The sequence below is a fragment of the Cornus florida genome, unplaced genomic scaffold (assembly GCF_030987335.1).
Source record: "Cornus florida cultivar Cherokee Brave unplaced genomic scaffold, ASM3098733v1 CherokeeBrave_3.0.0_Hap2_Chr01, whole genome shotgun sequence".
NCBI lineage: Eukaryota > Viridiplantae > Streptophyta > Magnoliopsida > Cornales > Cornaceae > Cornus > Cornus florida.
In genome coordinates, this window is record NW_026775571.1 from 115,295,067 (window position 1) to 115,367,155 (window position 72,089).

The 72,089-nt window shown below is 33.7% G+C and overlaps 3 protein-coding genes and 3 pseudogenes across 3 annotated transcripts; 2 read left to right on the top strand and 4 right to left on the bottom strand.

The window, feature by feature from the left end:
• Positions 1–11,580: 11,580 nt before the first annotated feature.
• On the top strand, positions 11,581–18,207 carry LOC132268583 (peroxidase 19). The gene is made up of 3 exons (XM_059769442.1): positions 11,581–11,944; positions 12,118–12,318; positions 17,388–18,207. The coding sequence occupies exons 1-3, from the start codon at positions 11,708–11,710 to the stop codon at positions 17,964–17,966; spliced, it is 1,017 nt and encodes a 338-aa protein (XP_059625425.1). The 5' UTR covers positions 11,581–11,707; the 3' UTR covers positions 17,967–18,207.
• A 616-nt stretch (positions 18,208–18,823) lies between these two features.
• LOC132281333 (GDSL esterase/lipase At5g45960-like) lies at positions 18,824–37,930 on the bottom strand (annotated as a pseudogene).
• Positions 37,931–40,743: 2,813 nt separating this feature from the next.
• On the top strand, positions 40,744–43,300 carry LOC132268690 (peroxidase 19-like). Its single transcript, XM_059769514.1, has 3 exons — positions 40,744–41,176; positions 41,367–41,567; positions 42,508–43,300. The coding sequence occupies exons 1-3, from the start codon at positions 40,916–40,918 to the stop codon at positions 43,084–43,086; spliced, it is 1,041 nt and encodes a 346-aa protein (XP_059625497.1). The 5' UTR covers positions 40,744–40,915; the 3' UTR covers positions 43,087–43,300.
• A 212-nt stretch (positions 43,301–43,512) lies between these two features.
• Positions 43,513–46,694, bottom strand: LOC132315775 (GDSL esterase/lipase At5g45960-like). The gene is made up of 5 exons (XM_059814181.1): positions 46,070–46,694; positions 45,810–45,940; positions 44,926–45,159; positions 44,100–44,367; positions 43,513–43,861 (listed from the first exon to the last, which is right to left on the bottom strand). Exons 1-5 carry the CDS (start codon positions 46,347–46,349, stop codon positions 43,668–43,670), a joined length of 1,107 nt encoding a protein of 368 aa, XP_059670164.1. The 5' UTR covers positions 46,350–46,694; the 3' UTR covers positions 43,513–43,667.
• Positions 46,695–52,048: 5,354 nt separating this feature from the next.
• Positions 52,049–54,203, bottom strand: LOC132315765 (pentatricopeptide repeat-containing protein At1g71420-like; annotated as a pseudogene).
• A 12,149-nt stretch (positions 54,204–66,352) lies between these two features.
• LOC132281341 (pentatricopeptide repeat-containing protein At1g71420-like) lies at positions 66,353–70,944 on the bottom strand (annotated as a pseudogene).
• Between the last annotated feature and the right edge of the window lie 1,145 nt (positions 70,945–72,089).

The window sequence follows — 72,089 nt, forward strand, 5'->3', positions numbered from 1 at the left end:
AGCTCAAACACTACTGTGAGCGCAACCGCACCGGATTAAATACGACACATGGCGCACTATGATTCCCTGCTGCATCAACTCTAATGGTTCGCGCCACACTAGATTATTTCTAAGTTAATTAGACCACATCTACGGTCCAGATGCATGCGCACACTAGATCTTCATGTACCGCGATGCGCTGGATTATCCACCCTTCATCATTTAATCCAACAGCCATTATTTGAGTGTACACCATGTTTTTCATGTGCCGTGCCATACCGAATCAACCATCCCCCATCAGCCTAATCCAAGGGCCACGATCCGCGTCCATAGTAACATATATATATAGCGCCGCACTGGATTACATCCTATTGATGCGCCTATTCCTACAGAAGCGATTTCTACTGAAGCTTCTATATATATATATATATATATATATATATATATATATATATAGAAGCTTCAGTAGAAATCGCTTCTGTAGGAATATATATCAACAGTATATGTATATATATATATAATTCTTCCAAAAAAAAATAGGAAAAATAAATCTAATAAATTCCTAACAAATATAAAAAAATACCAAAAAATTCTAAAAAAACTATATAAAATTCCCCGAAGTTCTATAAACCCTAAATAACCCTCTTGGGTCATAGATCATGCATAACAGTTGATTTAAAAATAAATATAATCCATACATTGATCAATTTAAAATCCAAAGTTATATAAAAATATATATATATATATAATATTTCATACTTTTAATTCATTAGAACTAATCGGTATTTAATTAATAAATTTAATTAAAGCCTTGACACTCAAAGTGAAATCTTTATGAGTTCTAAGAGGAAAGTTAGAGAAAACTCGCCTGAAAGTTTCGAAACGAAACCGACGCTCTAAGCTTTGATTGTCTCTTTCAATTCAAACGTCCTCCTTTTCAGATTCTGCCCTCCTCTTTGTCGGCTTTCTTCTTCCTCTCTCTCTGCCTACCTTATTTTTCTAACGTGTAAACTTTTAATCCTAAAACCTTATGTGTATATTTATACACATTAAAATCCAAATCCTATTCCAACTAGAACTATGAATTAAAATAATAATCTTTAAATAATTTATATCTATAAATATATATTATATTATATATATATATATACCTTCCATAATTAACACATTAGTTAATTGAATCATATAAACCTATATATATCCACAAATATATATCTATATATATATATTTCCATACAATTATTAATTAATTATATTTATATATAATTTTATATATTTATAATTAATACAAAAATGATCATTTAAATAATTAAATAACCATGGGCCTTTACTAATTAACCCAATAAGGCTTCATACAAGCCCAAGACCACATCTTTTGGTCTAACTTCCCTTAAGCCCAAATCTAATTAATTTAAATAAATAAAATAATTAAATAAATACTTAAATTAAAATAACTAATTACAATAACCACATAAACAACCAAGAATTTATAACTAAGTTATACCATACTAATACAATCAACACGCCAACAATTCAATCAATAATTAAGCACACACATAACAATCATCATATCAATAATTTACGAAATATAAATAAAATAAAACAATTAATCTAAGCACTCAATAAAACAAATCAATTAAAAATTAAAATAAACGGAATTAATTCAAATTAAATTAAATAAATCATTTAAAAATAAAATAAAAGTAATTAAACCCAATTAATAAATCCTTTAAAATATCGAGGTATTACATTCTTGTGGTTGTTTTGTGGACTGTATGAGACTATGTTTGAGGTTCGGACCTGATGACAAGAACGATGTCTGTGTTGAGATCGAATTGAGGATGGGAATGGCCTGGCCAAGCATTTCTCCTGAATCAATCCCTCTTCAACACGATGTCGGGTCAAAGGTCAATGATCGTTCCGATTTGTTGGTGATAGTGAGAGTATGGTACTGTGCGTTATGTTGATACGACAATGTGGATTTACAGGATTTATCTTGGGTGACGAAAGGTGTTAAGTGGTATTGAGTGTTTGATAACAAGTTAGTAGTACAATCATATTATAGAGAATCTCGTTTTGAGGATTTGTGTTCAGAATACAGGGTAGTACATTTTATTGTTTTGGTGACTCATAATTGAATAATTGTTGGGGGATTCATCATTTTGTTATCTTGAGATTGACCAGTATTATAATTATCGGTTAGTGTGGTTGGTGGTCATTGTATGATTCTGTAGGAGTATAGCCGTATGTTGGATGACGAGTATTGGTTGGATGGTGACGTGTATATTGAGTTTGAATCTGATTGTGTGTTGGATGAGGTTCCTCATTTGGGGTCTGGGTTGCCCTTTAGAAGGATGAGTGTGATAGGATGCTCTCATGTTCCGGGGTCTTGTAACCATTCTTCTTCGAGCTACGAAGTATTATGTAGCAGTGTAGAGGAGGCCAGTGTTGGTCTTAAGTCGAATATAGGATTCAGTGGGTTTTGTGCATGATGTTGTGAGTGATGAGTTCCCTCAGGGGGTGGTGATCATTGAGTTTTCTGGCGGCAGTGTGTGATTGCCTGTTGACACAGGTGTCAAAGGCAATATGGTTGTTGAGTTCTTAATCTCGGGATTTTGTGAGGTATTCTCGGAAAGACTGTGGTTGTGAGACTCCTTCTTTTAAGGAGGGTAGATTTCGAGGACGAAATCTCTTTAAGGAGGGTAGATTGTGATGTTTCCGATTTTAGTCATTTTTCATTTTTCCGAAATTTCACTGATGCAAGGGTATTTATGTCCTTTCAAGTTTTGTGTGCGGGATTGTGGTTGGGTACAATTGCATTTCATACATTTTAAATTAAGTGGATTATGTAGCATTTAAGTGGTGATGCATATACATGTGTATGTGGTGTAAATTGCAAGTAAAAGAAAATGGAAAAAGAAAGGAAATAGAGGCGGGACCCACCACTAAACCAAATATGGTCTAGAGACCACATTTTTGGGTCTCTCATTTCTCTCTTCCCGTCATTTTCTCTCTTCTTCTCTTTCTTCCTTATTTTCTTTTTTTATTTTTTGCACCAACTTTGAATCATGATAACTTCTTCAATTCTTGGTGATTTTGGAAGCCGTTTGAGGCAAAACGGAGAGCACGACGAGCTCTACGTGTGTGTACCAGAAATTCCAGATTTGGTGTTCCTTTGTGCCTTCGAATTTCTAAACCCATTTCAAAGGTTTTGCCCAATTTAGAGGTAGGGGCTCTTAATCCACGATATTCTTGTGCTTTAGTGAGTTAGCTTATCCTAAATGGTTAATTAACATGCTTAATTTGGATGGTTCTTAAACAATTGTTTAGTTGTTATGTATTTTGTTAATTGTGGAACTATGTGTATTAGATGATCCATGTGATGAACATGCTTATGTATTGAATTGTGTATGCTTAAAATGCTAGATTATTGATGTATGTGAGCATGTGATAATTTTTTTTGAAATTCTTATGAACTATGCTTTGTAGATGAATTTGAGCTAATTGTGAAATGATGAACATTGACATGGCATTAATGCATCTATGCATTTACATTGGGTATGAAATGGGAGAAATTGTTTTTGAAAAAAAAATGGGAAATTTGGAAAAGGTGTTTTGTTGAAAGCGTTTTTGGAAAAACCCGGTCGCCGCGGGGGTACCAAAGAGCTGGAGTGTTAATATAGCCTAGAGGAGACTAGGGAATCGGCCTAGCGTGGTTAAGCTAGCTGGGCTCCATAATGACGCCACGGGGGTATCAAGGGTCAGGGACACTAGCCAATCCTCCTCTCGTGTCGCTGCGGGGTCACCAAAGGGCGAGTTATATTAACAGTTTGAAAGTGATGGTTTTGGAATGTAAAAATGGGGAGCGACATTGACATGCATTACACTCCCATTGTATCATATTGCTTAAACTTGAGAATGATTGCTATGTGGTATTTTCTGGCACAGTATGATCCCTTCTTCCATTACTCTATTCTTTGTATGGATTCACGAGGACACAAGAGACGTGTCTTAAGTGTCACCTACTGAGTATATTGCTCACCCCATATATTTAACATTTTTTTTTCAGGTCATGGCAAGGAAATGGCGGATGACAATCCTTCGCAAGTTTGAAAGTTATTAGAAGGTCGTTTTGCTATTTTGTGTCTTGGCCCTTCCATGTAAATTCATAGATTTTGGATATATATATAACTATGTTTGGTTTATGGCCATTGAGCAATGTAAATTAAGTTTTACTCACTCTTAATCCTTTTGTGTATTCAAGTAAAGTGTGGCAAATTACGTTAAAAACGTGGTGGTTGATACTGTAATTTAGTGTTAAAATGTATCTAAATATGTACGTGAATGTAATAGTGTGGGTGGTTAATTACCAAATGTTGGTGTACATGGGTTTACATTAGACAGTGGGAAGTGGAAGTGAGAATTTCCCATAACCGGTTGACATGGTGCTTCCCATACGTCAACTGGTATCTTGACAGTGTAGGTCATTGTTGCACACGTTCCAAACCAGTCCACGTAAAATCCTATACGTCGACCGGTATCCTGGGTTTTCCACTGTTCATAACCCAAACCAGTCGACATATAATGTACATACGTCGACCGGTTTCTGTCTCTTATGTAATTGAAATTTTAAGTTCTTAAAATTTCATTTTGGCACCCAAGTGATGTTACACGTAATTATTTTATGACCTACCAAAATGAAATAATTATATTTTAACCACCCAAAAGACTATATTGCCTCGAACCTTATTTTATTTATTATGTGGTACAAGTAAATGACTATTATACCCTTTGAGTCTCAATTTAGTGAATTATGGTAAATTACCATATTGTCCTTTTTGGGCCTTGATATTTAAATTTAGCGTGAAATGACCATATTATCCTCGGATGGTGTTGGGTCGGGTAAGGACCCGTTTAATGATTCGGATTCATGAGGATCTAGGTCGTTATAGAAATTCTATTTCGGTTGACCGAAATAGCTTGAACTCGTACACAGCTTCCAGTTAGGTTTCTGCACTGATGGTCCAACTTCAAAAGGCCATAACTTCTTCGTTTCTAATCCAAATGGGGTGATTCTTGAGCCTAAACTCAAATATTTTGTGTCATCTTTCCAATGGTACCTATGCCATTCATAGATTCCAATCATAGTGGGAGTTATTCGTATATTAGTGAGGTAATGTCAGTTTTCGCTTAAACCAGGAAAGGGCATTTTGTGGGATTCTTATCCAAAGTTCTTAGAACCTCTTGAAATGTTGTGAAATGATTAGATTTGGTTATATTCACCTTGTTTGACTTGTTTAAAGTCAATTTTCTCCCTTTTGATTGTGAATTGACCATTTTGCCCTTCATTAACGGATTTTGCCCGTTTTAACTCTAGTTTCCTCTTTCGCTCTCCTTAAATTCCGTGACATCATGGAGTGTCACATTGGTGCCTTAGAGATGATTTATATCTCAAAGGACTATGGTTTTATCTTTTGCTTCCGCATTTCGAATCTGTTATCGGGTTAACTTTCGGGTTATCACTAATGCACCGGGTTGAAAAACACGGGTCACAACAGAGGGTCTATTAAGTCGACAATTTGATCCACTAGCCAGGTGACGATGGACTTCTCGGCGGCCACGAATGGCAGTGAGCAATTCATCGATCGCGTCGAGGAAGGAGAAGGCGTCGGCGGAGTTGGACCAATTGGGGAAGGTTTTAGAAAGAGAGAAGAGAAAGACATGAGGGACTGTTGGAGAGCTGGGTATTTGGGTCATTTCGCAACAATATAAATGGGCAGTTTGGGAATCAAAAGGTAATCTACAGTAAAGTTCCGCGTCCAAAACACCATTTTTTTTTAGAATTATCCCTATATTCTTCACCTTCCTCCCTTCTTTTTTTTTTTTCTATTTGCCTTTTTTATTTTTTTATTTACACATTCAAAATTTAACACACTCTTGAGAGAAATGAATCACACACTTCATTATTTGCGAGACTACCATACGACTTCGTCTGCTTTGGTACATTAGGCTACCCAAAAAACAGTTGGTACATCCTATGCACGGGGTACAAAACGCCACAATATCAAAATGTAAAACCATGGGACAACCTTTAAAAAGTTTTGCTATTACATGATTACATCTAAAATAGGAACAGAGGGAAAGGATGAGGGGATGGGGCACGTGCCCCCTGGATTTTCTCCCTCTCTTATATTTTAAGGAAAATTATATACAGATAGAGTTAGGAATCCAATATAATAAAATGGTCTATTTTAAAAGTCTAATTTTTAATTTGATAGATTTAAACAAAATAATTACAAATACATCAAGAATTATTGTTAAAGTCTTAAATACCCTCTTTGTAATCTGACTTGCTTTTTTGGTTGTCAAGAAATATGCCTCTTTAGATGCTGCTTGTTTCATTCTTTAATAAAACTGATTAAGTATCTATATATATATATATATATATCAAAAAAAGTTTTCCCGAATTATCTTTTCAAATTGATTTCATATATATTTTTAGTGAGGCCAAATTTACAAGATTATAGAATAAAATAAAACAGCTAAATAAAATAAACATACCAATAGAAACCTATATTATTTTGCTAAGAATACAAGGGGTATCACATGATCCCAACAAAATAATGCAGCAATAAGTCATGCCTTGCACCATAAAATCTTATTACAATTTATATGTTTCAAAAAGTGTTTTATTATTATTATTATTATTTTTTGTCTTTAATAAGACTTTTTCAATATAATATTGGTACATTTATTGTTAGGTTTATGTTGGAACGTTTATTTTATTTTGCTTTTGAATTTTGTTCCATAATTTTTTAAATTTGGTCTCACTACAAATTATACATGACATCACTTTGAAAAGATAATTGGGGAATATTTTTTTTGATATATATATATGTATAATTAAGCAAGGAAACAAACAGCTCAATAACAAAAAAGCAAGTCATATTACAAAGAGGGTATTTAAGACTTTAATAATAATTCTTGATGCATTTGTAAATATTTTGTTTAAATCAATCAAATTGAAAAATAGATTTTTAAAACAGATCATTTTGTTATTTAGGGCTCCTAACTGTACCTATATGCAGTTTTTCCTATATTCTATATATATATATATTGTTATAAAAATATAAAAAGTGTCTTCTCTGAATTTTCTCATTCTCCATAGAATTCTATATAAGTTTCCTATTTTTTATCCTAAATTGTTTTTGTAATTCTTATATTCTATATTTGTAAAATAATTTCATCCCAAAAATATCACCCTCTCTCTCTATATATAGATATATTTATAAAGATTGACTTATATGTATGTATATTATATTGTAAATTTATATTATGGTGTACAATACTATAATGTGCCCCCTGAAAAAAAAATTCTGCCTCCGTCCTTGTCTAAAATTAACATATTATTATAATTATTATATTGTTGATTTAAGATTATTGTATTTATCATTTAAAATCGTTAATTTTAAATTATTCCATGCATAATGTAAGGTTATTCTTCACATGCTTTGACTTTAAAGTTCATAGAAATTCGTGTTATGTGAGAACTAATATAAGGCAGAGCTAGGCTATTTGAAATTTGAAAGAGAAAAAACATACAAAACAGTAGGGGAATGACAAAAATAAAGCACTGAATGAATCACCAACACTAGTCATCTTTTCATTTTTCTTTTTCCTTCCATTCATATCCTGACAATTCAAGAGAGAGAACATTTTCAACCATATATGTGTGACAACAATAAATCACTCACCCACTCTAAATATGATTACTAGCCTGCCAATATATAATGTAGGGTTAAGTGCAAAAAATCCCCTCGATATATAGACTTTGTGCAAATTAGTCCATACTTTTTTGAAAATATGCATGCAAGTGTACAAAATTCAAAAATAGTGCAGAACTAGTCCCTTTGACCACCTTTACCCCAATTTACCCTTTTATTTCCCATTTTGCCCCTCACCTATTTGTGCATATGACCCCCCAAAACCAAATTCGTCTCTCTCTATTGTTATATTATACAATATATATATATATATAAATATATATACATACATACATACACATCTTCTCCGGTGACCACGTTTAAAACTTTAAAAACCTCGACGCTGATTTGGGACCTGATTTGGCAAATCAAACCAAACTAATCACAAAATCAACCTTAATTAAAACATTATATCTCTAGATTTTGCTTTTGTCGTTGATGATGATGTTGGTGTGGAGGTGATGATGGGTAATTGGAGGTGATATATTGGGTAATTGGAGGTGATGGTGGGTTGGTGTGGGCTGGGAAAAAGCAACAAAGCAGCTTTGGTTTTCAATTGGAGGTGATGATGGGTTGATTTGGGAAAAAAAAACTTGTTTTTTTAATTATGCAACGGTGACCAGCGAGAGTTTCACAACGGTAACCAGAGAATGAATATTACGATAACGATGCAACAAGAGGGAAGCAACGATGAGCATCTATTAGTGGTGTGACTGAATCGGCGAGCAAAGAGGACTGAATCAGCAACTACTCCGGCAAAAACGATATGACGATGACTGTAAGGATGTCACGATTCTGGCGAAGGTACGGTGGTGGTGACGTTGATGATGGCCAGAGAAGATTAACTCTAAAAAAATATATATATAGTATATACACATACAGATATGCATATCCATCTCTGACACACATTAACAAAGCTCCAAAGTGGGCTCACAGACGATCTCCCACCTTCCTCTCAACTATTTTCCTTTTTCTCATCCTCTGCGACCTTTCCTATGGTCTATTCATCACTGGCCGTCCATCATCAGATCTCATCTTCGACGGTGTCCAAGATGGTTTGCGGGCTCCATAATTTCTCCGGCTCAATCGGTTCTTTGCGGATGAGTCTTGCGATCAGACGTACGACTTCCTGCCTTGCACCACCATCGTACTTGGCAATCTCTTCCTCATAATCGTCTACGGTTACCTGATGTTCCTCGTTGCTACGTACCTCTCCAGTGGAAGCGAGCTATTGTTGGAGCTCCTTGGACCTGGTCTTAATTTTGATTGGATTTTGCTTCTGTTTGGTGGTGGCGAACAGTGATGGGTGGGGGTAATGGAGGTTGGGTTAGGCGGTGATGGGTGGTGGTAATGGAGGTTGGGGAATGTTTGGTTTTAGTTTTAATTATATTCAGGATTAAGTTATCCATATTTTATACAATTTGAGGTTTTATTTTATCCTTCTGCCAAACAAAAATAATTTTACACAAATTTGGACAAAATGGTCATTTTACATGGCCGATATTTATAATTATTAATTTATTCAACTGAAGTGAGGGTATTATCGTTATTTTACACCACACAGGGACCTATTTGCACTAAATTGATAATGTAGAGGGATTTTTTACCACACAGGGACTGATATGCACTATATCGATAGTAGAGGGGGTTTTTTTGCACTTTATCCTATAATGTATATTAATTTGTTGTCTTAGACGTTACTCACTGATCTAATCGGTAGAATACTTAGCTTTTAGATCAGGTGTGCTCGATACCCTTTCCCTTTAAAGAATAAAAAAATACTCAACTTTTTTTTACCCTTGTATAGTTTTTCAGGTTTTTATTATTGGAGTGCAATAAACTACCAAGTGAATTGGTTTTTAACAGAATATCAAAAAAATCAAAAAATAATAATAAATTGACATTCTTTCTTTCAAAAGTAATCCTAGCTAAAAGCTTAGGTGAACCCTTGTCTTTGAATTAGCATTAGTATGCAAATTCTTATCCCTGTCGTATAGGGGAGAGTATTTTAATACAACACATTTTTATTTTTTTTTGAAAGGCATTTTTAATACAACTCTTGATTCAGTGATGACTTAAGTTGACCGACTTATGCTCAATTTCTTAATTCCTTCAATACTCCAAAAACCAAGATTGAAGTAGTGCAGCAAAGTATTTTGGCTAAAAAAAATATTGTGCATGAATGATGCGACAACGGGAACGAGAGTATAAAAATATCAAATTGGGACAAGAGCATTGGTAAAATTCATACAAAATGAGCACAAAGAGTACAGGTTAAAAAAATGTTACCACTCATTAGTAGGGATGGTAACGGGGCGGGTTTGGGTGGGTGTACCCTCTCCCGTTCCCGCAATCATTTAAAAACTCCGCCCCCGTCCCTGCTCAAAACCACAAAAATGGGGAGATTCTCTACCCTATCTCCATAATCGTTTAACATTTTTACCTCGCGGGTACCCGCCCTGTCCAAGACCATAATTTATTTATTGTTAAAATAAATTTGTTATTTTTTTTTTCTTTCATCTTTAGTTATTCACTATTTTCTTTCTAATCAAATTCATTTGTTATTTTAATATTATTATATAAGATACTTCATATATATATTAAAATATATATATATTAATAAAATAAGAGTACTTAATAATTTACCTATGTAAATACGGCGGGGTCCGGACCAAACTAATTTGCCTATGCAAAACGAGCACAAAGAGTACAGGTTAAAAATTACCACTCACCAGTTAAAAGTCGACAACAAAAACTCATTAAAGTGGACAACAACTGTGAACAAAACTCGTGGGCTCTGGGTCCCTTGGACTTTTCAGGTCCACAATTCTGGGTACTCCAACTAAAGCTATGAATGAATGAGACCAGGTGGTCCACAGCTTTAGTGTACTTCATATAACAAAAAGCTCTCACTCCACTTGATAAACACAGCTTTAGTGTACTTCATATAACCAAAAAGCTCTCACTCCACTTGATAAACACAGACCACTGAAAAGTGCAAATTAATGAGCTACTGTTCTAGGCCTCTGATCAGACCGGCATGGATGGTCAAGATTAATTAATTAATATAAGTTGGAATCGGGTATTTATGATCCCATGTTGCGCATGCTCTGCATTTAAGTGTGCTAAGTGGAGCTCAGTTAAACCATCCCTCCTCATCCAAGCAATTCTTAGGAGTGTCCAAATCCGATGAAAAGTAAATACCATATTTAGGTTGGGTGTTAATTTTACTTAATAGCTTAAATTTTGAATAAGATCGTGAAACAACGGGTTCGCTATAATTGATATTAAAGTCAAATTCAATTTTTAATTCAGTATCATGTCAAATACTTGACCCGGAAGAATCCGAATGTGTCTCCAAATAGGTAAGGTGATCTGACCATAATATGAGTTTGAATGAGAGAAAATGTTATAGGTATCCCACATCGAATCGGGATGAAAAGTGAAATGATATGTATGGGTTGGGTGTTAACTCACTTAATTATTAACTTAAGAGGTTAAAGACATAAATATAAAAAGTTTGAAGGGTATGAATGAAAATTTATATAAAAAAAGAAAAAAAGAAAAAGGAGAGTAGCCCCACCTAATTAAGCCCCACTTAGCACTGTCCTTTCCTGAAAAGATTCTCATTTTAAATTACGTTATTCACAGTAAAGGCCAATATATATCAATGTTCTCATTTAACTGGTAGGACTAGTGGCTTGACATACTTTGCGCATAAAAGCAATTTCTCCGTAGATGACGTGGCCGTCACACTCTATATATACAGATGTACAGACTGATATATATATATACACACACACACACACACATATTATAATATTGGGCGTCACGGGTCTTGATTCTCTCTTTTACCTGGCTATCTGTTGCGCAACAAAACTTCACACCAAGTGCCCAGTTTTATATTCTCCATTACTCTGTTACTCCTTTGTCCTAAACTGCTCACGTACTCTCTCTGGCCAATCATGTCAGTCTCTTGTTATTCTTGTAGTTTTTGGTCCATTCTCATCCCTTTGCTCTTATTTCTTCTTATCCTACGCACCTCAAACTCTTTATCCACGCCACTCTCCATCAACTACTACGCCAAGTCCTGCCCCCAGCTCGACCAGCTCTTGGGGTCTGTCACCGCCCAACAGTTCAAAGAAGCTCCCATCTCCGGACCCGCCACCATTCGGCTCTTCTTCCATGACTGCTTCGTTGAGGTAAATCCCAATTCCACAGAAATTCATAATTCACTTGCATGCAATTAAAGCGCATTTTAGCATATCATGCACCCAGTGACCCTCTAAACTGGTGCATTGATTTTTTATTTATTTATTTTCTTTTTCTCTTGTTTTTGGTTGAATTGATCATTTTTTGCATGGTATTATTAAAGGGCTGTGATGCATCAATATTGATATCGACTACATCAGGAAGCAAAGAACTAGCGGAGAAGGATGCGCAGGATAACAAGGATTTAGCAGTGGAGGCGTTTGATAGCATAAAGAAGGCCAAGGCATTGGTGGAGAGCAAGTGCCCTGGCGTTGTATCCTGTGCTGACATTCTAGCAATTGCAGCTAGAGACTTTGTTCATTTGGTAAGTGAGTGCCTATTTAATTTTCTCCTCATGCAATTCATTATATATAGTACACTCAAATTAATGCTATTCATAGAACTTCCACACACCAGCAATATATTGTGCGTGTGTACAACTGCATTCATGTCTATTCATGTGCAAGTGTGTATATGTGTAATTTTCAATACTTGCGTATGACCACTGTACTTATACATGTGATCGATCGGTAATGATAATTATATATGTGTCTTGCGTCATGACCCTTGGCTGGTCTGTCGCACTACCATTAAGTTTGAGAGTGTGAATTAAGGCGAGGGCCAAATTTTATATTTATAAAAACTACTACTACCTTTCACTATAAATATAGTTAGGACGAGTAGGGATCGTCCCAAGAGATTGTGAGGGTCGAACAAGGTTGTGGAATTGTTATTAGGGCTAGTAGGTCGAGTGATCAAACAATTGGTTGGTTAGTTGATTAGACTAGAGAGCAACTAAATTAAACTAAGTGATAATAAAAGAATGCAACTAAGAGCAAATAAGAAAGAGAAGAGTCTTAGGGTTTAGAGATCACCACCAAGCAATGCATTTTATACCATTGACAAGTGACTAATGAGGGCAAATGGTGTGTTGCAATATTGGTGTGTGTGTGTGTTTGGTTGATTCAACAACCAAGGATGACTAGTTAAGCATGTATTGTCTAAACATCATGTGTAAGGCACAATATATCTAAGCAATGAAGCATATATTGTCTAAACAACATGTGAAAGGCACAATAGATCAAAACAAGTCATTAATCCTTTCATTAAGCTCATAATCCAAATATAACACAAGGTTAGAAACATATACTACTTGCATTAAAAAACATGGATCATCAAACAATAAGCATGGATTGTCCTCCCATTTAACACTACACTACAACTACACTACATCTACACTACTAGCATGAAAATAAACTAAGGGAGATGCACAATCCATCAAGAAATGAGTATGAACCATCAAGAAAATCACAAGAGTATTCCATGAAGCACTATGTTTTGACAATCTCTAAATCTATAGCATCAATATACATAAACATGCATCAATAACACAAAATCTAGAGACAAGCACATGAACATCTATATTAACATACATAGGCATATGGATAGAATGAAATGATCAATTGAAAGTATTTAACCACATAAATCATTGAACAATCAAGATCTATATATATTAAAGTGTTAAAACATTAATTACAACACTAATCCCTCAATAATATACAAGATTAAGATATAGAAAGCATGCTTGGAGCTAACTCTAGCCCCAAGAGGATGTCTAGCCACTCATGGTGATGTTGCTCCAACCCTCAAGGGCTAACTCCATGGAAGAAATCTGCTCCTTGTTGATGAAGAACTCTCCTCTTTGTGTCTCTAGCCTCCTCATCCTCCTTTAAACTTACTCTTCAAGAGATGATATGATATGATATTGGCTCTCTTCCTCCCTCCTTGTAAAAAAATAATCCTTATTCTTATATAGGTAGGTCAAATGACACCAAAAAATGAGCTGGGGTCGTGCACACAATATTCCCTAATGATTGAATAAAGGACAACTTTCAATGAGCTGGAAATTTAACTTTTTCGCACTGGAGGAAGTTCGATCGATCGAACCTTGGACTTGGATCGATCGAACATGGCTGAGATCCATCGAACTTAGGCTGGATCGATCTTCATTGGTGGCGCTTTTTGGATAAAGACAAATTTGAGATATTTTGAAGATATTTTTGGGAAAAGGACAAAAGTGGTTGGTAGGGTGGTACAACTGGATAAGATCAATCATTTGGATAAGGACAAAGTAGTTTAATCGATTGAAGAATAATGTTGGATCGATCGAACTTTTGAGATCTCTGAAAATGTCATTATGGCTCTGATCCATCTTGAAGTGTTGAGATCGATCATGTTGGATCGATCGAACTTTGATCTGAGATCGATCGAAGATGTTGATTTCTACCTTTTTCTTCCTTTTGCTTCCACTTGGCTCCTTTCTTTGATTCATCCTAGAATTGCTTCAATTAAGCTCTTATTTCGCTGAGTTAGCTTATTTTCGGGATAAGTGTCTGAAAATGGAAATAATACGAAATCAATCTAAAACGGTAAAGTAAGATAGATAAAGGTACTATAATGCCTAAGCTTAAGGGGTTTAAATACGCACTTTTCAGCACTCATCAGCACTGGTTGCTCCCTCATTTGGTTATATAACTTATATATACGTGTGTGTCAAATTAGGAATAATGGCATTGTAAACCTTACTAAAAAGAGAAAAGCAAAGTTAAATCCTAATTAAATTTTGGTGGTGGAAACTACTTATTTATAATCAATTAATACCTAACAATAATGCCCCCAGAAGGAAAAAGCTATTGGGAGAGGATTTTATCCCTTGTTACGAGACGTATGAGTTGTGACCTCTATAAATAGCATAAATAACCTCCATTTTATATGGGGTGATTTCTATTCTCTTAGAGCATCTCCAATGGTAAAATACTAAATTCAAATGTCAAATCTATATTTTGACAGTGTTACAGTGTCAAATCTATATTTTGAGGCTACATTTTACCAATTCTACTCCAATGATGCATTTTATGCAAAATATTATTTTTTAACACAACCACTATTCTTTTCAACTACCATTCGCACCATTTATATTTATATCAGTAATGTTAATATTAGGTAGATTCCAAGTCAAGTTGTAGATATTAGAAGGAAACTAAAATTAAACTTAATTAAAAATAATAAAAAATCTAAAATATCCGGTCAAAAAAGGACCCAAATATATATATATATATATATATATATATATACATACATATATATATATGTATGTATGTATAAATTTATATATTTGATTATATTATTAAATAAATTTTTTTATATAATTTTTTTTTTCTTTTTCAAAAATTTGTATATTATATATATATGTGTATATTATATATATTTAATAATAATATTATTAAATATATATAATATACATATATTTAGGGCAAATCATTTCAGCCTCCCAAATATATATAGTTTTAGGGCAAATCATTTCAGCCTCCCCAGTCGCCTCCATCTCTATTGTTCTCAACTCTGAAATTGCCCCCCCTCTCTCTCTCTCTACAACTGCAAACTACAAAATCAACAAGAATCAGAAGTTCAAAACCCATATCTTTCAGTTTCCATTGCCCGCTGTTCCAGTTCGGTTTCGCCGTTCGCAAGCTTCAACCGCTGTCTCTCAACTCTCAAGCTTGCCCCCCCTCTCTCTCTGCAATTGCTAACTTGTACGTATGGGTTTTGTTTTAATTTTTTTTCTTAATCAACTAATCAAAGTCTATAATTTTTGTTTTGCATCCTATTTGGTGAGATTTTTTATGATCTTTTTAAAATATATATATATATATATATATATATATATATATATATATATATATATATATATCTGAACCCATATTGGCATATCATTTCAGATTGTTCAAAAAATCAAAACCCATATCTTTCAGTTTCCATCGTCAATCTCTCTCTCTGTTTTTTCTGGAATAGCAGTAACCATTTCTTGTGCTAGATTTGGCACCAAAAATGGCAAACCCAAATTTTGACGGGTAATATAGCATGCCAATGGAGACTACAATTTTAACCCACTTGCTATATTTTGAATTGACAGCTCATATGGCATGTGGGTTGGAGATGCTTTTATGTGTCTAAATTTAAAAAACGTTCACATGAAAAAATGTCCTCCCATATCTTAAAAAATAAAGAAGATGACATATAATAGAAACAAGCATTCCCTCTTATCATGTATATATATTATTTGCAGAGTTGAATCTAATACGTCAGCATTAATTTTAGGGTAAAGTACATAAAACCCCTTCGACTTGTAGCCTTTTTCAGTAAACTCCCATCGTCTAATTTTTTACCAAAGAACCTTCCTCGACTTGTAGCCCTTTCCAACAAATCCTCCTTATCTAATTTTTTACTAAAGAACCCCCCTCAACTATCTACGAGGGTAAAAGAGTTAATATTTGGACCAAAATGCCCTTTTATTTAAATCTTAATTTTTCAGAACTTCAAAAATTCATATCTCACAAACCGTACGTCCAAATATTGCAAATAATATATGCACAGAAAGCTTATAAAATAAGGATTCCAGAAATATAATATTTGTTTAACAAAAATTCATAACTAGAGAGAAATAAACAATCTAAAAATCTGCTACAACAATATTATTTTATTTTAATTTTTATAAAATACTCAGGTTATTTGTAAGAAAATTTTTAGAATTATTCATTTTCATATGGAGTATAACATATAAAAAAAATTAGCTCCAATAGAGACCGAATATTCATTTTTATTTATTTTTTAAATGGCGAGTCTATAAAAGAATGAAAATACTTTGACGCAAAATATGATATCTCATGAAATTGATCTCTGTTGGGACTAAATTTTTTATATATTTGGCTCCATATGAAAATGAATAGTTCTGAAAATTTTCTTACAAATATCTCAAGTATTTTATTTTTTAAAGATAAAATAAGATTGTTGGAGTAGTTTTTAGATTGTCTATTTCTCTCTAGTTATGAAAGTTTGTTGTATAAATCTTATATTTCTGGAATCCTTATTTCATAAGTTTTCCGTGCATCTATTATTTACAATTTTTAAATATACGATTTGTGAGATATGAATTTTTGAAGTTTGGGAGAATTAAGATTTAAATTAAAGGACATTTTGGTCAAAATATCAAATCTTTTACCCCCTTCAAATAGTTGAGGGGGTTCTTTAGTAAAAAATTAGACAAGTGGAATTTATTAAAAAAATATTACAGGACAAGAGGGTTCTTTGGTAAAAAAATAGACAAGGAAACTTACTGCAAAAGATTGCAAAGCGAGAAGGATTTTCTGTACTTTATCCTTAATTTTAATGTTATGATCACGACTCCAAAGTTCGGCCAGGAAGTAATACAGACAATTTAATCTTACATTTTGTCAATTAATGCGGATAACGTTATGTCTAATTATTTCCTAATTTGATGGTGCTTCTAATAAAATAATTAATTAAGTACATATTTGTTGATGTAACGTGGTGTAGGCAGGGGGTCCTTATTATGAAGTGAAGAAAGGGAGGTGGGATGGAAAAATATCAATGGCATCTAGTGTGCACTCCAATCTTCCACGCTCAAATTCCAGTGTCAATGACCTTCTTAAGCTTTTCAGTTCCAAAGGGCTAACGATGGACGATCTAGTCGTCCTCTCAGGTGCACATACCATTGGCTTCGCTCACTGTGAACAATTTGTATCCCGGCTCTACGACTACCAAGGCACCAAGCAGGCTGACCCTGCCTTTGATCCGAGACTCCTCAAGGCCTTGAAAATGTCATGTCCACACTACGGTGGCAATGCAGATGTTGTTGCTCCTCTTGATGTAACAACTCCCTTCTCATTTGACAATGCTTACTACGGAAATTTGGAGTCTAAGTTGGGGTTGCTAGCCACAGACCAGGCTCTATTTTTGGACCCTAGGACCAAACCTTTGGTTCAAGTTCTAGCTAAGGACAAACACAACTTCTTCCAAGCATTTGCAACGGCTATGGACAAAATGGGCTCAATTGGTGTGAAGAGGAGAAGAAAACACGGCGAGAAAAGGAAAGATTGCAGTGTTCACCCATGACCATATATATTTGCTTGATTTAATTTCCACGTTGTTTATTTCTCATTTCCATTGTGCGTGTGTGTGCGTTTTTTTTTGTTTTTTGTTTGAGGTTTTGGATTGTTTTTGGTTTTAGTAGTGTTGTGCATTTGCAGTAGATGAGGCCTAAGTGGAGTGAGGGTGCTTCACATGAAAAAAAATTACATTAGTCTATTATTTTTAAATATCATTTAAAAATTATATTGTGATTGGTTGTTATCAATATCATTTATAAATTAATCTTGATTGCTTGTCCATGCCACCTAAAATTCGGAAGCTGTCCTCTCACCTCTAATAAATATAAAATAATTAATGCAGCTGGTTCATATGATTTGGTTGGAGAACAAATGAACAATTGAAGTACAATTTACCCTTCAAAAATAAATAAATAAATTGAAGTACAATTTTGTCATTGTCAAGTACCGAAGATGGATGAGAATTGTAATAGGGGCTTAGGACGAAGAGTTGGCGTTGCGAGTTTTATTTGTATTATTTAGAGAATTTTTTTGTATATTTGAGGAAATTGACTTTGTATAAAAGAGGGTATTTTTTTTTATTTTATGATCTGAGTGTATTTTGACTATCTGAATTTATATAAATAGAAGATTTTATTAAAAAATTCGGGCTAGGCTAGTGACAATACCTCTTGTACAAAGAGTACAATTTTGTCATTGTCAGTGATTTATATTTTGTAATTATTTTCTTTGGGTACCACACCTCTTGTACAAAGAGTGTACATACACTCATTAAGACCTACCATTCCAACTCCAAAATCATAGTAACAAATCATACAAATTGCAACAGTTAATAACTGTCACAAAGCTAATAATCATAAAATGTTAATCCAGGATGATAAAATTAATCTTAGATCGGACTGTCTCGAAAAGAATATAGTATGCCCTTTCTGATGGATGTATGGAGTCCCAAAATACATATTTAGACGCATTAGTGCACACAAATGATTTCGGATTGCATAAGAACGATGCTTCCATTAATCCTGTCCCACAGCAACCACTGCTAACCTCATCAAAATCTGCAAACACATCATATATATATATATATATATATATATTAGCTTATAAATCTCTAATATTAATTGATGGACTGGCTCAAAGTTACTCCCATTAATTTTTACCATTAATCTTTGTATAATCAACTCTTTCCCTGAAAGAACTTGAGGTAGTGATTGTGGATCCCATTATCTCTAATTAGACAATTTCAAATTTAAAAAGAATTTAATATTCCTTTTTCGATGAAAGATAAAAATTTCTTACCATACTTGTGACCTTGGATCATGTCTGACAATGGTCCATATACGTCCATGTAAACAATCTGAGCTCCAAATTTTGCTAAGCTGAATTGCATGGCGTTCAGCTGGTTAATTTTCAAGCATAAAATTGTAGGTTGTAGCAGTAGAGGAGAAAAATTCAAAACAACCACGTTGTTGAATGGGGCTTTCTGAATTGAAGGTGATGACAATAGGCAAGCAACCCACTGGCGGTAGACCCACGAATGCAAATTTTCGAGCCCCTTGGTCCCACAATCCCTGAAAAAGAATCACTATATAGGAGTGATAAAAATACATATCTAATTATTTACCCAATAATAATAATAATAATAGTAAATTGCAGCTAAATGATAGCTTTTCCAGGCAAAAGAAATGCTGCACATATATCAGTTGGTTTCAATTTTTTTCTTTTCGATATGTAAGTATATATCAGTTAGTTATTATATGTCTAGATTATATTAATAATAATTATAGGTTTTATTTTAACAAGGTATAGTTATAATTATGCAATTCAAGGTAAACGACCCAACAAATATAACCCAAACAAAAAAAAAAAACGACAACACATCTGAATTCCCAAAAATATAAGACAAATAAATAAACTTAATGAGAATAATATAAATGTGGGATGGGGGACTACATGTGCTCCATAGTAGATTATTGGGCGTTCTATAATTGACCTGCACCACCATATTCAAAGAAAAGAAGAAGAGAATAATGCACGAAAAAATCAAACCTGCATAAATTGCTGCACTTGCTGCAACAAGAATTCCATGTAACTTGGGAGGGTGTAGCTATTACGACGGATTGGCATGGCAAAATAATTGATTACAAAATCATTTGTACCCGCACTGACAAGGTAAAACGTATTTTTTATCAAAATTTTGGTTCTTTGGTTCCCAATCAAGACCTCCAATCTTGCTCGATACTCCTTGAAATACTCTAATTGCTTTGACACTGGGATTACATTCTGAAATAAAAACAAGTTCATGAAAATTTCAACTTTTAATAAGAGAAAAAAAAAAAAAAAAAAATGATCGAGTTTAAGAAACACATGACAATTCAAACCCCAATTCACTATGCTACATTGGCTTCATAAATTTTCTCACAATATATTAATTTTATGCATTCAGAAAATATTTTTCTTTGCATAATTGTATTTTAGGCAATTGATAACTAAAAGCAATTTGAGAAAAAGAAACTAGTTTCAATATTGCAAGAACTTATACTATATAGAATAAACAAAATTAATAAACCGGACTGAATTTAAGAATAAAAATTAACCTAAAAAAGAGTACACATATACGCTATACTAACAAGTTGATATAGAAATATTTTATTTATCACCAAAAATAAAAAATAAAAACAGACACACAAGCAATCCTTAAAAAGGAAAAGAAAGAAAAGCTAGTGTCAAACTGTACGTACAAGGTGGAAGACCTCATTGATCAATGCCTTATGCACATATATATATATATTTATAGTGTTAGTTTTTTTTTGAAAGGTGTATATAGTGTTAGTTGCAGCTAACATAAAGAGAATAAATGCCAGTGTGTGTAACTGTGTATGTACATATATGTATATATATATATATAGAGAGAGAGAGAGAGATGTAGAAGGAGAAATAGACGCTTATTCTTGGTGTAAGAGGGTCAAATCCAGATCCAGCCGAGGCAAAACTAACTCCAGACATTAGCTCCTCGATGCCAAGTGTTGGATCCAAATATGGAGGCACATACTCTTTTATACCCACATAACTAGCTGCACTTGAAATTTAACACAACCATTAATTACAAATCACTTTGAGGACTTTGTGTTGGGAAACGTGCAAGTTTTTAAAAACTTTTCGAGAGATTTAAATTCATAGATCTTGATTCATCACATAGAGACAAGTTTTATGCAAAAATAAAATATGATGTATCATTCAACTAAAAGATTGAATACTTACATCAAGGTTTGAGTAAATCTCAGATCTCTCCTCTAAAGTGAATGTTCTCACTTATTGTAAATCCCTTTTCCTAGACATTTTTTTCATGGATCTCCATCTTCTTGGTAATGGTCTTGCCTTTAGGAATCACTCATAAGCCTCCATGAATGACCTTGGAAAACTAGGCTTGTGGGAGCCTCCATTAGATGATAACATAAACCCTAATTTTCTAGAGAGAGAAAAGTTATTCCTATTTTCTTCTCATCAAAATCACCCCTAAAATATACATAGACCATGTATATTTATAGGCAACATAAAGGTAAAGAAAAGGAAACAACTAATCCTTCTCAATCTCTAATTCACATGTCTCAAATCTAATATGATTCCAATATCAAGTTGGGCTATGAGTGAGAATCCATTGGGCCTATTATTTTATTGGTTACAATGAATTAATGATTGGCCCGGTCCATGGACCCAATTAAATTAATTCATAAATTAATTTCTACTCCACTAAAAGAAATTAATTAAACTCCAATTCAATAATAAATAACCTCTAAGTCAATGTTGCACTTTGACCCCTCTATGCATAATTAGTTATCGGATAAATAATGCCATCAATCCGACTACTTAATTAATATATTTATTTTGGTACCTTTGATTATTTCTGACTCGATCACAATAAAACATTTGTTCGACAAAAATAATAATTTAATAAATAAATATATAATAAATCATTTTGTCTAAAATCATACGAAGGCCTTCGAATTTACTTTGTGATCAACCATAATCAATACAAAATAAATACAAGTAGCAATGATGCAAATATTGAAAATATAACCCTCTAACTATTAATTACATAACTACCCGAAGTGTCGGTCTAAGGATCTCGAAGAATCCGCCGAACAAATCAAAGTAATTATTAATTAATAAAAGAGTCTATACTTTTCTCATGCTTAAGAGTCAAATGCCATGACGGTGATAGGGAGTAATTGCATACGACGGCTCTCGCAATATATCTCAACCTAACGCGGATCCAGTTCAAGTCTTAATTAATTATGAGTCCATCCATAATTACCGACTATGAACAATTTATAATTACTATTTATATATCATGCATTGATTGTCATCACATACATATACATAAATATTTCTTGTAATTACATGGACACTATCAATTTCATAGTGAATCGAAATATAATACATTGAATTCACCAATTGTATAAAACATAAATATTTCAGAAACGTCAGGAACATATGTCAATTAATCCAAACAGGAATTTACTATGCCAGGGCATATAAATCCCAACAGTTCCCACTTGCCCTCATAGCCAATTCAAATTGCACCCAACTCCAATGTTATCCAGATGATGACCAAAATTATTGATCAATGACACCTTTGATAATGGATCAACAAAGTTGTGTTCCAATGCAATGTTCTAGCTACAAGTACATTTTCTTGCCGGATAATATCATGTAGAACATGATACTTCCTATCAGTGTATTTTGTTTATCTATGGAACCTTGGGTCATTGGTTTGGACTACTTCTGCATTATTGTCGCAATATAGCTCGATAGGCAGGCTAGTATGCTCCACAACCTCTAAATCAGTGAGATCAAACCAATAGGCTTATATTGCCACCTTTAAGGCTGCAATATGTTCCACCTGCAGGTTTGAGTCAACAGTTGAAATCTGCTTGACAATCTACCAACTGATTTCCCTTCCATTGAGTGAACATACACTAAGTCATGAACCTCATAGTATCTACTTCTGATTGAAAATCAGAACTAGCATACCTGACTAGGACCATATCATCACATCCATAAATGAGTATGATATCATTGATTCTCCTTAGGTACTTAATGATATTTTTCACAATAGACCAGTTGTCAAGTCCAGTATTGGACTGATCTCTACTGACTATCCCTACTATGTAGCGGATGTCCTGTTTGGTATAGACCATGGCATATATGAGACTCTCATATGCCGAAACATATTGTTCCAGTCTCATTTGCTCAATCTCCTCTGCTAGTCTTAAAAAACTACTTACTAGAGAGAGCGATCCATATCAATAAAGCAAGAACTCATTCTTTGAGCTATGCATACCAAACCTGGTCAAAACTTTATCAATGTAGGATTATTAAGATAAGCCTATTTTCCTTTTAACCTGATCTTGCAAAAGCTTGATCCTAGGAATATAGCTTACATCTTGAAAATCCTTCATTTAAAAGTAATTGAACAACTACCTTTTAATTGATGACAAAACTTCCACGTCATTATAAATGAGTAGGATGTCATCAATATATAGAATTAAGAAAAATAATGACATTCCCTTGTACACTCATGATTTATTCACTAAGAAATCTTCTGGTATCTTTTTGTAGATTAACTTGCCTTCCATAGGAATCACCCTACTAGAAAGTTCTACAAGATCCCAGAATTTATTAGAATATATAGATTCCAACTCTGATTTCATAGTAACTCACCAAAACGATCTGTATCCACATCGGTTCACGCTTCCGTGTAGCTTACTGGGTCTAACTCATGTTTTAACAGGGATGTCCATAATGGTCTCACCTAAAAACATGATTCTGTCGAATTGGATGATAATCCTCCCACTACATCAATGTACCGATGCAATAATCTGTGTAGTAGATGATGCTAACGCATCAATAGGGAATTCATATATTATTCTCAATATCTATAATAAGTGTGTTCACATGTGGTACATCTGGTACTCATACCAAATTCTCTAACATTATGCTACTAGGTATGTGATTCATAATATGATTCTCCTATAGATAAACAGTGAGTGAAAACAATCAACTTTTATCTTTGAGATCATAAAATAATTCATACTAGTGACATTTAGAGTAGCTATCAAATCTAGCATGCCTATGATCTGATTCCAACTTACTTGTCCATATCAAACGCACGTTTGCAAGACTACCCCATATGTGCATATGATTCAAACTAATATTTAGTCAAAAACACAGCTCAACGGTATCCTTGAGACAGACTAAGATGGAATGCAGTTCATAATGCGCATCGATGTCATTAACGCTAAACTCTTAAATGAAAGAGATAATGTGGCATTCCTGATCATAGATCTAACCATGTTAAGTGGAATTCTGTTATTCTTATTTGACACCTAAATTAATTTAGCGTCAATTGCGGAAAACTGGTACACAACACCCTCATTGACCATATAGTCTTTGCACTATCCCAAGAAATACTCAAATACTCGATCAGATCGAAGTGTCTTGATAAGTTTACCTAATCTGTGCTCCACATCAGTCTTGACCCTCTCGGAATATACCAAAAGTATAAGACTTGTGTCGCAACAGGTAAATTTATCCAAAACGTGAGTAATCTTGATTGGATGTTCATAAGACTACACGTGTACGTGTGTACCGACTCCAATTGTTCTTTATGTCTATTTCATTTGGCTGATTAAGCCCTTAGAGTTATCTATCATTCAAAACAAGATTCACAAGTTTGGTTTAGGCTCCTCTGCCTCACTAGGTAATAAACCTTCTTTAACCAATCTTTAAATCTCATTTTGATTGATTACAACCCAAAAATAGACACCAAAAATACAATGAGTCAGGAATAACAAATTTTCTCTTAACATTCAATCTAGAAGATGCAACATTAGTTTCTACATCCTGCAAATCTTAAGAGCTTGTGATTATAGTATATTAACCATCTTTCAATGCACCAGAAGCAATCACATATCTATTCAATTTTATAAAACCAGTTTTACAAAATAACGACCTAGTTTTTATAAGCCAAAAGTGAAATAAGAATGAGATTGCGTTTCACTTCTGTGCATAAAGATAGTTCTCTAATACTAATATCCTCATACTCTCTAATTTCAGATGTAATACTCCCACTGACTTAACTACAACCTTGGCATCAGGTCAAAAGATAAATATATACCCATATCATCAAGGCTTCTGGATTCCTGAAATCCTTACAATAAATTGCAAACATGTTTAGTGGCTCCAGAATCTATCCATCAGGAATCAATAGATACAACCACATAACATGGCTCAATGATTAAATATATATTTTCCTATGCCACGTCATTGCTTAGACAGTTTGTCCTTTAGTGTCTTAGTTAACGGCAAAAGAAACAGTTTCATTCGCCCTCAACATACACTGCCTTATTCCCTTTAACCTTTTAGATACCTATGTTTTGTGCTAGCCTAGTCCTATTATCATCCTTCTTCTTTGCTTTGCCCATCCACTTGGGCTTAGAAGAAGATGGTATAGACTAGGTTAGATTGATAGGAACGCCCATACTCTTGATTATCCCTTCATCTGTTACCAATTCTATAAGAATATCAGTGAGTGTGAACTCAAACTGATTCCTTATTTAGTTCACTCTAACAGAGTCGAATGAGTTTGGTAACAAGGCAATAATCATATCAACTTGAAACTTACCACCCAAGTCAGCCTTATTGATCTCCGGCTAATTTTAAATAATAAACAATCATTTTCCAAAATTTGATTTCGAACTGGAGTTCATGAGGCTATCTTGATGTATTTAAATTTGACACAGTACTTAGGCATGTGCTCTATCTAATCTCACCCAATATCTCATTGACATTTAATATGATGCTTGAAGAAAATAAAATAATACAAATGTTAGCTTTGGAGTATATTCGAGCTAAACTCTAGAATATTGCACCAAGTCATATCATTTGCCTTATCTAATTTATTAAAAGCATTAATGTCAAATTTGGTATCTCAAAGTAAAAGAGATAGGTATAGGAGTAATAAACACATTTTGTACCCTTACGTTGTGAATAAAATATCTAAGTTCATTTTCCAGTCATTATAAATAAGGTCCAATATCATAGAATATGTAAGCAAGCAGATAAAATGGATTAAACATAATTCATCTGAATATAAATGCATTCATACAACATGCAAGGTGAATTATTAATTCTGTCATGCATATTTAAAATTAAAATGAGCTTGTTAACCACATAATACAATAAATCTCAATCGAACAAGAGATCATTATCATTATTGGTGAACAATCCCTTTTAATTAATGCGGGTCCCTCAACTCTGTAGCATAATAAATCAACTGATCAATATGTCAATAACTTATCATGTTGGAGGAGTTCATTATTACTATTATTGAGATTCATTTGCTATTAAGCGAGCACTTCCATTAAAATAATAATATGTGGGTCCCTTAACCACTGCATGAAAAATCGAATAACCAATACGCCAATAACTTATTCGGTTGGCGAAGTTCATTATTGCTATTGGCGGGTAAATCCCATCATTTCCATATCTCTTAAGACAATGCCTTGTCTATCATATGAAATGATTCCCGATTTAATTTAGCCTTTCTAAAATCACCTAGTATAGACCACTTCGTTGGGAAGCTAACACTATTGATTTTAGATTGAGTGTATAACGTTATTAAAACTCTAACGAAAAATTAAACATTAAATATGTTGTCATTATAATCTAAACTCTTTAAATCATGCGTAGGGCCTTATTTTTAAAGATCTAATTACAATGAACATTTAATATTTGTATTTTCATGAGACAACCATTCTTGTAATATTAAGACTCTTCAAATCATGCGTGGGGCCTTATTTTTGAAGATCTAATTACAATGGTGTTAATAACAAAGGTCATGGGGCAATGTATAAAAATCCCCGCTCCCACTCAATTTTTAATCATTCATAATTAGGGTTTTCATTTTATTCATTTACATGATATAATGCATGCAAAACGTCTTGATTTTAATCCAATTAAATTTAGAAAATATTTGGACTTTAAACGATTCACTAATATTTAATTTGAAGCACACTTTAAAAATAATTTAATTACAAAAAAAATAATTTTGCGTTTCCCAATAAGTGCCCTCAAATTAATTAGTAATCAAATCCAATTAATTTTCATAATTTAACTAATATAAATCAAGCCATTTAAATAAATATCATGGATCCAATGCATGAACAATAATAATTAGCAATTAATTATTTCATGCATCACATACAACAATAAATGACAGATAAAGCAAATTAAATGGCCAATGGATTCAGCTTTTAACATTTAATTGCTCTAAGTATTGCGCGAAGATCTTCCATCAGCTTGCAAACACCCGCAGGAGGTTGATACGCGCTAGGAGAAGCAAAAACCTGCTTGGAACGCGACTGGAGGGCCCCACACGCGCTTACACGCGCCTGGGGCATGCTGCAGGTGAAGCCACGCGCCCCCACGCGCTGGCACGCGCCTGGGGCGCGTGGGACGCGCCTCCACGCGCCTGCACGCGCGTGGCGGCCATACCACCTTAGCTGGTGCGTGCAATGCACGCGCCAGCATATGTCTCCTCCTGGCGCGTGTTCCTCACGCGCCAGGCTCACCCCACCTGCACCACATCTGATCCCAGCCTTCTCCGACGCCTCTTCTCGCCGCCGGCGATGCTCCGGCCACCGGAAAAACGCCGAAAAATTTCAGAAAAATCAGAAAAATTCCCAGAAAATTAAATTAAGCCTCAAAAAATTCCAGAAAAATTCCAAAAAATTCAGAAAAATTCCAGAAAATTACTGAAGCATAATTTAACCCTTTTGGACCTTCTTGAAGCTTCATAGCATCCTTTGACGAAGATTACATGGCTTTAAAAATATTTACAATTTGAAATACAATGGAAAAAATTAAATTACATCATTGAACTTTCAAACGGCTAAATCAAAGCCTTAATTACATTCATCCAAAGATAAAATTACATTCCAATAACCTATAAGCTTCATCCATGGCCCAAACATTCATCATCATTCATTCACAATTATACATATATCATGATCATATAATAATATAAACATATGCATATATAAATTTGGATCCATGATGATGATTTTGATAAAAACATGATCTCTAGTAATGAATCAAACCATGCTCTGATACCACTGTTGGGAAACGTGCAAGTTTTTAAAAACTTTTCGAGGGATTTAAATTCATAGATCTTGATTCATCACAGAGAGACAAGTTTTATGCAAAAATAAAATATGATGTATCATTCAACTAAAAGATTGAATACTTACATCAAGGTTTGAGTAAACCTCAGATCTCTCCTCTAAAGTGAATGTTCTCACTTATTGTAGATCCCTTTTGCTAGACATCTTTTCCATGGATCTCCATCTTCTTGGTAATGGTCTTGCCTTTAGGAATCACTCATAAGCCTCCATGAATGACCTTGGAAAACTAGGCTTGTGGGAGCCTCCATTAGATGAGAACATAAATCCTAATTTTCTAGAGAGAGAAAAGTTATTCCTATTTTCTTCTCATCAAAATCACCCCTAAAATATACATAGACCATGTATATTTATAGGCAACATAAAGGTAAAGAAAAGGAAACAACTAATCCTTCTCAATCTCTAATTCACATGTCTCAAATCTAATATGATTCCAATATCAAGTTGGGCTATGAGTGAGAATCCATTGGGCCTATTATTTTATTGGTTACAATGAATTAATGATTGGCCCGGTCCATGGACCCAATTAAATTAATTCATAAATTAATTTCTACTCCACTAAAAGAAATTAATTGAACTCCAATTCAATAATAAATAACCTCTAAGTCAATGTTGCACTTTGACCCCTCTATGCATAATTAGTTATCGGATAAATAATGCCATCAATCCGACTACTTAATTAATATATTTATTTTGGTACCTTTGATTATTTCTGGCTCGATCACAATAAAACATTTGTTCGACAAAAATAATAATTTAATAAATAAATATATAATAAATCATTTTGTCTAAAATCATACGAAGGCCTTCGAATTTACTTTGTGATCAACCATAATCAATACAAAATAAATACAAGTAGCAATGATGCAAATATTGAAAATATAACCCTCTAACTATTAATTACATAACTACCCGAAGTGTCGGTCTAAGGATCTCGAAGAATCCGCCGAACAAATCAAAGTAATTATTAATTAATAAAAGAGTCTATACTTTTCTCATGCTTAAGAGTCAAATGCCATGACGGTGATAGGGAGTAATTGCATACGACGGCTTTCGCAATATATCTCAACCTAACGCGGATCCAGTTCAAGTCTTAATTAATTATGAGTCTATCCATAATTACCGACTATGAACAATTTATAATTACTATTTATATATCATGCATTGATTGCCATCACATACATATACATAAATATTTCTTGTAATTACATGGACACTATCAATTTCATAGTGAATCGAAATATAATACATTGAATTCACCAATTGTATAAAACATAAATATTTCAGAAACGTCAGGAACATATGTCAATTAATCCAAACAGGAATTTGTTATGCCAGGGCATATAAATCCCAACACTTTGATCTATCAAAACGTACCACACAGACAGTCTAAAGTCTAAACCATAAAGAGTATGAAACAACTTTTAACTCACCGATAAAATCACCGGCAAGCCGGCCATTAGAAAACCTTCCGGTGGGGTTTTGGTTGGCGAAATCTCTTCCATAAGGTAGAAAATTGCCCTTAAATGGAGTAGCTATGTAGTTATTGTTTCCGGGATCAACCGTTGAGTCTCCAAACACAAAAATAGCCGAGACGGTATTGTTGAAGGGTTTTTGCTTGACTAGGGTTTGAGCTTGAGCTTTAGGTGCAATGATGAACATGTATACAAACAACGCAAGCTGGTAAAAATGGTGAACATGAGTTGTGCTCATATTGGCTGGTTATGTTGATTGTAATGAAGTATGGTGACCTAAAATCTGATGTCTCTTGTAGTGGTGCTATGTTTTTTTTTTTTTTTTTTAATGAACTGAGGCGCATTAATAAAAAGTTGTACGATGAACAAGACTATTCAATTGTTGTCGACTCTTAATTGCTTTGACGTAAACAATACATTACTTTTTTTCTTTCTTTCTTTTTTTGTTTTTTTTCCTTTTTTGTTGACAGCGCCACTACTTTTATTGGCAAAGAGTTGATATGGTTGGAAAACCAAACTCATCCAAATAAGATAAATTTCTCAACAACCTTTGAAAATTAAATTCTTCCGTAATGGTGAGAAGAAGATAATGACATATGGTAAGATAAATTGAGTATCGAACACACGGCCTCTGTCCACCCTCCTCCACCATCACCGTCACTCCCCACTTCTCCATCTCCATCTCTCTCTGTTTTCTTTCCTTCTCCACACCACCATTGTTGCTTTCCATCCGAGAGCAAATTCAGAAATTATTAATGGGGTTGGCTAATATTTCTTTAAGTACTAGACTAATAATAATAATAAATTTTTGACATACGCATTTCTCGGTTATATTTCATGGCGGTGAATAAACCAAATTTTTTTTTTTTTTGTTCGTTTGTTGTGCACCCTTGCATTTGTGAACACATGCAACATGGTATCAAGTAACATGTAAATTAGAAACTGGTTGTGTGGGAAGTGGAAGTCTCTCTTTGTTAGTCTTTTAATTTGGGGTAATTAAGAAACTATTACCTCTTTGAACTACGTAGAAAACTCTCGTTTTTTCTTTTCGTTTTCCCATCATTTTCCTAGCTCTTTGACAGAGAGTGACGGAATAGGCCACAACCACCAGAATCCATTGCTACCCAATATGGACCTAAATCATCCGGTGCACTAAGTACGCTTTCAGGTTTCACCGCATTTACTTTAGAATTTTATCACTTATAATAACAATTAAACGGTATTTTACCAATTACATTTTAATTTTTGATTTTTTTTTTTTTTTTTTTTTTTTTTTTTTTTTTTTTTTTTTGTGTACAAATTGATGTCAAAGTTGTGTCTTAGTTTTTTTATTTGAAGTTGATAAGCTGGTCGAATTTTCAGTTAAATATAGAAGTTAAAGTTTGACCTTTGAATCGAAAAAAAAAAAACATGGCCATAATGCATTGAAATAATTGAATTTTCACCACTAATTTACCATACAAACACAAACCTGTAAGAAACTACAACCCAATCACACGCAATTATAAAAATAAGAACACATCACTCAATATAAAATTCAAAACTAAAGTACTCTTTGTGTATCAAAAGGATGTATTTTTGACAAACAAGTCAAAAGGGATTTTTTTGGAGTCCAAGTGAGAGTAAGAAAATAACATAGGCACATGTACAAGACTCTTTTTCTCAATATATCAAAGACTAATGATAAGGAACCCAAAAAAAATATTTATTTGATATTAATGTACGCAAGTGACTATTTTATTATTTATTTTATCATAGTGTCCGGATCAAGATTCAAGCCCAATTTATCAACATCAAGCAACACCCCCGACCACCATCAAGGGTTAATGAAAAGTTAAAAAGGACAAAATACAAAAAACCCACTTGAACTATAGTCATTTTGTAAATAACTTTTTAAACTAATAATTATTCCCTGAATTATTGATTTGTTGCAATTAAAGACAAATCTATTACAAAAGACTATTTTACCCTTTCTTATTAAATTTGTTATTTGTTATTAAATTATTTTGATTATCCTTTCCCTTATCTAAATATTATTTATACTATTTACCTTAATTTTATTATTAGTATCAATTAACATAAAATGAAAAAAAAAAAAAATTCAGCTTAAACTTTTTTGGAGTAAAAATTAAAATTCCTTCTTTTTCATACAATATATTCATGAATAATATATTATTTAAATATAAAATACATTCTTCTTCATGCAATAAATTCATGAAAAATTTTAAAATTACTTAAATTATTTTAAAATTTTCTACTTAATAATTTGTTTTAAAAGATAATTTCAAAAATTAAAGATAAACTTATGCAAATTTAATGGAGAATATGACATCAAATTAGTATGAATTTTTTTTAATAATTTACTACCACAGGAAAAATAGTTTAAGTGTAAGTCAATAAGAAATGGTATTATGGTCATTTACTAAAAAATAATTTAAGCATTAGGGTATTTTGTAACAAAATGTGATAATTCAGGAATATTATGTACAAAATATAGTTCAAAACATAAGCAACAATGATGATATAGATTGTATGCATGAGAAGAAATTTTAAATTCTCTATATTTTTATAGAGTTGTATAAACTTGTATAAAATACTTTAAACTACTCTAGTATTTTATAGATGCCTTAAAAATTCTTTTGGATCATTCCAGAACCCTATTCTAGAATTCTCCCAACCATTGGATTGTTGACATTTATACAAATGGTAAGAGAATACCATTATACTTTTTTATACTATTTATAGGTGTGAGACCTCATTTGGTTCTTACCTAGGAATCAAGTTGTAGCAAATGAACATAGATAGAAGTGTTAATTAATAAAGAAGGCCTTTTTCTTCCTTACAAATGAAATTTGTAAGATCAAATGTTATTTGCAACTTGACTTTTTCTTCAATATCTAACCAATATTCTTCCAATGGAGACATAGCAGAAGCACACAAATATTCTTTCCAATGGAGACATAGCAAAAACCGACGTGATTATTATACAACAATCACAGGTAGCTGGATGTAACTCCAGGCCTTAGGCAAAAATTAATAAGTAGTCTTTTTATATCATAATATGCAATATATTAATTATTAAATAATAATTAATTGAAAATCATTCTTTTTGCCTTTTGAGATCAAACTTATTAATGAAATTCTTATATTCAAGTGTGGTTAAAATATCTCTTTCAATAGACAATATAGTTAATTCATTTAATTTTTCTTGTAACATAGTTGATCGTAGATATGATTTATTGTGAATCAAGTCACTGTTATCTTTTTCTTTCAGTATTGTATAATCTTCTAATTCTTTTAGATGATTTGATTGTTCATTTGCTGAACTTTCATCTAATTTTTTTTTTAGGTTTTGATTATTAGTTGTAATAAATTTATCAATAGCTCCCTTTTGAGGTTGAATTAGTTTTTCTATTCTATTTTTTTTTATTTTTTTTATTTTTTTAAAATCCAGATTCATACTTTCTAGCATACATATTAAAAAATTTGAGAAAATATAGTCACAAGACTCATAACTCACAAACAAATATACAAATATATGAAAAATATAGATATATACAAATTTATAATAGCAAAAGTTAGTAAAACTAAAAAATAATTATGGAAAAAATAACAATATAACCAAATTTAGGAAGAGCCAATTAAATGCTGCTGCAAATTCTTCAATAAAAGAAAAGTGCGTTCAAATTGAGATTTGAGACTAATGAATATTGAGTCGAGAAAGAAAGAAAATTGTAAAGTTGTAATGAGAGAGGACTGAAAGTAACTTGTTGAGATTGCTGAGAGAGGAGAGAAATCAGAATGAACGTGAGGATTAGGAATAAGAAAAATAAATAAATAAATAAAATAAAAATATAGAAAAGAGAATATGGAAAGTTTCTTCGCTTCCCCGTACAACGGCTAAATATTTATTGTGGTGCAACTTACCGAAAAAATATTAAATATATATAGTGTTGGTGTAAAAAAAAGGTGTATTAAGATAAACAAAGAAAAAAAAATATATTAATGAGATATTTTAGGAGATAAAAAAAAAAAAAAATGAGATATTTTAGGAGATAAATAGTTTAGTTTAGTGAAAAGGCCTGAATATAATGAGAGAGAAAACAAAAAAAGAAGAATTTTTTAGGAGATAAATTTTTATAATTAGTGTTCAATAAGAAAATAATTACAACATATTTTGGAGCTTTTTTATTAACTGGGGTCTTAGGCGGCTGCCTAACTCATCTAAGGCTCGAACCGCCCCAACAAGAATGTACAAGACATCAACAAGGAGAAGTGGTATCTTCAACCTATACCTGTTATTCATCCATCCTTTACAATTGGTAGGCCAACTAAAGCTCCACATACACTATGGTCGCCTGTGGTCAATTAATGAAATATCGTCAGCTTATGATGAAACATATCTACTCAATTTACCACTAATAAATTATAGGGTAAAGTGCATTAAACCCCCTTAAACTATTGGTCATTTGCAAGAAATCCCCATGAACTATAAAAAATCCCCTTGAACTATGATTTTGTTACAATTTACCCCCTTGAACTATTGGTCATTTGCAAGAAACTCCCCTGAACTACAAAAAACCCCCCTGAACTATGATTTTGTTGCAATTTACCCCTCTGAACTATGATTTTGTTGTAATTTACCCCCATGACATTAGCTTCCGGTACCGAAAATTTTGAAAGACCAGTTTACCCTTATAACACGTATACTGCGTCGTTTTAACTTATACACTTCTTACTTCTTCTTTTTCCTGCCAAAAGATACTTTTCACCCAACACAACCCAATTATTGATTAGAGGGGAGGGTGAAAGGTAGATAACTTAAACACGAACTCTCGGATACAATAATAGTGTTTAGTAATACAACATATTTGTTACAAAATGTACATAATATTCTTTAATTTTTAATTTTTTAATTTTTTAATTTTTTTTTCATAACAAGAATTTTAGGAGTTATTGATTAGAAAGGAAGGTGAGTGGGAGGGTAGATAATTTAAACACGAACTCTCGGATACATAGAGCAACCCAACCACTTAGGCACGAGCCGCACGACACTTGCTTCCATTAATATAAAAAAGCCATAAATCTAATTTAAAATTATAAATCTTAAAAATACCCAATACATTTTAAGTACAAAATTAAATATACAAAGACAAAAACATTCAAACCAATTATGTATATAAATACATGTATATGCATGATGTATACATTTATTATGTGATATATAATATATTTAGCATATGATAATTTATTATGAATAGAAAATATTAAATAATATATCTTATATGTAATAAAATATATATTATATTATAATATTGTAAATTAATTATAATTTAATATTTACATATAATATAATATAGATATGATATATAATAATATAAAATATCTACTGCTTAATAATTTAATAACATTATATTCTATATCAAAAATTATTTTGTCACAAAAAATAATTTACATTATTATTTAATATATTATATATTAAAATATATTTTTATCAAATAAAAAATAATATACAAAATTTAATTTATTCTATATTAAAAATATATATTTTTATTAACATTTAATATGCAACTTAGTATATAACATAAATAATATGAATTTTATTTGAAATGAATAGTGCCTGTGCAGTAACATTAGTGAAAACGTTTTTGCGCTACAGTGCCAAAAATATAAGAAATATCATTTTAATGTTTTCTCTTTTCTTTCACAAAAATTAAAAACGTTTTCTGTTATAGAAAAACAAAAATATTTTATTGAACGCGATTTTTGTTTTCATTTTGCCTTTTTAGATGTTGACAACAGAAAACAAGAAACGTTTCTCGTTACTAAACACACAGCCTTAAAGTTTAACCTCATTTTAAGTTGAACATGTGATTCTAAAAGATATTCAAATTTCATTGTCAGTTATGTATAATTTAACTGAGTTGAGTTTTTTAAGTAACACCTTAGAAACAGATGATAATTTTCCACTGAAACATTCAGTAGTATATGGTATTATAGTTATCACATGTTCTTTCTAATTCAAAACAAGAAAACTCCTGAGAAAAGCAGATGTGGCAGCATATAGTTTCTGTTATTTATTTACCTTTTCCGAAATCGACAAGACATAGTAACCCATTTCCAAAGCAGGTTGTGTTTGAGCAAGAACCACTGCTGTTCGGCTCAATTCAACTAAAAAACCAACCAACAACAAAATAGCTTAAGATGGTTCATTTGTCAAAGGTGGTGAATTTTGAACCCTACTTAACAGCATGCACCAGAAGTTAGAAGCATGACTTTCTAAAATCAATCTTAAAGCATCAGTCATCAACATCTTACTTATACAAATGTATGACCTCTTGCAAATTCCAGCAGGCAGGAAACAAGTGTATTTAATAGTTATAGGTGGCACCAATTGCAGATAGAATGAGAGTAATTATAAAAGATTGTTCCACCATGTATGACAAATAACGAGAATGCATTGACAGCGTAACTTAAGTCAAAATTGTACCAAAAGGATTTTAAAAGGAAGAGACAACTAAAATGGAAGATATTGGCCTTGCCAGCAGAGCTAAATAGATGTAAAAAAAATCTGTGTAGCAGCCATAAGTAGTTGGAAAAGGGCCTTCTAAATTGAGATTACTGAACTGGAAATAAAACATAAGATTAGGAAGTTCGGTTGAATTCTCCTTCCAATTGCACGAATAGACCAATTATACATGGCTGATTTGTCCCCCTCAACTGAGGGGGAAAAGGCCAATTCTAGACTAAACATAACTTTTCAAACAAACAATTAAGACATATTTCTATTGAGCTGATTCAATAATCTCCTAGAAAAAATCCAAAACAAAAAACTCAAGCACAATAAATTTAGGTAGTACGAGTTTAAGAGGTTTGGCCGTAATTTATATATAAAAGTGAAGCCATAAAATTGCAAAGAAAAAAAAGAATCGGCTGCCTAAAGAAACAGATGAGAAAATACATAACCTTTTGGCAATACCACTTGCGACATACACAGAGATAGCAACCAAGTAAAATGGATGACAGCTGGATGTCTTGCAAATCCAATCATCCAATGCCAAGTACCAGATTCCTGCAACAAATTGATTACAAACTATAAGCAGACAACACCTCTGTCTTTCTTAAATTCAGAAGTTAAACATACAATTATCCACAACTGACCTCCCACTAACCTTAGAGAGAGAGATATGTCTACAAAAACTTTAAATATAAGTACCTCTGTGTAGCCTAGACTGATGATGTTTGAGAATAGTTGTGCCACAGTAATTAGCAAACAATGGACACAAAAAAATAACACAAGAAAATGGGTACAAAAAAAGAACACAAGAATGTCTAGCAGAGAGAGTCCTTGTCTCCCGGTGTAGCGTGGACGAGTCTTGTAGTAGAGAGCTACTGATTTCCCGGTCTTTAAGTATACAGTGATTAGTGCCGATGGAGATATAGCAAGAGCTGATGTGACTACACCAACAATGGATAAGGCATCAGCAAGTAGAAGTGATATCTTCAGCCCATGCCTGTCATTCACCCATAATTGGTAGGCCAACTAAAGCTCCTGCACCAGCAACACTCACTATAATCGCCTGTGGTCAACCAATGAATATTGTCTACTTGTGATGAAACATATCCGATCAGTTTACCTAATAATTAGAGTAAAGCAATGGCGAGTAGCTAACCCGTAACCAGGGGTGCTCACTAATACGTGTGGAGTCATTTCTAATATAAGGTAGTGCACTAGAAATAACACCTACAATACAGTAAGCAGTATTGTAAACAATTAGAATACTAACAAGGTGATCAAATATTCGACTGAAAATTAAGCACTAGATATTTTAAGAGCGGAAATTAAATATTACTTGTAAATTTGAGAACGAACTTGTTTGAATTTTGTTTAATTGTTTTATTTACTTAAAAAATTAATTGTTCTTTTTAGTGATAAGTGAAGTTTCTTCACTTAAAGTTTAACCTCATTTTAAGTTAAAATTCATTATTCTAGAAGATATCCAAATTACACTGCAGGTTTTGAGAATTTCTAAACATACCCATAAATTAACAGAGTAGAGTTATTAACACCTTAAAAACACATGATTATTTTCCACTTAAACATTCAGTAATGAATAACGACCCATACGGTATTACAGTTATCACATGTTCCTTCTAATTCAGAACAATAAAACTGGTGAGAAAAACAGATATGGAAGCATATAGTTTCTTTTATTTACCTTTTCCGAAAGTGATGAGACATAGTAACCCATTTCAAAAGCAGATTGTGTTTGAGAAAGAACCACTGATGTTCAGTTCAAAACAACTACACAACAAACCAACTACAAATAAGCTTAAGATGTTTCATTTGTCAAAGGTGGTCAATTTTCAACCCTACCTATCAGTATGTATCAGAAGTTATAAGTATGACTTTCTAATAAATTGTATATATAAAAGACCTTTTGGACATAAATATGTATATAGACGGACTTCAAATTTCAAGCTTTTTTGTCTTACTAATAAATTGTATATATAAAAGACCTTTTGGACATAAATAGATTGAAGTTATAAAAAATAATAATCTTTTAAATTTGGAGGATATATAAGCCATCGGACACACAAGATATATATAGTTTCTTTAAAAGACCTTTCAGTTCCTTTTTTGGGTTTAATAATAATCCCTCATCTATGAATATATATATATATATATATATTTTTTATGTATATATTCATTTTTTATATCCAGATGGATAATATTTGAAGTATATACTGTAACGCCCTAAGCCACATGTTAGGCCAGTGGTCTCAAACACACAGGAAATAGAGAAGGTAGTGTCATTATAAGTTTTTTTAATGTCATTTTAGAGCACGTATGTATATAGTTAAAATATAATTTTTTTAAAAAAAAATAAATAAAATAATCAATTCTCATAATGTTTGGCAAATCCAAAAAGAAAGAAAATAATATATTTCACCTTTTTTTTATATGTATACTACGTGTATATATGTGCATGTGACGGTTTGCATATATGTATATCAGATAAAACTGAGAAAATGAGAATAAAAGGGGAGAAATAAGAAAAAGGTTAAAGGGCAATTTTGTTTTAAAATTTTATATTTTTAATTTTCATAAAAAGATTGACATCTCATAAATGAACGTGTAATTATAGAAATTGTTACCAACAAGAAGCATGACTATAACTAGCACTCCTCAAATTTAACATACTCAATGGGAGAGAAATGAATCAAATACTCCGTGCATCATTATTTGCAAGACTATGATACAACGTAGTCTGCTTTGGTACATTATGCTTCCCAAAAACAGTTACATCCTGTGCAAAACGTCACAATATCAAAATGCAAAACCATGGGACAACCTTTAAAAAGATTTGCTATTACATCTAAAATTAACATATTTATATAATTATTATATTGTTGATTTAAGATTATTGTATTTAGCATTTAAAATCGTTAATTTTAAATTGTTCCATGCATATTGTAAGGTTATTCTTCACATGTTTTGACTTTAAAGTTCATAGAAATTCGTGTTATGTGAGAACTAAGATAAGGCAAAGCTAGGCTATTGAAATTTGAAAGAGAAAAAGATACAAAACAGTAGTGACAAAAAGAAAGCACAAAATAAATCACCTAAACACTAGTCGTCTTTCCATTTTTCTTTTTCCTTCCATTCATATTCTGACAATTCAAGAGAGAACATTTTCCAGATGAGGAACTATGTGTGACAACAATAAATCACTCACCCACTCTAAACATTATTCCTAGCCAGCCAATATATAATGTACATTAATTTGTTGTCTTGGACATTACTCATTGATTTAATTGGTAATGTACTTAGCTTTTAGATCAGGTATGTCCAATACCCTCCTCTTCCTTTAAAGAATTAAAAAAATACTCTTAATTGAATGAGGACTTAACTTGACCAAATAATGCTCAGTTTATTAATTCCATCAATACTCCAGAAACCAAGATTGAAGTAGTGCAGCAAAGTATTTTGGCTAAGAAAAAAAAAATATTGTCAGCATGAACGAAAATACCAAAATGACAAAATTTAAATCAAATATAATGAAAATGTGGCAAGAGCGTGCGTGAAGTTCATTCAAAATGCACACACTTAAAATAATGTCACCACTCACTAGTTAAAAGTCAACAACAAAAACTCATTTAAAGTGGACAACCACTGTGAACAAACTGGAGGGCTCTGGGTCCCTTGACCTTTCAGGTCCACAACTAAAGCCTAGGAATGAATGAGATCAGGTGGTCCACAGCTTTAGTGTACTTCATATCACAAAAAGCTCTCACTCCACTTGATAGACACACACCACTGAAAAGGGCAAATTAAAGAGCTACTGTTCTAAGCCTCTGAGACCAGCATGGATGGTCAAGATTAATTAATTAATATAAGTTGGAATAGGGTACTTATGATCCTTTGTTGCGCATGCTCTGCATTAAAGTGAGCTAAGTGGGGCTCAGTTAAACTATCCCTCCTCATCCAAGCAATTCTTAGGGCCAGAAGTGTCCACATCCGATGAAAAGTAAAATAAGTATATTAGGTTGAGTGTGAATTTTATTTAATAGTTTAATCTTATTCAAGTACTTGGTCAGAATGAATTCGGTATTTGCCCAAGTAGGTAGAGTGACATGATTATAATAAGGGAACTATGAATTTAGGTGGTGTTAACTCATTATTAACTTAAGAGGTTAGAGATATAAATATAAAAAGTTTGAAAAAAAAAAAATATATTGGGAGGGCGGCCCCTCCTAATTAAGCCCCACTTAGCCCTGTCCTTCCCTGAAAAGATTCTCATTTTAACTATTAATCAATACATTATTCACAGTAAAGGCCAATAGATATTTGAGTTAATTAACTACGTACATTATATATATTAATTAAAGCAAAAGCTCGCATCAATGTTCTCATTTAACTAGTAGGACTAGTGGCTTGACAGACTTTGCACTTAAAAAGCACCAGCATGTAGAAATTTCTCCCTAGATGACGTGGAGGTCACACTCTATATATATTAACATATAGGAGACCGATACAGATGGACAGACTGATATATATATATATATATACACACACATATTATAAGTTTGGGCGTCACGGACTCACGGGTCTTGATTCTCTCTTTTACATGGCAATCTGTTGCGCAACAAACTTCACACCAAGTGCCCAGTTTTATATTCTCCATTACTCTGTTACTCCTTCGTCCTAAACTGCTCACTCTCTCTGGCCAACCATGTCAGTCTCTTGTTATTCTTGTAGTTTTTGGTCCATTCTCATCCCTTTGCTCTTATTTCTTATAAATATCCTACGCACCTCAAACTCTTTATACACGCCTACCACCAACACCACCAGCCAACTCTCCATCAACTACTACGCCAAGTCCTGCCCCCAGCTCGACCAGCTCGTGGGGTCTGTCACCGCCCAACAGTTCAAAGAAGCTCCCATCTCCGGACCCGCCACCATTCGGCTCTTCTTCCACGACTGTTTCGTTGAAGTAAATCCCAATTCCACATAAATTCATAATTCACATGCATGCAATTAAGCGCATTTTAGCATATTATATTATATTTTGCTATCATGCACCCAGTGACCCGCTAAACTGGTGCATTCATCAATTTTTTTTTAGTTTCTTTTTCTCTTGTTTTTGGTTCAATTGATCATTTTTTCGCATGGTATTATTGAAGGGCTGTGATGCATCAATATTGATTTCAACTACATCAGGAAGCAAAGAACTAGCGGAGAAGGATGCGCAGGATAACAAGGATCTAGCAGTGGAGGCGTTTGATAGCATAAAGAAGGCCAAGGCATTGGTGGAGAGCAAATGCCCTGGCGTTGTATCCTGTGCTGACATTCTAGCAATTGCAGCTAGAGACTTTGTTCATTTGGTAAGTGAGTGGTTATTTAATTTTCTCCTCATGCAATTCATTATATATAGTAGCCTCAAATTAATGCTATTCATAGAACTTCCACACACCACCAATAAATTGTGCGTGTGTGCATTCATGTCTATTTATGTGCAAGTGTGTATATGTGCAATTTTCAATACTTGCGTCTGACCAATGTACTTATACATGTGATGGATCGATATTCATAATTATATATGTGTCTTGAGTCTTGACACTAGCTAGTTAGCTCCCTCATATGGTTATATTATTATATACCTGCGTTTCAAACTAGGAATAATGGCATTGTAAACCTAACTAAAAAGAGAGAAGCAAAGTTAAATCCTAATTAAATTTTGGTGGTGGAATATACCTAATACCTCACAATAATGCCCAAGAAGGAAAAAGCTACTGGGAGAGTATTTTATCCGGTGCCATGGGACATCTAAGATGTGACCTCTACAAACAGCGTAAATAACCTTTATTTTATATGGAGTGATCTCTATCCTCTTCTACACACAAACGTCTAAATTAAAGAAAACTCCACATAAAAAAATGTCCTCCTATATCTTAAAAAATAAAGAAGATGACATAAAATGGAAACAAGCATTCCCTCTTATCATGTATAATATTTCTTAAGGGAAGAATAAAAGGTTGCTAGTTTGTCATATTAAAGAGGACCATTTATATATATATATATATATATATATATATATATATATATATATATATATTATTTGCAGAGTCGAATCTAACACATCAGCATTAATTTTAATGTCATGACAACTCCAAGGTTCGGCCAGGAAGTAATACAGACAATTTAATCTTACATTTTGTCAATTAATGCGGATAACGTTATGTATAATTATTTCCTAATTTGATGGTGCTTCTAATAAAATAAATAATTAAGTAAGTACATTTTTGTTGATTTAATGCGGTGTAGGCAGGGGGTCCTTATTATGAAGTGAAGAAAGGGAGGTGGGATGGAAAAATATCAATGGCATCTAGTGTGCACTCCAATCTTCCACGCTCAAATTCCAGTGTCAATGACCTTCTTAAGCTTTTCAGTTCCAAAGGGCTAACGATGGACGATCTAGTCGTCCTCTCAGGTGCACATACCATTGGCTTCGCTCACTGTGAACAATTTGTATCCCGGCTCTACGACTACCAAGGCACCAAGCAGGCTGACCCTGCCTTTGATCCGAGACTCCTCAAGGCCTTGAAAATGTCATGTCCACACTACGGTGGCAATGCAGATGTTATTGCTCCTCTTGATGTAACAACTCCCTTCTCATTTGACAATGCTTACTACGGAAATTTGGAGTCTAAGTTGGGGTTGCTAGCCACAGACCAGGCTCTATTTTTGGACCCTAGGACCAAACCTTTGGTTCAAGTTCTAGCTAAGGACAAACACAACTTCTTCCAAGCATTTGCAACGGCTATGGACAAAATGGGCTCAATTGGTGTGCAGAGGGGAACAAAACAGGGGGAGAAAAGGAAAGATTGCAGTGTTCACCCATGACCATATATATTTGCTTCATTTAATTTCCACATTGTTTATTTCTCATTTCCATTGTGTGTGTGTGTGTTTTTGAGGTTTTGGATTGTTTTTGGTTTTAGTAGTGTCGTGCATTTGCAGTAGATGAGGCCTTGTATTATAGGGTTAGATTTTCTTTCATACAAGTGGAGTGAGGGTGCTTCACATAAAAATAAATAAATAAATAAATAAAAAATTACATTAGTCTATTGTTTTTAAATATCATTTAAAAATTATAATGTGATTGGTGGTTTTCAATATCATTTATAAATTAATCTTGATTGTTTGTCCATGCCAGCTAAAATTAGGAAGCTGTCCTCTCACCTCTAATAAATATAAAATAATTAATGCAGCTGGTTTATATGATTTGGTTGGAGAACAAATGAACAATTGAAGTACAATTTTGTCATTGTCATTGATTTATTATAATTATTTTCTTTGGGTACCACACCTCTTGTACAAAGAGTGTACTTACACCTACCATTCCAACTCCAAAATCATAACAACAATTCATAGTAATTGCAAGTTGCAACAATAACGGTCACAAAGCTAATAACCATAAAATGTTAATCTTGAATGATAAAATCAATTTTAGATCGAACTATCTCGAAAAGAATGTAGTATGCCCTTTCTGATGGATGTATGGAATCCCAAAATACGTATTTAGACGCATTAGTGCACACAAATGATTTCGGATTGCATAAGTAAGATGCTTCCATTAATCCTGTCCCACAGCAACCACTGCTAACCTCATCAAAATCTGCAAATGTATCATATATATATATTAGCTTATAAATCTCTAATCTTAATTGATGGACTTGCTCAAAGTTAATAAATAATTTTTCTTATTGTGATCCCATTAATCTTTGTATAATCTAATTCTTTCCGTAAAAGGAACTTGAGGTAGGGATTGTGGGCTCCATTATCTCTAATTCAACAATGTCAAATTTAAAAAGAAGTTGACATTCCTTTTTTGATGAAAGATAAAAATTTCTTACCGTACTTGCGACCTTGGATCATATCTGACAATGGTCCATACACGTCCAAGTAAACAATCCGAGCTCCAAATTTTGCTAAGCTGAATTGCATGGCATTCAACTGATTTTCAAGCATTAAATTGTACATCGTAGCAGCAGAGGAGAAAATTTCAAAACAAGCACGTTGTTGAATGGGGCTTTCTGAATTGAGGGTGATGACAATAGGTAAGCAACCCATTGGCGGTAGACCCACGAATGCAAATTTTCGAGCCCCTTGGTCCCACAATCCCTGAAAATCACTATTTATGAGTGATAATAATACAGGTCTAATTACTAAAAATAAATTTAATGAGAATAATGTACATGTTGGATGGGAGACTACGTGTGCTCCCTAGCTAGTGAACTACTGTAACAAAGGTCATTTGTTCCACATCGAAATCAGATGGGAAAGTGATTGGGTATAAATGGGTGAATATGCAGCACTACCTAATAGTTCGAGTTTTTGGGTAAATGGACAAGCGCCCACCCGTTACAATTGGTATCAGAGCCAGACTCAATCCTTAATCCGATGTCACGCCAAGCACTCGGCCCGGAAAGCGTCCGAGCTAGCATCCCGGGTAGGCAGGGTGGCCCGAACCGCAAACGAGGGCGTTACGAGTTTGGGTGGGGGAGAATGTAACAAGGGTCATTTGTCCCACATCGGAATCGGATGGGAAAGTGATTGGATATAAATGGGTGGGTATGCAGTACTACCCAATAGTTCGAACTTTTGAATAAATGGGCAAGCGCCCACCCGTTACAACTACCATATTAAAAATAATAATAATAATGTACGGAAATATCAAACCTGCATAAATTGCTGCACTTGCTGCAACAAGAATTCCATGTAACTTGGGAGGGTGTAGCTGTTACGACGGATTGGCATGGCAAAATAATTGATTACAAAATCATTTGTACCCGCACTGACAAGGTAAAATGCATTTTTTATCAACATTTTGGTTCTTTTCTTCCCAATCAAGACCTCCAATCTTGCTCGATACTCCTTGAAATACTCTAATTGCTTTGACACTGGGATTACATTCTGAAATCAAAACAAGTTCATGAAAATTTCAACTTTTAATAAGAAAAAACAAAAGAGTTTAAGAAACACATGACAATTCAAACCCCAAAAGACTATGCTACAATTAATTTGCTTCATAAATTTTCTCAAAATATATTAATTTTATACATTCAGAAAATATTTTTCTTTTCATTATTGTATTTTAGGCAATTGATAACTAAAAGCAATTTGAGAAAAAGAAACTAGTTTCAATATTAATTGCAAGAACTTATACTAGTGTATGAACTAAACAAAATTAATCAACCGGACTGAATTTAAGAATAAAAATTAACCTAAAAAAGAGTACGCATTTAAGTTATATACTTACAAGTTGATATAGAAATATTTTATGTATCACCAAAAATAAAAAATAAAAACAGAAACACAAGCACAAGTGCTAACATACAACGTAAAAATATATACTAGTATACAATCCTTAAAAAGGAAAAGAAACAAAAGCTAGTGTCAAACTGTACAAGATGGAAGACCTCATTGATCAATGCATATACTATATATATAGTGTTAGTTGCAGCTAACATAAAGAGAATAAATGCCCGTGTGTGTACGTACGTATATGTGTGTATGTATATATATATAGAGAGAGAGAGAGAGATGTAGAAGGAGAAACAGACGCTTATTCTTGGTGTAAGAGGGTCAAATCCAGATCCAGCTGAGGCAAAACTAACTCCAGACATTAGCTCCTCAATGCCAAGTGTTGGATCCAAATATGGAGGCACATACTCTTTTATACCCACATAATTAGCTGCACTTGAAATTTAACACAACCATTAATTACATGATTACAAATCACTTTGAGGACTTTGATCTATCAAACGTACGTACTGCACAGAGAGTCTAAACCATAAAGACTATGAAACGACTTTTAACTCACCGATAAAATCACCGGCAAGCCGGCCATTAGAAAACCTTCCGGTGGGGTTTTGGTTGGCGAAATCTCTTCCATAAGGTAGAAAATTGCCCTTAAATGGAGTAGCTATGTAGTTATTGTTTCCGGGATCAACGGTTGAGTCTCCAAACACAAAAATAGCCGAGACGGTATTGTTGAAAGGTTTTTGCTTGGCTAGGGTTTGTGCATGAGCTTCAGGTGCAATGATGAACATGTATACAAACAATGCAAGCTGGTAAAAATGGTGAACATGAGCTGAGCTCATATTGGCTGGTTATGTTGAATGTAGTGAAGTATGGTGTGACCTAAATTTTTATGTCTCTTGTAGTGGTGCTATGTTTTTATGAACTGAGGCGCATTAATAAAAAGTTGTACGATGAAAAAGACTATTGAATTGTTGTCGACTCTTAATTGCTTTGACGTAAACAATACACTACTTTTTTTTCTTTTTTTTTTTGCCCCTTCTTTGACAGCACTACTTTTATTGTCAAAGAGTTGATATGGTTGGAAAACCAAACTCTTCCAAATAAGATAAATTTCTCAACTATCTTTGAGAATTAGATTCTTTCGTAATGATGAGAAGAAGATAATCGACATATGGTAAAACACGATTGTATATATCCACGCTTGTAATGGTAAGAGCTTTCATTCCTAAAACCATCGCCTCTATCCACCCTCCGCCACCATCACCGCCACTCCCCACCGCTTCTCCGTCTCAATCTCTCTGTTTCCTTTTCTTCTCCTTACCATTATTGTTACCCTTCATTCAAATTCAAAAATTGTTAATGGAGTGGACAAATATTTTTTTGTATAAACTAATACTAATAATAATTTTTTATTTTATTTTAAAATTGAGCTAAAATTTACTATAATAATAAAAGAAAAATTATTTGAGGTGGGGGACCAGTGTCCCCATCCTCTCTCTATCTCTCTCCCCCACCCTAATCCATGGGTGGGGGACCCAAGTATTGTCCTCCCAAGGGAGGACCATGACAATCACTACATGTTCGAGTGTTTGATAATGTAAAATATGATAATCAAGGAATGTGTTAATGATATATGTCGTTTTTTTGGGTCATATTTCATAACAATCAATAAACCTATGTTGTAGGTGTACATTTTTTTTTTTTTTTTTTTGTGTGTGTTTGTGCACTCTCCGATATGCGAACACATAGAACATTAACTAACATGTATTACTGATATACATTGTTTTTCAGTTGAATTCCATGACGATCAATAAACCATTTTTATTTTTTTTGGTTGGTTGTGCACATGTGCGAACACATACAACATGGTATCACGTTACACGTGCTATCACATTTTAAATTATAAACTGATTGTGTGGGAAGTGGGAAGTCTCTCGTTGAAAATCTTTTGGGGTAATTAATAAAGTATTACCTCTTTGAACTTAACGTAGAAAACTCTGATTTTTTCTTTTCGTTTTCCTCTTTGACACAGAGTGATGGAATAGCCCACAACCACCAGAATCCATTTGCTACCCAATATGGACCTAAATCATTCCGTGCACTAGTACGCTTTCAGGTTTCACCGCATTTACTTCAGAATTTTACCACTTATAATAACATTAAACGGTATTTTACCATTTACATTTTAATTTTTTATTTCTTGTTTGTTGAAAGCATGACAAATTGATGTCAAAGTTGCGTCTTTGTTTTTTTTATTTGAAGTTGATAAGCTGGTCGAATTTTCCGTTAAATATAAAAGTTAAAGTTTGACCTTTGAATCTGAATAAATAAATAAAAAACACGGCCATAATGCATTGAAAGAATGAAATTTTCATCACTAATTTACCGTACAAACACAAACCTGTAAGAAACAACAACCCAATCACACGCAATTAAAAAAATTAAAATAAGTCTATAATAGTTTGAGAACCCATCCTAACACTTAGAAATCTAACTTTTTACTCAAAACTAAGGATTTGAATCTAAGTCCATAGGTTTACCTCAAGCTAGTATATCTCGTATGAATAAACATGAGAATTTCGCCTCAAGTTAATATACCTCATATGAATAAACATGAGAATTTCACCTCGATTTGACCGATGTGCAAATCTTACCTTCTCATAAAAAAACTGTTTCCAAGAAACAATTTTATCATTGCGCCAAGACTTACCACAAACCTAAGACATCTAGCACAGTGATTTAATGAGTAAGAAAATAACATAGACACCTATACAAGACTCTAATCAGATTTTATTTTCACTTAAATTCCATGTTATAATTGTACACAATCTAAACCAGTCATTTATTTTTTGTGTATTGACATAACTCTTGAATGCGAATTTTGATGCTGCAAAATTCGGTAATTAATTGTTATGTTTTTCTCAATATACCAAATTACTAATGATTTTCCGATGTTTAGATGTGAATGAAATCCCATTTTTAGGGTTTTTTATAATATATATATATATACACACACATCATTAATGTAAGCAGGTGACTATTTTATTATTTATTTTATCACAGTGTCCGGATCAAGCCCAATTTATCAACTTCAACACACCCCGACCACTATCAAGGGGTTTGGGAAAAGTTAAGAAGGACGACTTTTCGACCATTGTGTTTTGACAAATAATAGTCACTCTAATAACTAAAAATTGTCCACTAGGACTACTGATATGTGTAATGAAAGGTAAATTCATCACAAAAGACCATTTAACCATTTTTAATTAAATTTATTATTTATTATTAAATTATTTTTATTATTTTTTTTATTATCTAAATATTAATTATACCATTTACCTTAATTTTATTATTAGTATATCAATTAACATAAACATCGGAAAAAATTAAATAGGTTTGTAACTACCATTTTCTTAAATGATTAACTTATTATTAGTATATCAATTAACATAAACATGGGAAAAAATTAAATAGGTTTGTAACTACCATTTTCTTAAATTATTAACTTATTATTAAAATTTTACAATTTATAATAAAACTTATTATATTCAACTTAAACTTTTTTAAAGTAAAAAAAATACCTTCTTTTCCCTATATTCATGAATAATATATTACTTAAATATAATATACCTTCTTCTTCATACAATAAATTCATGAAAATTTATAAATTACTTAAATTATTTTAAAATTTTCTACTTAATAATTTATTTTAAAAAATAATTACAAAATTAAAGATAAATTCATGCAAATTTAGTGGAGAATATGTCTTCAAATTAGTATGAAATTTTTTTTTATTTTATTTTTAATAAAAAAAATAGTTTAAGTGTAATTCAATGGATATTATGATTATTAATGAAAAATAATCTAAACATTGAACATTTTGCAACAAAATGTAATAGTTCACAAATATTATACACAAAATATAGTTTAAGGAGTTTATATACAAATTTGAACATAGCTGATTTTTTTGGACTTTATTCAAAATAATAATAATAAATAAATAAATAAATCGATCCCATAATACCATAACAAAGCCATAACCTATGGCTCAAATGCGATTTATCTTCTAATACAGAACTAATAGAACATTAAAATGCAATCATTGTGATGGAAGGTTATGCCACACAGAAGCAACAATGATGATATAGATTGTATGCATCACAAGAAATTTTAAATTCTCTATACTTGTATAGAGTTGTATAAAATACCTTGAACTACTCTAGTTATAGATGTCCTAAATATTCTTTTGGAGCATTCCAGAACCCTATTCTAGAATTCTCCCCACCATTGGATTGTTGACATTTATATAAATTGTAAGGCCTGCTACTATTTATAAGAGAATTCTCCCAATCATTAGATTGTTGACACACAAACAAATTGTAAGCCTGAGACTATTTATATGTGTGAGATCTTATTTTCTTCCTACAAAGCAAACGAGTTGTAGCAAATGAACAGAAATAGAAGTGTTAAATAGAGAAGACATTTAATGCATAAGATCAAATGTTATTTGCAACTTGACTTTGTCTTCAATAGCGAAAGATAGGAATGTAGTCAAAATACTCCTCCATCCCCCCTTGATTTGTAGGTAAAAAATACATCCTATAAGAAACAAGATAGATGTGACATTAAATCGAAAATATAAAGAAAAAAAAAAGTTAGATTTTAAGTGTTAAGATACACTGTCATATCTTTTTTGTTCACAAACTATTATATAGACTTCATTTAATTATGTAAATGCATGATTGGATTATTTCCTACCGGTTTATGTTTGCATGATTTCTCTATAATTTTTAAAAAGTCTTAGTTCTTTGTTATTGAATATTCGAACCTAATGGATTGAGGATACCTTAAATTTTAAATTGAAAGGGAGCCTTAGCGCAATGGTGAATAACCTACGAATTACAGAAGTAAGGTTGCATAGATCCCCTTGTCTGGACTCTGGCTTTGTTTATTCAAGGAGAAAATATGCTTCCATGTTTGGTCAGTCAGGTGGGCTGAAGGTTGGATATATATAAATAAACTTATTACGTATTTCATTATGGGAGAGATCAAATATTTTGTAGCTACCAGTGTTGGTGGCTGTGGCTATAGAGTGGATTTGTAATGACGCTTGTTTGCTAAGCTACAACTGTGCATAGGTAATGAACATTAGAAGCATTGGTAGAGCATTCCGGGCTACTAGCAACAGAAATCATCCTTCCTGGGCCTGGCCCAATCCAATTCAACCTCTATTTTATTTTCCGGGGCTTGGATTTAGACAGGTCACCTGGAAGGATTGACTGTTTAGCCTGTGATAGGCCCAGTAAAAGTTTTTTTTTTCATTTATTCTATTAGAGCAGGTTTTATAGGTTACCTCAAAAGAAACATGATAGTTTTGGGTTGGTTTTGTTTTAAAAGAAAAAGGGGAAGTAGAGCATTTTCTTTGTGATTGTAATGACTTTAGTATGAGAGTTTTAAGAGGTTTCGTCAAGTTTACAAATAAAAATTAAGACATAAAATATATCTCTATTTTTAAACAAACAATTAAAATATATCTCTATCGACCCAATTCAATAATCTCCTCCATGCGCAGAAAATCCAAAATGAACAAATGAGCACAACAAATTTAGGCAGTACGAGAGAGTTGAAAAGGTTTTGCCAAATTATATATATATATATATATATATATACAAGTTAAAGACATAAAACTGCCAAGTGTATATATAACACTTGGGACATTCAGGAAGAGATAGCAACAAAATAAATGGATGAAAGCTGAATGTATGTTTGATCACCAACTATAAGCAGAAAACACTAATCTCTTTCATATAAGGTAATGAACTAGAAATAACACCTACAATACAGTAAGCAGTATTGCAAAAAATTATAATCCTTAAGAGGGTCTGATCAAATATCATTAGAATTGGATGTTGTTCGATTGAAAATTAAACACTAGATGTTTTAAGAGTTGAATATTATGTATGTCAATTGGGAACGAACTTATACTTTTGAATTTTTTTATTTACCAAAAAATTAAACACTAGATGTTTTAAGAGTTGAATATTATGTATGTCAATTGGGAACGAACTTATACTTTTGAATTTTTTTATTTACCAAAAAAATTAATTGTTCTATTAAGTGATATGTGAAGTCTCTTCACTTAAAGTTTAACCTCATTTTAAGTTGAATTTGTGATTATGATTATTTTCCACTATATGGTATTTTAGTTATCACATGTTCTTTCTAATTAAAAACAAGAAAACTCGGGAGAAAAACAGATGTGGCAGCATATAGTTTTCGTTATTTATTTACCTTTTCCGAACATAGTAACCCATTTCCAAAGCAGGTTGTGTTTGAGCAAGAACCACTGCTGTACGGCTCAATTCAACTAAACAACCAACCAACAACAAAATAGCTTAAGATGGTTCATTTGTCATAGTGAATTTTGAACCCTACTTAACAGTATGTACCAGAAGTTAGAAGTATGACTTTCTAAAATCAATATTAAAGCATCAGTCATCAACATCTTACTTATACAAATGTATGACCTCTTGCAAATTCCAGCAGGCAGGTCTAGGGCATTTTCCTTCCATACCCAGGTCATCAAACAAGACAGATCGAAACATGTCAAAATAAATACATTAATTAATCACGTTAATCACATGATCCAAAAATATGTATGCTATTAGTATGGACAGTTGGACACAGATGTTTAACCCAAACACAATAGTATATGGGTAAGGAGATAGAAATATTCTTTAAAAAAAAAAAAAAAATACCAAACTATGACAAATTTATTCATGTAAATTTTTTATATATGTATAAAACTTCTATTTCCTTCCTTATAAGACATGCTTCACGAAAACTACCAGCAGAGCAATATATGTTTGACTCTAATACATACCCTAACGAATTTACTGGATCCAACTCCTTCAACTTTGTTGCAGCTACATTGGCCAAACCCTAATGAATTTACTGGATCCAACTCCTTCAACTTTGTTGCAGCTAAATTGGCCAATTGGGTTTCACCATGTTTTCTACAAGCTCCTAGCAAAGCACTCCAAACAACAGAATCTGGTTCCATCGGCATTTTTCTTACAAGCTCCTCAGCCTCAAGAATTTTCCCTGCTTGCCCAAGAATATCAACCATGCAGGCAAAATGATCAAGTTGAGGGACAATGCAGTACTTTGTTAACACGGTATCAAAGATTTTAGTTCCTTCTTCAACCAGTCCAGCATGGCTGCAAGCCGAGAGAAGGGCAACAAAGGTGGTGGCATCATGTTGGACATTCATTTCAGCAAAGAACTGCAATGACTCTTTGGCTTGCCCATGCAAAGCATAAGCTTTTAACATTGAATTCCAAGAAACAGTGTCCCAAAACACCATTTCATTGAAAACTTGCTTGGACAAGGCAATTGAGCCACACCTTGAATATGCATGGATTAAGGCATTTGCGAGCACTGGGTCATCCTCAAACACGGCTTTGATTACTTGTGGAATGGACAGCCAAGGCAAGCCAGTCAGTCACAAGGCCAGCACAAGCTTTTAAAACAACTGAGAAAGTATATGGGTCTGGAGTAAAGCCCTCATTACGCAAGTGACTAAAAAGGAAGATGGCTGCTTCTGGATCCTGTTCCACAAATGTATTTATGATCCCAGTCCACGAAACAACATCTCGACAACCACTTGTCTCCAGGAAAAGATTGTAACAATCAGCAATGCCCCGTCCAAGATTTGAGTAGCTTTCACTAAAGCTGTTGCCACTCCAATTTCTAAGATAAACCCAGTTTTGATAGCAAGACAGTGCAATTGGAAACAACACCTGAAACCCAAAGCACCATTATTGCTATTGCTTTCACACAATGAAAAAAAACACACAGAGAAATGCGACGCGATCAAACCCAATGTCATTGTGATGCATGAGAGAGAACAACGTGATGGATTGGGCACCCAGTCCACGAATCTGAAACCCTGCAATCATTGAATTCCAAGTAATGAGATTGCGGAAGCCCAAAGTCTGAAACACCGTCCAAGCTTCATCTTTATCGACATCCTAATCACCATAATGACCACATTTTGAATACATTGTAATGAGAGCATTTGCTACATAGACATAAGCATTGAAACAAGTTTTCTGGGCAAGCGCGTGTACCTGTCTGCCACCGTAACGATGAGATTACACTTGTGTAGGCAAATTCAGTCGGACGGTGGTGAGACAACATGTCTGAGAAGATACAGAAACAGTCATCAGCTCTACCTTGCTGGGCATAGCCCGAAATGAGTACAGTCCAAGAAACAATGTTTCTGTTTGGCATTTGGTCGAACGTTCGGTGGGCATAGTCTAAGTCGCTGCATTTAGCATACATGTTGATGAGATGGTTGGTTACGTAGATGTCAGAGGAATTTTGGGGGTTGTGTGCAAGGCTGCAAGCATGTGATGGTGTAGAGCTCGACCTTTTTGGAAGCAGTTGAGACGAGCACAAGTATGAAGGAGAGTGGCGTAGGCTTGTTGGGAGTGAGGTACGTTGAGGGTAGTGTAGAAAAGAGAGTGCTTCTTGGAGGTGGCCACGCGTGCAGAGAAAGGGCAACTCTTCGAGAATGTTATTGGATTGGGCTGCGGCGCAAGCCGTGGGATGATTTGCAGTGCTTGAGGGTCAGAAGAAGGAGATGGGTGTAGTTGGTCGTAAGCGATGATGGACTCGGCAATGCATCTTCAACTAAGTACCACCAGCTATGGTACGTGAGTCTCACATAGCAATGGTAATAAAACACAGAATGACCAAATTCACAATTTCGAATCAAATATAAATATGCAATTTACCCTTATTATATACATATATATACATATATATATAATAAGGGTAAATTGCACGAACCTCTCTTATGATTTGACGTAGTTACAGGGACTTCCCCCATAGTTTGAGAAATTATTCGAATCTCCCCTAAAAATGTAACAAACCTACACTGGCCTTCCTTCGTAGTGACGGACCATCAAATGCACTAACAAACCTATTTAATTTATTGAAATGCCCTCATATTACTATCATAAATTACTAAAGCACCCATATATATATATATTACTTATCAAAAAAATATATGTGTGTATTTATATATATATATATATATTAGCTCGGGGAGAGAAGTGGTCGGCAGTGCTTTAAACGGCGGTCGGTTGTGGGAACGTCGTCACAGGCTCATGCCCTTTCGCGCAGCGCCACCATCGGCATCGGTGTAAACTTCCCAACAAACTTGTGCGCAACAAACTTGTGCGAGAATTACAATGTACTGTTTGGCTCTTCGGGGGTTTCTGGACTGGCCGGGTACCTGACAACACATTCGGAGGCGGTGTTGCTGGCGAAGAGATCTCACAGCGGTACCAAAACGTAGCCGATGTTTTTGTCACCGAGGACACTATCTGACCATAGTGTGAAGATTAGGTATCGGGCTTGTGCAAGGGTGATTCAGCAACGGATAAGTCAATGTGGTGGTTCCACTCGGGGTTTGTTCCATCACGCTTGTCGACTTGGGTTAGTTTCCAGACTCCAGAGATCGATGCCACCACGTAGACATCCATCTTGGTCATAAGATTCACATCATCGAGGCCTTCGTCGGATATAATTGTGATGTATAAACTACGGCACTCCATGTCTGTGTGATACAATTGAGAGCAATTAAAGAATCAAGATTGTGTGTATAGGAACTGGAAAAATGATGATATATTGTATGTGAATTTCACGACACTGTGGTGTATGTATATATGGAAGAGGGTTTCTTGTCATACATGTAAGGAAAGTGAATAATCCTTCGAAAAATCAGAATTTAGTAACGGTTTGGTTAGCTATAGAGAAGGACCATGGAAATGTTAGAATTTTGAAAATTTTAGGAAAAATTAGATTTTGGTAATTAAAATTGATTTTTTTTTTTTTTGCTTTAGAGTGAAATCAAACTCATAAATCTGTGGTGGAGGCTATACAGTTTAAAAAACCTATGGTTGACGTTGGTGTGACCACCTTTGGTGGGTCTCGCTTCTTTCCATTGGTGGTGGAATATCCATGGTGGGTCTATGTTCTACCTCGCCGGAGTTATCAGAGCGGTAGCAGAGAAGAGGCCGGAGGATCTAACAGAGAGGAGCATGTGATAATTATATACTTAATTGCATACATAACTAGATGTATATATATATATATAAGCACATTCCAACTAAGGGTAATATGAAAATTTTAATTTATTCAATACACTACATTAACGAAATTCTGTCATTTGACTTGTGTTGACTGTTAAAAAGGGAGGTTCGTGTAAGTTAGTTTTATTTTTAGGAGAGGTCTGAGTAATTTTCCAAACCATATGGGAGGTCCATGTAGTTATGACAAATCATAAGGAAGGTCCGTGTAATTTATCCTAATAAAAATGATAATACATAGAAAATAAATGAGAGTATTATATCTATATATATCTATACTTATCTATCAATTAAATGTCTAAATAGTTTTAAATTATATAGTTCTATACGAATTTCTTTTTCATTTTATTTCCTCACTATGTAACTACTACATTCTTAATAGTTTTATATTAACCAAGTAACTAACTTTATAAAATTTCTAACACACATGAATTCTATATGTCATATACATATATATATATATATACATACATACATGTAACTTTTCATTAGAATATTGTTGCAGCCCCTGCGGTGATGTGGAACAACTTCTTTTAGCAGAGTTCTCTTTTTTCCCTGGGAAGAGTTGTAGTTTGTAAAGGTGAAAAGGGTAACCACCCTGATCCTTGTTAATTGTAATTCTTTTGGAATTAATTTTTCAAATCTTGTAAATTTTGCTCTAGGACATGTCAATAGTCAAGACTGTCCATGTTTCACACCTGGTTGCAGCTTAAGGTATCTCCACTGGAACTATAGGCATGTGTTTTTTTTGCCCCTAACTTCAATTCTATGAAAAACTTGAGCACTATAAATTTAGTTCGTACGAGAGTAAGAGGTTTTGGCAAGTTAATATATAAAAGTGAAGACATAAAATTGAACAGATAAAAAATAATCGGCTGCCTAAAGAAACAGATGAGAATATAAATAACCTTTTGGCAATACCACTTGGGACATTCACGAAGAGATAGCAACCAAATAAGATGGATGACAGCTGGATGTCTTGCAAATCCAACCACCCAATGGCAAGTACCAGATTCCTGCAACGAATTTGATTACGAACTATAACCAGACAATACTTATCTCTTAAATTCAAAAGTTAAACATACAATTATCCACAACTGACCACCCACACACAAACCTCGGAGAGATAAATATCTACTAAAACTTTAAATATAAGTACCTTTGTGTAGCCTAGACTCATGAAGTTTGAGAAAAGTTGTCCCACAGTAATTAGCAAACAATTGGCAAAAAATAAGAACAAAAGAATATCTAGCAGAGAGGGTCTCCGAAACAAAAAGGGAAAAAGTAATAAAGGTCATTTCAACTGCCAACCCCACAAATATTCTTCCAATGATTAGTGCCGATGGAGACATAGCAAGAGCTGATGTGACTACACCAACAATGGATAAGACATCAACAAGTAGAAGAGATAACTTCAGCCCATGTCTGTCATTCGCTCATCCTACAATTGGTAGCCCAACTAAAGCTCATGCACTGGCACCACTCACTAAAATCGCCTGTGGTCGACCAATGAATTTTGTCAACTTATGATGAAACATATCCACTCAGTTTGTCGCTACTAATTAGAAAGCAATGGAGAGTAGCTAACCTGTAACCGGGGGTGCTCACTAATACGTGTGGAGTCATTTCTATAATATTTGTGTATTACATAATAGTCTCTGAGTTCATATTTTTCCATTTTCATCAAGATGTTTACCAGTGCATTACGAACATACCTTATAGCATTAACATCTTCAACCTGAAACAGAGGATAATAATGTTAAGTTGAAGTCAGACACAGATAATGACAAAGTCAATCAAAAATACGTATAGCAGCGCTTCAGATAAAACTCTAATGGAAAACAGTTTGAAATTGAAAACAAAAAATTGTGGACCACTGTCATACTGCAATTCGTGGATTGTACGATCCAAACTATCAACACACGGCAAGTTGAGCATCACAATGTACCACTAATATCAACCATACAAAACTGCGCCCATTTCCTAATCAGACTACATTTTTTGAACAAGGTAAAAATCTAAGCTCAATTCTGATAATGGAATTGAAAGAACAGGCCCATCACAGGAGCAGACCATAAATAAGAAAACTGAAAGAAACTCCAACTTCTTTCAAGCCTTTTGGTATATTTATCATAAATAGGCAGGATTCTTAAAGGTGTCAACACAAGCAATCATCACGAAAAGTAGAAGCAATGATTGGAAAATGACTAAAAATCCAACTGATGCAGAAACAAGAAAAACTTATTATACCATGAAAGAAAGCAAGTACAGAAAATCAATTGAAACAACAAAGAAGAATAAATCCAACGCATGCTTTCAATATAAACCCAAACTTGTTTCTTGTTGTCCAAGTCCAGGAAAATTAAACATGATACTCTTCATTTGTTCACAATAATCCCTCCTCAATTGATGTCTTGACATGGCTTAGGAAATGCAGGCCAAGTGCAAGATCTGTTATTAATGTGATCATCAAGAAAAATGCGATTAGAGTAAATAGGTTAACAGAAATTGTCTAGTTCGTTGGTGTATGCACAGTATAAGTGTTCTATAAAAGTTCATGGAGTGAAATCAGATGAATAAAATATGTTAGAAAAGTTGCACTAGAAACCACTAAACAAGTAACAAAATAAATATGACATGCTTCTCACCTTGGCTTGGGCAATGGCTTCAACAAATCCTATCCTTCCTTCTCAATATCCTGAGCTACATTAGAAATAACATAGGAACCCAGTAACCGGTTCACAGCTGCAATCTTCTTATCCTTGTTCTTAGTTTCCAGTAAATAGGAAGCAAGCTTACAATGTTAATCAATATGAATAATAACTTATGTACGCAATAAATAGAACAGAATATCAATAAAGAAAAAGGAAAACTTCAAAGAAGGCCAAAAACCACATTGTGCATCTCTTCACACACAAATTGGCATCGCACCCTCAAAAAGCAAGATCAAATAAAAGAATAGGTATCATGATAATTAAAGCTAATAATAAAAGGTGCTAAACCCAACTAAGTCTCAAATTAAACTAATAAGATACCTGTGGCTCTTTTGCAGTGGCTAGCTCATATGGGATAATATCAGCTCTCTAATTCTTTCAATTGGATCACGCTATTGGAATGTATTAAAACACATCCCAAAAACATATCATATGGAACAAATAAGAAATAGGACTAATGAAGGTTTCCTTTAGATTCAGAGAGAATTTTTTAAGGATATATCAACATGTTTGACATCGATTATCTCGACAAGTTTGTGTGGCAGGTGCTCCCAGGATCATATATAAAATGACCATGGTACCAATAAGTGTCCATTTCAAGAATCTGAGCCAATATTATGAGCAAAGAAGCATATTATTTCAATGTTAAGTGGCAAAAGTGTGTACTAAAAAGTATAATTACTCAGATTACTCACCTTGGCTTGGGCAATGGTTGCATCAACTTCTTTCCTATCTTCCCTCTCAATATCCTGAACAAAATATATCCGTAAATATATATAAATATATTATCAAAGGCGGCCAGAAACCACATATTCAACCCTTCACACACAAATTGGCATCTCATCTTCAAAAGCAAGAGAAGAAAAAAATATATATTTATTCACATAATTAAAGCTAACAATAAAATCTTCTAAAGGCAAATAAATTTCAAAATATAGAACTCTGTATTCTATAAACTCAAGTTCAAGAATCCAACTCATTAGATACCTTTAGCTCTTATTAAGTGGCTAGCTCATATGAGATTACGCTAGCTTTCTAGTTCTTTCAATCGGATCACACTACTGGAAGTATTAAAATGCATCCAAAAAAAAAAAACATATGAGAGACAAATAACGAATGAGATTATATGGAGTTTCCTTCTAGATTCAGAGGGATTGGTTTCGAGGGTATATCAACATGTTTGATACTCGTTGTCTCCTCACGTGTACAGAAATTCCTCGCACTACTAGATACAAAATGACCAAGATACTCGTATAGCAACATCTTGAGCAAATGCAAATATGAGTTATTCCAAATTTAACTGACAAAAGCCAAGTACAAAATATTAAATAGAAATTACTCAACTTGCTCACCATGGCTGAAGCGCCCTTAAAAAAAAAGACCAAACAAATCCAAATAATTAAAGCTCAAAAAATAAAAAATAAAAATAAGAAAGAAACAAGTATCCACATCGGCTAAACATGTTATATGTGCATGACTGTCTAATAGAGGGGAGGTGGGGCGGCCCTTGGGACTTTTCACAGTGACAGGGCCTAGTGTAGCTAGCAATGGAATCATGAAACTATTTTTGCTTCTTTTGTTTTTTTGCAACTTTGAATCCAACTGGCCCTACCATCACTTTGCAAAACTAAAAAATTGTAATATTAGCTTCTGCAGTCCTAATATTATAGCAACAATGCTCTTCTAAAAGTTGTGTTTTCTTTTTCAAAACTTCTCTTACAAAAGTAATTATGGAGTACATAAGTAGGATCAAACTGAAGCTTCATATTAAAAGACATACCTGCAGTATCCCATAGGCCAAGGTCATCCACCACCAAATTTCCAATCCCATCATAGAGGGAGGTAGAAAAGGAAAAGAAAAAAGAAAAAAGAAAAGAAAACGAAAAAAATCAATGGCGTCGTAATCACTTTCTCACTCTTCAATGACAAACAATTCTCCAAAGAGAATAAATGTATTACAATCAATATTAAATTCAAGTCGCTCCATCGCCTACTGTCAAACTCTTGATAAATGTTGTTGAACTCAATTTCTTTTTTCAAGCGCTCTTTTTAATTCCTGATATTATAACCTGAGAACGAGAAGCACTTGGAAAAAAAATAATATGGCTTGTGACATGTACACACCTGTACAAGATGGCGTTGTAACTGTGGTGATGATTTAATTGTAGGAGAATGGAGTAAAAATTATGAAAAATAGAAACTTGTTTTATAAACCAAGATAATGTAATCACCATAAAATTCATCCACCATCAAGTGAAGTAATAGTCACTACAGTTAACCCTTACAATTTAAACCAACCATTTAGGATGGATATTAGCCAAACAACTACAGTCACACATGCAAGTGTTCTATTACTACTGCTGAAACAAACATCCTGTATTATAAAAGCACATCTTCTCTGTAGCATCACATTTGAGTTTTGGTAAATCTTAATCGGATTTACAGCTTCTTCCAATAGTTTGCTATTTGGCACCAATCCATGGGTCAAGTCCAATAGTTTGATATTTGGCACCAATCCATGGGTCATCCGTCTAAACAGTTGTACTATATATTCACCGCTATAATATGATAGAACAATGTTGTTGTGCTTGAAGATTGTCACACTTTCCTCATCACTCAGCAACAATCTCATCAACCACAAGTAGGTAGAAATCTCATCATTTCCTTTTAGTCCAAAACTATACTCATAAGCCATTAAATTCACAAACAAGCTCTCAGAATACTCATAAATGCGAACTTGAGGAAGATGAAAATGTCCATTCTTGAATGTGATCCTCCTCCCCTCATGATCCTCACAAAAAGCAAAAGAAATCCCCCAACTTCTCATTTGACTGGCTGAAGCAAGGCTTCCCCCAACATCTCTTCTAGCATCTCTTCTAGGATTGTGGTTTGGTAACACAAACTTGACTATCTTACGTCTTATAATGTCCAAAAGATGGACAGGACTCTGCTGGAAGACATCAATCAAATCTGTAGAGGAGATTGAACGTTTTGTTGAACCAGAAATAACCAAATTTGCAAACGAAATTACTTGGATATAGATATCGTGATCCCAACCATATCTTGCTTGGAATATTTCTCTTAGAACAACCCATGGGATTTGATTTTCTAGCAAAATGAGATCTCTAATACATCTCCTAGCTCTAATACTGTTAAAAGGCAGCTTATAATCCTCCTCACCAGCCAAAACCACCTCAATTAGGCGAACAATAAAGCAAGAGTCAAGAAACAAAATAATTCTAAAATAGTTGATTCTATTGTCTCTGGTAATTTCAATATTTTTATCTTTCAAGCATTTATCCACAACGGCTTCATGGAAACAACTCATACCTTCCACAATTACCTTTTCCATGTTGGATTTGAATGTATTGAATCTGTCGTATAAGATCAGACGCCATCTGCAACTTCACTCGGTCTCCAATCTCCAACGAGAGATGGCGAAAATACGGACCAATAGAGACCACGGAAGGTTTGTAACAATTTACAGGATCTCTTAAATATGCAGGATCATAGCCCATTTTCGAAAATTCTAATCCAGGAAGAGGAATACCTAGACAATCCGTAATCTGATCCATCGTGCTCACGTGAGTAGCCATTGAAGGTTCGGACAGGCGTCGGAGATTCGCCGGCAACAAGACGATGAGACTTGGGGATGTTGAAGATGAGATTGAAGTGTCGATGTCGAGGTGGAGGTGGAGGTGGAGGTGGATCAGGGTTTTTTCCAGTGTAGGGAAGGAGGTCGATGTCGATGTCGAGGTCGAGATGGATCAGTTTAGGGTCGCCAAAGAAGAAATTCTAATTTACCGGCCTGATCCAACACAAAAGGGGTGAGCGGTGGAATATGGGCTGGTCCCAGTGTTAGCCCACCTACACCTGAGTGACTAGGGGTGCAACTTGGGCTGGCCCAACCCAGCCCAGTACCAACCCAACCTCAACCCGAATTGGGGTTGGGTTGGGCCAACCCGAATTGCACCCAACATGGGTTGGGTTATAACCCGAACCAAATATGTTCGGTCGGGTCGGGTTCACGGGTTGAATTTATTTTATTTTATTTTAAAAACAAATTTTAATAATAAAAAATTTTAAAATTATTTATTTATTTATTTATATATATGTATATGATTATATTTTTAGTTTATCCATCTTTCTACAAGAATCACAAGTTCAAAACCCATCATATCATTTCAGAGTGTTCAAAAAATCAAAACCCATATCTCTCAGTTTCAAGGATGAAAGCCGAAACAATTTCTTATCAGGTTGTAGTAAAAGTTGCCATTCATGAATTTCGCAGGCACTTTGAACTCAAGGAGAATCCAAAGGTCATTTTTACTGAAGCAATTCTAATTAAAAAAATTGTGTAGTGCTATCAATTTCTTTAAACATTGGGTTTTAAACTTGATCAGTCTTGCAGTTGAAGAAGTCTCAGGAAATTGTTAACAGCTAGAATATTCAAACCCAAAATCCACATTGACGTTTCTCCTAATAAATTGCAACCTATAACAGCTTCACCTCAATCTTCCATTGCTATTTCCAAGGATGAAGCCAAAATAAATAAATAAATAAAATAAAATAAGTAGGTGAAACACTGGTAAACAAAGGGAGTACCTAAGGGGACATAACAACTCCATCAGACAGCTTGAAAGTTGAATTCTTGTATAACCATAATAAGGAGGATTAATTATAAATAAATAAATAAAGATATGAGAATAATCAAATGCATTGTTCTTGTCATTCGGCAACAAAGAAGAACAAGGATCGGACAATAATGTACAGAAAGCAACCAAGGGCATACTCTTATGAACAGCAAAATAACAAGATAAAAGTTAACAATGTCAAAATTAATACCATTGATATGAAATGGACTATTATATTCTACTACTGAATACTTTCTCCTTTTTAGAATTAAAATTTCAAACATTAAAAACAGAGAAGGCTAGTTCATTACTAACAAGCAACTCTTCCTCAAACAGTCTCTCTACTCTCAGTTTCCTTCTCAATATGTGAGCAGCACTCTGGTTGATCAAGCATCATGACTACTTGTCATCCATAGATGAAAAATATCAGAGGAAATTTTGAGCCTCCAACGTCTCTTCAATTCCTACAAAATGCAAATTAAAAATATGTAAGATTCTCCTATTATACTGTATAATTTATACATATATGGACAAGTAAAAGGGTAATTATACAATCTAAACAGAAAGGGGACAAATTAAGTATTCAATACCTTGTTCGACAACCTCAAGAGCCTCCAACATCTCTTCAATCTCAACTGGATTAGGTAAAGCTCTTAGCCAATCTTGAGCACAAATCAAACTTTCTACAATTTTCGGAGTTAAAGAACTTCGAAATTTATCAAGCAATCTACCTCCCGTACTAAAAGCAGATTCAGAAGCAACTGTTGACAAGGGAATGGCCAAAATATCCCGGGCCATAAGAGAGAGTACACGATATGTAAAAGATTTTCCCTTCCACCAACTTAAAATGTCAAAATTTGATTGATCTTCTTCCACACCATCTTCCAAGTATCTATCCAACTCAGATTTAGCCACCTCATTTTCCTCTTCTCTCAAAAAAAATTTCCAATCTCTATCTTCTTCTAAACCATCTTCTTTTTCATTGGGGGCATAAACATCTTCAAGGTTTTGAGCTAAATGAGCACCCAAGCCTGTAGGGGAAGTTATTTCCAATGATTTGTAATGTCTAAAAAGCCTCTCCATCAAACTCTTCACCTTTCCAATGATCTCGTCCACTTCTTCCGATGAATATAATTTCTTGTAACAAAACTTCACATACTTCATCTTAAAACATGGATCTAAAACCACAGCAATAATCAAGATCAAATTCAACTTTCGAATATTACAACACTTCTCAAATTTGGCATTCATCTTAATAGCTATTTCTCTAAAACGCAAATCATCACTTTTTGTCCATCTTAAGAGGACAGTTTGCACTCCAAACACTTCACGAAAGTATTTATTGCAAGTAATTTTTAGAGTAGAAGTACTCTAAAAATTTAGAAAGATCCCTTATCTTCAACCAATCTTCCTCACTCATCGGCTCCTCAGAAACTTCCAAACTTGTATCTTGTTCCACCAAACGTAATCCCAAACTAAGATTTTGCTCTGCCAAACGTTCAAATGCCTTTTGAAAATCAATGGCTGATTTCAACATTAGATATGTTGAGTTCCATCTAGTAGGAATATCCAAACATAAAGACTTTAAACTCCAAATTCTTTCCTCCTCAACGCATTTTTTGAATGCTTGCAATCTTGAAGGAGAACTCCTTACATATTTCACAAACTCACGAATACGAAGGATGGACTTTTTTACCTCATTTATTCCATCATTCAAAGTAAGGTTCAAAATATGTGCAAAACATCTTACGTGAAATAATTCCCCATTCAGCAACAATCCATTTCTTTTATTTAACTTCTATGCCAACTTTGCTGCCGCTGTGTCATTTGAACTTGCATTATCTACGGTGATAGTGCACACTTTTTCAAGACCCCAACTTAATAAACATGTATCCACGGCTTGTGCAATAGCCTCACCACGATGTGGAGTTAGAAGCACACAAAAATTTATAATTTTCTTGTGTAACTTCCAATTTTTATCAATAAAATGAGCCGTAAGGCATATGTACCCAAGGTTTTGAATAGAAGTCTATAAATCGGTAGTGAGACACACAAGTGAAGCAGAAAGTTCAAAAAGTGTCTTCAACTTATTTCTTTCACTTAAATATAATTCAATAAAATCCTTCGTAATTGTGGTTCGTGAAATTATATGGAATCTTGGTTCTGCATAACTCATAAACCTTTTAAAACCCTCATTTTCCACAAAACTAAATGGCAATCCATCAACAATAATCATCCTAGCAAGTTCTTCTCAAAGAACATCTTGGTCAAATGTCCAATTGTGATCCTGGTTTTGGGTTGATGCTAAGAATTTTCCAACTTTATCCTTATTATAAGGACAATCACAACACCTATTAAGGTGCCTACTAAGGGTAGTAGTACAATGACTACTCGGACAATTATATAGTTTGTGACAATAATTACATGTGGCTTGCATGTATGATCCATCCTCTAACAATTCTCTTGTAAAATGGTCCCAAACAAAAGATTAGTCTTATAGGGTTTTTTCCTTTTTTTACGATTTACCTCAAAACAAATTGATGAGTTTGAAGTTGGTTGGGTTTCAAATCCACTTTCTTCCATGTCTGACATCTTCAAGAAATGCTTGCTGCAAAAACATAAAAATATATAAAGTATCTAACAATTACAAACCTGAATAATAAATATATTACACAAAATAAAAAATAAAAAATGAAGAGAATAATTTACTAAAAAAGTAGTAGCCTTTTTATAGCTATTAATGTCTCCTTGAACTATAAAAATATATATATATATATACACACACTTAATTATAAGTGATTTGTGTCATCTATGTATTAACTACTATATATAATGGGCTTAGCTTTTTTCAATTCTGAATTTTGATATATTGCATTAGTCTAATTGTGTACTGTGCGTTGTAGGGGCAAATGGTATGCATAATAGACCCAATGGCACACCACCACAAGGAACTAAGTTCAATGTCAACATTGAGGAGCAAGTTAATGTGGAGATTAATGTGGATCAAGATGATCAGCAGGAGCAACAAAATCAATATAATGCCACCAACATTTAGTTTCTATTTTTATTTTTTATTTATTTTTCTCTCTCTCTCGCTTATATTTTAAAGTTCAGCTGCCAAATATTGTGAAGGCATTGGGGTGGCTTAATATGAACTTTAATTGTGAAAGTTTTTATGTAACAATGAAGTCCACGTCTGATCAACCAAATAATTAGTCTTGTTTGAGTGTTTCGTTCAGTCTGAAATTCTTTGTTTAACTAATTAGTCTTGTTTTCACATGGTGCCAAATAAAAAATGAAGACAACAGTTTACTAAAAATTTTAAAGTTCAGCTGCCAAATAAAAAATGAAGAGAACAGTTACTAAAAATTCATGTAAAACATATAAAAAGCAATCTTCCATGCTATCATCCATAATTTATCATCCATGCTATCATCCATGCTAGTGTCTCTATAATTTATAAGTAATAAAAAGGCAGTCAATAAATTATATAGAAATACAAGAAGATAAATTTATGATAAATAATCAAAATGTAGAGTATTTGTCTCCAAACCATAACAATAGGAACAAAAAAAAATTTATAAAGAAAGGAAAAGAAAATAAATGGTCAAACAACATCATTCAATGACACACTTACAAGTAAAACAGGAAATAGGAAGCGTGAACTCCCAGAAAAATGGGCTCTTAGGCCCCTTGCAAGATTCCCAATTGCTTGAATGGCTTCAACTGCAACAGCTATGTTCACATCTCTAATAAGATGGAGAAAGAAAAAAATAAAGAAAGAAAGTCAGGGAAAACTGCATGAATATTTAACAATTTTGATGAACCGCGACACAAACAAGAAGAATATATGAATTTAGAAATTACAGATGGATTGACATATAAACTTCCAAATTCAAAACCCAGATCTGAACAGAAAATGGGATGCAATGGATAGAATAGTTCTGGGTTTCACATCTTAGTTAAGCTTTAGCCTCTATAGAAATGTATTAACATAAACAAAGTATATGAGAGATCAAAAAAACTCGAACAAAATTCAATTCAGCAGTACAAAGCTTTCATGTCCACGATTTGTTAAATATTAATCGCTTTGAAAATGCAACAGAGTCATGTGACTTTGTGAAAATTCATGAAATCAAATACTATTATTAAGCATAATTTAAAGATCGAAAAAGTTAATTATTACCTCAACCCACCAGATAGGGATTACACACAGTGACACACACACACAAAAAAACCCTAGTATTGGAACAAATGAAAAGGCCCAAATCAAACGATCCACATAAATTGAACAACATATATGCGTGAAATGATAATTGCATTGAAAATCGAAGACCCAGGTAGGGAAATAGTATGAATTTAAAGAAAACCTGTTCTCTGGTGGCCAGATCGGCATTTCGACTTTCGCGGGAGTCGCCGAGAGATGTGAGATAGGAGTCCCTGAGAGATGTGAGATAGAGGGCTGAGAGATGCGAGATAGAGGGAGTCGCTCGTTTCGAGTTTCATAGGAGATCGAGTTTCACAGGAAATCGGCAGGAAGGCGATATAGAGAGAGAAGAGAATGATGAGGAGAGAGAAAGTTAGGGTTTCTTTATCGTGAATTTTTTTTCTTTTTTTTTTTAATGAAATGTTAAATTTGGGCTTTCGGGTTGGGTTCGGGTTGAACCCAGCCCAAACCGAATAAGGTTGGGTTTTGAAAAAACCCAACCCGACTGAAACCCGAATTGTGAATTTATATGTCCAGATTTTAAAATTTATGGGCTGGACTCGGGTTGGGCTGGGCTAGCCCGCCTAAGTTGCACCCCTATGAGTGACTAACCTTTTGAGAGAAAATCAAAGTTCAAAAAAAAAAAAAAAAAAAATTTGACATTTTAATAGTATCTTTTCCCTCCCTTATGAATAGAAAGTTGTTGAAGAAAGAAATGGCCACGCAGTTGTAGCTTACAATCATTTTGGGAATCCTCTTATTTGCCCTTCCTTGGTCCTTTGCTTTTCGTTTCCTTGCCAAGTATGTAAACCAACAGAAGCTCAAGGACATACCTGTTGAGAAGAAGGATATTTTCAATTAAAACTTTGAATATTTATTTTTATGTTCATATAATGACCATGCTGAAATAACATTTTACAGAGGAAAGCATATAATTTAGAAGTTGTAGATAAGTCAATAATACAATTCCAATTTTGACTTGGTGCCACCCACATCATTTCATACTTGATTCAATAAGCGGCATGCCAGTGTTAGTGGCACTTTATCGAATCTACATAGTAGTTCGAAAATGTTAAGGAGAGTTGGTGGCAACTTGCTGACCTCGCGTGAGGATAAGCTTGAGCTCAACCAGGTAGGCATATCGATGGCTCTGAGGATAGTGAAGGCCTGAAAAGGCACCCACATTCCCTCTCAAGGTCTTCTTCGTCACCGAGTCAATTTAGGTGGGTTTTTCCCTGCTCGCCCAACTCAATAGAACTGTTCAATATGCAACAAAATTTCGAACCCAAAAGTCTGACTCATGGACTTGATTCCCGATTAAATCAAGCTCAAACCAGGTTTCTTCTTCACTTTTATCCCTTCCATTTCCTTCCTCACAAGACATGCTTCACTGAAACTACCAGCAAAGTAGTATATGTTCGACTCTAATACATACCCTAATGAATTTTCTGGATCCAACTCCTTCAACTTTGTTGCAGCTAAGTTGGCCAATTGGGTTTCACCATGTTTCCTACAAGCTACTAGCAAAGCACTCCAAACAACAAAATCGGCATTTTCTTTACAAGCTCCTCAGCCTCGAAAATTTTCCCTGCTCCCCCAAGTATATCAACCATGCAGGCAAAATGATCAAGTTGAGGGACAATGCCGTACACTGTTAACATGTTATCAAAGATTTTAGTTCCATCTTCAACCAGTTCAGCATGGCTGCAAGCCGTGAGAAGGGCAACAGAGATGGTGGCATCGGGTTGGACATTCATTTCAGCAAAGAACTGCAAGGTCTCTTTGGCTTGCCCATGCAAAGCATAAGCTTTCAACATCCAATTCCAAGAAACAGTGCCACAGAACACCATTTCATTGAAAACTTGCTTGGACAGGGCAATTGAGCCACACCTTGAATACGCATGGATTAAGGCAATTGTGAGCACAGTGTCATCCTCAAACCTGGCTTTGAATGGACAGCCAAGGCAAGCCGGTCAGTCACAAGGCCAGCATAAGCGTTTAAAACAACAAAGAAAGTATAAGGGTCTGGAGTAAAGCCCTCATTATGCAACTAACAAAAAAGGAAGATGGCTGCTTCTGGATCCTGTTCCACAAATGATGTTATGATCCCAGTCCATGAAACAACATCTCCACGACCGCTTGTCTCCAGCAAGAGATTGTAACAATCAGCAATGCCCCGTCCAAAATTCCAGTAAGCTTTCACTAAAGTTGTTGCCACTCCAATTTCCAACATAAACCCAGTTTTGATAGCAAGACAGTGCATTGGAAACAACACTTCAGGCCCAAAGCACCATCATTGCTATTGCTTTCACACATGGAAGAAAAGACACTCAGAAACCTGGCATGATCAAACGCAATGTCATCGCGATGCATCATAGAGAATAAAGTAATAGCTTGGGCACCCAGTCAACGAATCTGAAACCCTGCAACAAATTTGATTACCAACTATAACCAGACAACACTTCTCTCTTAAATTCAAAAGTTAAGCCTACAATTATCCACAACTGACCTCCCACAAACCTCAGAGAGAGATAAATATCTATTAGAACTTTATATATAAGTACCTCTGTGTAGCCTAGACTGATGGAGTATGAGAAAAGTTGTCCCACGATAATTAGCAAACAATTGGCCCATAAAAAGAACACAAGAATATCTAGCAGAGAGGGTCTCCGAAACAAAAAGGGGAAAGGTAATAAAGGTCATTCCAACTACCAACCCCACCAATATTCTTCCGATGATTAGTGACGATGGGGACATAGCAAGAGCTGATGTGACTACACCAACAATGGATAAGACATCAGCAAGTAGAAGTGATATCTTCAGCCCATGTCTGTCATTCACTCATTCTACAATTGGTAGCCCAACAAAAGCTCCTGCACCAGAGACACTCAGTATAATCGCCTGTGTTCTACCAATGAATATTAGCAACTTCTGATGAAACATATCCACTCAGTTTGCCGCTAATAATTAGAAAGCAATGGAGAGTAGCTAACCTGTAACCAGGGGTGCTCACTAATACGTGTGCAGTCATTTCTAATACAAGGTAGCGCACTAGAAATAAGACCTACAATACAGTAAGCAGCATTGTAGAAAATTAGAATACTAAGAAGGTCTGATCAAATATCATTAGACTTGGAAGTTATTCAACTGAAAATTAAGCACTAGATATATTAAGAGCTGAAATTAAGAATTACATATAAATTGAGAACTTACTTGTTTGCACAATCAATCGATCAGTGTGTTTAGTTCAGTTCTTTCCTTTCAAATTTCCTTTCAACAGATCTTAGTTGTGAGAGATTTTTTGCAGATTACGATTAAGTATTACTTGTAAATTGAGAACTTACTTGTTTGAATTATATTAATTGTTTTATTAACCAAAAAAATTAATTGTTCTTCTCAGTGACAAGTGAAGTCTCTTTACTTAAAGTTTAACCTCATTTTAAGTTAAACTTCATTATTCTAGAAGATATTCAAATTGAATTGCAGGTTTTGATAATTTCTTAAGATATCCAGAAATTAACTGAGTTGAGTCATTAAATAACACCTTAAAAACAAATGATTATTTTCCACATTAAATAAGAATCCATACGGGATTACAGCTATCACACGCTCCTTCTAATTCAGAACAAGAAAACTTATGAGAAAACAGATGCGGCTGCCGCATATAGTTTCACTTATTTATTTACCTTTTCCAAAAGCGATAAGGCATAATAACCCATTTCAAAAGCAGATTGTGTTTGAGAAAGAACCACTGCTGTTCACTTATTTATTTACCTTTTCCAAAAGTGATAAGACATAATAACCCATTTCAAAAGCAGACTGTGTTCGAGAAAGAACCACTGCTGTTCAGCTCAAATCAACTAAACAATGAACCAACAACAAATGAGCTTAAGATGGCTCATTTGTCAAAGGTGGTCAATTTTCAAACCTACCTATCAGTATGTACCAGAAGTTAGAAGTATGACTTTCTAAAATCAATCTTAAAGCATCAGTCATCAACATGTTACTAATATAAATGTATGACCTCTTGCAAATTCCAGCATGCAGGTCTATGCATTTTTCTTTCATAAAAAAGGTCAACAAACAAGACAGATCGGAACAAGATATTCTGTTAAATAATAATGGTTTTTTGTATTATACATGTATACTCTGACTAAGATTCTCCTTTAAAATATTAAGAAACAAGAAATTCTGTTAAACATTAATTAAAGAACACATGAAAAACTTGAGCCATGTTGAATGAGCATGGACTTCGAATTAAATTAGATATGATATTCTCATTATATCCCAATCCTTCTTACGTAAGAAAGTCCAAGTATTTGAATCACATAGCATTATTCTAACAGTTATATTACACCACAATACCACTAAAAATGTTTCATTTTACTATTTAAGATGACTAGTCTTATCCAACTCGCATTCGAGAAAAATATTTTAGCTTCATATCATGGAGAAGTTAGGAACTAGAGTACATGTATCCTAGAGTATCAAAGGCGTACTAGTATCAGGATACAGATCTCAACTACGATCTTCAATTTTTATATCTTTCAACAGATGGGAGTATAGTGTATACAATATACTATATGGGTGTAGTGTACAGTATTCAATATAATAAAGTAAACCTCAAATTGGCTCATAATTGCTCTATTAGATAAATTTGTGGTATAAGATTTCCTCTAGTTTGCTCAAATTTTTTGTAGTTCTATAATGTGCTTCCATACTATCCTGTTTTATAGATGACATATGATACAGCCAAATACTTCTTACTAACTACAGCCTGTACTTGAAAAAAAAAAAAAAAAAAAACTACAGCATGTACTTTATTTCCAAATTCATGGCAGATAAATATATAACTTTTCTGTTA

Excerpts from the sequence above, each read along its gene's own strand:
- LOC132268583 (XM_059769442.1), top strand. The coding sequence starts at position 11,708 with ATGTCAGTCTCTTGTTATTCTTGTAGTTTTTGGTCCATTCTCATCCCT. Across the intron at positions 11,945-12,117 it reads TCCATGACTGCTTCGTTGAG|GGCTGTGATGCATCAATATT; the intron begins GTAAATCCCAAT and ends GTATTATTAAAG. Across the intron at positions 12,319-17,387 it reads CTAGAGACTTTGTTCATTTG|GCAGGGGGTCCTTATTATGA; the intron begins GTAAGTGAGTGC and ends AACGTGGTGTAG.
- LOC132268690 (XM_059769514.1), top strand. The coding sequence starts at position 40,916 with ATGTCAGTCTCTTGTTATTCTTGTAGTTTTTGGTCCATTCTCATCCCT. Across the intron at positions 41,177-41,366 it reads TCCACGACTGTTTCGTTGAA|GGCTGTGATGCATCAATATT; the intron begins GTAAATCCCAAT and ends GTATTATTGAAG. Across the intron at positions 41,568-42,507 it reads CTAGAGACTTTGTTCATTTG|GCAGGGGGTCCTTATTATGA; the intron begins GTAAGTGAGTGG and ends AATGCGGTGTAG.
- LOC132315775 (XM_059814181.1), bottom strand. The coding sequence starts at position 46,349 with ATGAGCTCAGCTCATGTTCACCATTTTTACCAGCTTGCATTGTTTGTA. Across the intron at positions 45,160-45,809 it reads CTCTTACACCAAGAATAAGC|AATGTAATCCCAGTGTCAAA; the intron begins GTCTGTTTCTCC and ends TTTTGATTTCAG. Across the intron at positions 43,862-44,099 it reads GATCCAAGGTCGCAAGTACG|ATTTTGATGAGGTTAGCAGT; the intron begins GTAAGAAATTTT and ends ATACATTTGCAG.